The following is a 70,647-nucleotide window of genomic DNA, read 5'->3' on the forward strand; positions in this document are numbered from 1 at the left end:
TTTGGCAGGCAAAGGAAGGAGGAACAAAGGCGGGAGCTGAGGATGGACAGTTCCAGCTGGAAAAGAGGCACGTGCTGGTTACCAGGAAGGTGAGTAGCTGTTGGAACAGCTGAGCAAGGAACTGTTTGGTTTAAGAGCACTTATATTTAAAAGATTATGTTTTGTAAAAGCTTTTTCCTATTAGAGGTTGTAAATCCAACATGTGTGACTCAAAACTCGCTGGCACTCCCTGAGCTGTGGCCAGTGGCAGCAGGAGGAAGCACCAGTTATTCTACTGGTGGCAGCTCTGAGGACTAGTTCAGACATAAAAAACCACTTAAAAATCAAAAGCAAAATACATGCACTTGTTCAGGATTTGGACAATGCAAAAGGACTTTCAATTAATTGGAATTTTGCCTAGAGGAGAATGTGCTGTCGTGGCAGATAACACCTGCCAGAGGTTTCTGGTCCAGCTGGAGAGTGGCACTGAGGAGGGAGGGATTACCTGGAGGTTTGAGTCCTCAGTACCAGAGTGCCCAATTCCCAGTGACTTTCACACAATGCAATTAAATTACAAACACTAATCAGCTGCAGTCCTGCTTCCTGTGCCCTTCCCTTCATTGGAAAACTACAGGTGCACATCAGGCATCCTGCAGGGGAGTTGCACAGTGATTTGATGATGTGTTTGCACAGCAGGTAGGAAATTCAAAAGCTTTGTTGTGCTTTTATTTCCCAGAAATTCCCCAGCCTCCAGCCGAGAAGGAATTATTTGCAGCTCCCCAGGCCTTCAAAGAGGTGAAGCAGGAACAGAGTGGAAGAACAGAACTCGTGTCCCTGAACCCCTGAAGCAGCAAGTTGGAAAAGGCCACTGGTGTAACTGGGCACAAGAGCCACCCACGGGTGAGTGACACTGCACACAGTGCGGGTAGGGACAGAAACCCCTGGTCAGAGCAAGGACATTTTAAAGAATAAAAAAAAAATTAAAATTGAAAGCACCCGAGGTAGTTCTAAAGTGGTTCCATTTTTGCACCTGCCAGGGATGTGCTGGGATGTTGCAGGTGAGTGGAACCAGGGCCAGCTGGTGATGCAGGGCTGGTGCTGGGGCCTGACAAAGCCCAGGTGCCCCCTGAGCCCAGCCCTGCCCTGCCCAGGGCTCCCTGCAGCAGCCTGGGCACCTCTGCTCTGCAGTGCAGTGTTTTAGGGAAGATTATTAACATTTCTACTAATCCCAAGCCACTAGGCCTTCCCTGCAGAGCTCAGCTCAGGCAGCAGAGGTTTCACAGCTCATCAGCCCCCCGGGCCCAGCTCTAAACTAAAACTAAACTAAAAATGCAGCAGGACAGAGTTTAACAATCAAAAAAACCTTTCACAGCTGCAGAGGCAAAAATGACATTAAAGCACCAAACCCGCCGTGCCTGGAAAGGCTCTTCCTTCCAGTGAAAGGCTGGAGCTGCTGAATTTCAGACACACAGAGACTTCCTGAAATGAATTGGAGATGACACCCAACAGCCAAGGCAGCCACTGCTAATTATTTAATTAAATCATGTACTGAAATCTGCATTGAGACAACTGCAGAATCTGCCTCCACTGTAAACACTTCAGCACTGATAAAACCCAGGAAAGCAGGAATTACAAAAGGCACCTTCTCCAAAACTTGAATGAACCACCACAACAGAAGACATAAATGTATCTATACATATATTTATATTTATATCACAGCCTGGTTTGGGCTGGAAGGGACCTCAGAGATCATCTCATTCTATGAACACTTCCAAGTCCTCAAGGTCCAGTGACTGTGCAGACCTTTTGCAATCAACTCCTGTGGATCCCTGCAACATGAATGGATCTCAGACAAGCACATTTCATTTGAAGGTACCTTTATGGGGTGCATAGATACAGAGGGAGGCACAAAATGTCATTGTTGCCCTCAGAAAAACTCGTATCAAGTAAACAAACTGCTGGAAGGGTGGCATGGAGTGAAATTACAATACTGCTGCAAGCAGGGCCAAAAAATCCCAGTGAATGTCCTGCATTCATGTTATTTGTGGCAACTTTAACAACAAACCCATCTTGGGGAGAGCTCAGCCTGGGCAAGAACCTCACAACCCGAAGAGCAGAAGTACCAAGCCTTTATTACAAGATCCGTGATTCCAGGGCAGAGCTGTGTCCAGCGGTGCCAGTCCCACCCAACTGGGGGTGGGGCAGTGCTGCTGCTGGATTTCCCCATTCCCAGGACACCACCAGCCTTTGTTCCAGCCTCTGGATTCCCCTGAACTGCTGCTACCATTGTGCTGCCAGCACTGCGTGGGCCAAACCAAGGAACTGCCTCTTGGAAAAGCCAAACACGGCAAGGGAAGGGGGAAAAAAATTAAAAAAAGAATAAATCACACACTGGACACAGTTATCACTATGAGAAGTCAAATGAGTTGCTTTACATCCACATTGCAAACAATTTCACAAGCTGGGAAATGAGTTTGTTGAGTCTCCTCTTCCGCTGGGGGTGGAGGGTGTTGGTTTGCTGGGTCCTGGCATGGCCACACTGAATCCACGTTATCTGTTGTTGTTGGGGTTTTGAACAAAATTGATGGAGTAGGAGCCAGTTGAGGAATCCTGTTTGACCTGGAAGTTCTCTGTTGACAGGCCAAAGGGGCGCAGAACCAAATTGCCCAGATCCTTCAGTTTGTCTGCAAAGACATCCCAAAAGAACATGGTGAGAGCTGAGCAGAAGGAAAACTGCCATGGAATTACAGCCAGCCACACAGCCCAGCCCTGCTGATTTATCCATCACAGGTAAATCCTGGGGAAATCTCTGCATTTGGTTAATATTTAGGCTCTTAGCAGGAATTAAAAATCATTGTTAAATATCCACAGGGTATGAGAGTTAATAAAGTCCTGTCAGTATGTGGATCACATGTGATTTCTGACTCTGGAGAATGCACCTTGCTACAGCTGTAAGAGGGGAAGGACAACAAAAGGACATCCTTTAAAAAAATCCTATCTAGGAATTACAGAATGGATAAACTGAAACAGGAAGCAGAGGTAACAACTTCACTGCTGGCTGAATACAACCCCCTGGCATGACAACACAAAGGAAGAAGATGGTCAGTTTTCCAAGAAAAACATTCTTTTCCTCCTGGTTTCAGTGCAGAATTGTAGATTTCCCAAAGAAATAGCAGAAGTTTGGACAAGTTGAAGCTCCCCAGCACAGTATGGATTTGGGGCTTTATGATAATTCCACCAGCACATCCCAGATCACCTTCCTGCTCTCTCCCTCCCCAGCCAGGCTCTGGGGCAGCCACACTGAATTAATTGTTAATGAGGCAGAAGAAAGCCTTGGCTTTTCCGGGCACTCCAGCCCAGAGCTGCTGCTGCTGTCCTGGCACACACAGAGCCAGCATTGTAGGGAAGCTCTGTCTCCTCCTCCCCCAGCTCCTTTCAACCCTAAATTAAGGGCTGTAGTGAACTCCAACCCCCTCCCAAAGAAAAGCTCCCTCAGAGCCTGTGCTGGGAGGAAGGAAAAGGCACCACGTGGAGCTGGGACTCAGCTGCAGAGGCTGCCCAGCCTCCAACACTCCCTGTCCCCAAGCAGGGTCACCGTCTCCTCCCTCTGCCCTTATTCTCACACATTTCGCTCTTTTTCTTTCAAACACACCCTGTTTATTTTCCACCTGCAACTCCAGCACAGTCAGGTTCTTCACCAAAGCAAATATTCAGGGGTTAACAAGAAAACAGAACTGTAAAAATCAATTTAGGGCTCAGAAGTCTGTGATTCATTACTCACCTAAACTGCAATTTAACACCCTATTGAAAGAGGCAGATGCAGGAAAAGATTACTCACAATTTACATTAAGATGTAACAGCCAAAATTAATTGCTATTCAGTCTTTCTGGCAATAATTCTGGCTTAGCTGCTGGTGTTAATGTAGGGTTTGGAAGTTGAAAAGCTCCATCTTGCTTGTGTAAAGAATTCTTTTGGTGAAAAGACATTTCCTGATGAGGTCTCCTCTCTGTGTGACTTGTTATATTACCAACATTTTTAAGCAATTAAAAGAGCAAGGGCAAATCTTTCTCCCTTCCCTAAATGGTAAATGAGGGGTGAACTGGAACTGTAATTTGGCTCTGGTTTAACTATTTAAACTCACCTTGTGCAGGGTTGGGGTTTAGCAGCTCAGCTGCAAACACAACATAGCTGTCAATACAAAAAACCAAACCAACCAAATCCCATAATTCTTTAGGCACAAAGCCTAATAAATATCCTTGCTGATCTCAGGTAGCTGGAAAAATCTCTTTTTGGCAGGAAGGCCCAAGTGAGATGCTCTGGCCCCCAAACTGCTAAAACCATTCCAAAGCTCCCCTCTCCTCACACCCTCTCCCCAAAGGAGTGGTCCCAGATATCACAATAATTATAAAAGTCTCTAAACAAGACTGGAAATCGTTGGCTTTAAGGAGAGAAATATAAAAGCCCCCCAGAAAATGGTCATTGTTCACATCCTCAGTCCCTGAGGCAGAGGATGCTCATGGAAGCACAGAGGGAAAGAACCACTTGGATTTCAAAGCTCCTTCCCAAGGCTGCTTCAAGTCCAGCTCTCTTTGATGTGAATTCAGGGGTCACTTCATCCTGAACAGACATCATTGGCAGCTGAGCTGATGGAAAACATGGAATAACTGAAATACAAATGTCAGCCTTGGAAAAGGGAGATCCTTGAGGGGACACAGCACGAGTGGGCTTGGCTTGGCCACAAAGCAGGGTTTTTCTGGTGACATCAACCTCAGCAGTCACATGGGCCAGCACTTGCACACAAGGAAAATCCAGCCAGGAATGTGTGCTCTGGGATATTTACACACAAGCACTGCACAAAGGGTTCAGCTTCTGACAGAAACGAGCTGCAGCCCTGGGAAACAGGAAGCACACTTGGGAAGGAGGAGGATGCACTCCATTTATCTGGGTTTGTTTGTGCACAGCTCCAGTGTTGTGACAGTGGGAGATGGTTGGGCAACCCAGGGCTTGTTTGAGTTGAAAGAATAAAAGCTCAGCAAAATCAGGACAGGCCAATTCACTGACTGAGGATCAGTTCAATATCCAAAGGAGCCAAAGCACAAACTGGGACATTGTTCCTAATTTCAGTTTAGTGTCAGTGCTCCTGGAGCAGGCCCGGCCTGGAACTCTCAGGATGCCTCTCATTTGCTGTCCTGGAACCCAAAAGTCTGGAATACAACCCAGGCACCTGAGCTGCCCTGTGGGAAGGCAGGAATGTCCCCCTGGCACTGTCCAGGCCCAGTCAGAGCAGCTCCTGGTGCTATGCCATGAGCCAGGTCCATCCTGGCAGTGGGAAATGCCATCAGAAAGGGTGGAAAAGTGGGAACAGCTTCAAACAAATTCACTGCACAATGAAACAATCCAAAGGAATCTCATAACCACCACATTCCATTGAGTTTCTCGTCTCCCACTCCTTCCAGAACTCCCACCTAAATCCCCTCCAGGGCTTTCCCCTGACCTCAGCCAGAGCTGCAGCAGTTTGCAAACCTTGGGAAGCGCTTCCTTCCTCCCTGGGCAGCTCCATGGCATCACCACTGCTTCCCTTAACAGCAACACACAGGGCATCTGGGACACTTAGGAGAAGGAGCTGCCCACATTCCTGACTTCATTTCAAGAGAGTGTTTTATAGAAACCCCTCAGTTTGTGTGACACCAGAGAGCTCAGGCAGTGCTGAGCTCAACCCCCCCTGCCCTACTGCCACCATGTCATTGTCATTTAAGCACAGCTGTGACCATCCTGTCACACATGGGGCTGGGGATGAACACAGGTTCTGTGCTGTCCTACCCTGCTCTCAGTCTGGCTCTCCAGCTGTTTTGAACTCCTTGTGTGACATCACTGAGAAGGGACTTCTTTCTCCAGAATCCCAACAGAAACAGTCTGAACTGGTTCCCAAAAGCCCAGTTCAGTTCTGAAATCCCAACTGGCACTTTTAAGGTATTAACACTGTTAAAAGAAGATCCCATCTAGTCTGACATCCAGGAAAAAGCCAGCAGAGCAGAACTAGGGTTGGATTTACTGTTCCAGCCAAATCCCTTGTGATTAGTGAGGCCCTTTAGAGTTCAGCAAAGATCAGGAATTATTTTCATATTACTTTGTGCTGAAACCCATCCCATGTCCTACCGATGGGCCTGATCCTTCTGGAGATTTTCTGCATTTGTCATTTATTTATAGCCCTATCACCCTTAACCTGCTTTATTTAGGGTTTGTTCTCAGCACAATGGGGGAAGCAGACTCTGATCCTGTAAAGCTCTGCAAAGCCTCACTGACACTCTGCTAGGTCAGAGCAGAACAAAGCCAGAGCAAATCAGAGGCGGCAGAGCAGGAAAAGACATTACGGAAAAATATCAGCATAAGCTGAAACAGTCTCTTCTTCCCAAATATATCAAGAATCAGTGTGAAAGACAGGCTGAGTTTGTTTATCCTGATTTTTTGCAGAACAGGCAAACACTGCCTTCCCCTTCCCACCAAACACTGCCTTAGGAAACGTAATTCCACTCCTGGTGCTAACCCTGGGGAGGTCCAATTCAGCCTCCAACCAAACAGCAATGAAATGCTGAATAAATCAAGGCAAACATGAACACCTGGAGGTCTCTGGGCTGGAAGTGCTACAGAAATAATCACATTTATTTCTTTAGCCCCCAGATCAAACATCCCCAGTTATTCCAGCTGGGGGAGTTCCTTCAGGTACAGGTTTAGAGAAAGCCCTGGTTTATCCCTTTCATGAGAATGTTTGCTTTGAGGGTTTATTTGCAGGGAGAAAGGGCTGAGCAGTTGGCCTGGGTCAAAACATTTTCCCCAGCTCTTGCATATATCAATATGAAATTGTTTCAGAAGGTTTTAAGTTTTCTTTCTTTAAATAGAACTAATGGCCTTTCCTACATGGAAGAATTCCTTGTCTCCAATTTACTGTAGGTGAAACCAAGCAATTGAGAAATCAGGAGTTTTGTTTAACACTGAACAAATATTTCCTTTCAAATTTACCCCCATTAAATTTTATACAAGAGATTCTACTCAGGCATTTTTTTCTAGCAGATTATGAAGATTTTTATGGAAGTACATGCTACTCACCCAACATTTCTTTCTTTAATTTTTCATTCCTCTCCTCAATTTGCTGTGGTAATCTCTGTGGAGAGAGAGAAAAACTGGAATCAGAGCCCTGTTTCAATAATAGTCCCATTTTGGACATCAGCAGTGACAGAGACACAAATCCTGATGTGCAGTCCCTACTTCAGACTCTGAACACTGCTAATCCAGAGACTCAGCATTTCCCACTCCAGGAATGTCTTTATGGACACCTATTTTTATCTGGTGTCTGTGATACTTATCCCAAAGTACAGCTTCTTCTGGGAAATCACTTTATCTGCCCTAAAATACCTCAAAACCTGTGTGGAAGCTGAAATTCTCCCCACAGTTACACACCTGTGAAAAACCAAACCTAAGCATTGCTTCCATATAATGAAACTTTCTGGGAAAGCAGCAACAGGGATGATTTGACCACAAACCATGATAATTCCAAACTGTTTAGTCTGGCATTGAAAAAGTCAAAAATAATGGAGGATTGAAATCAGAACCTCAGCTCTGCACTCCTGAAATACAAACAGTGCTCAAATGTTGGAGCAGGTACCAAATCAGGAATCAAAGAATGTTGTGCATTTCATATTTTAATCTGTCATTTAACAGGGTCATGACATTCCCTAGAGCAGTGTGAGATCATTCCTGTGGGCAGGGAGGAGGAAGATCTGCTCGAACTGTGAATGAAGCCAATTTGCAGATTTTCTTGAGGCATCATTTTCACTGCCAGTGAGGAGGAAAAGATTCTGTGATATTCCTGCAAAGCAGAGACACTTTTACCTTAAAACAGAGCAAAGCTTCTCAGCCTCCTCCAGGTTAGAGATGTAACCAGGTATGGGGAGTCAACAGCTGAAACCTGGGAGTTTGTATTATGAAATTTAGAGATTTATGATGAATATTTGAAAAGTGTAAAATTATAGCTGTCAGGATTTCCTGAACAGGTTTTCAAGAAGGGAGTTTTAAGCTTCAGTCTCAATAGTTTGCTTCTCCCCTCAAATCTGACAAGGACCAGCTCAAGGCAGAACAGACCAAATCCCAGTGCAGGGTACACTGAGGGCATTTTGTCCAAAGGGTTCTGCAGCCAAGGGCTCTGCCTGGCCAAGGGAGGTCAGGCAACAGGAACCCCAAGCTCTGCACTGCCCAGGCACAGGAATCAGGAATAAACACTGAGCTGTGAGCTGAAGGATGGCCAGAGGAGCAGCAGCACTGCTGGAGATTCCCTTCTGGGGCTGGGCAAGGGCTCTGCTCTGGGACCATCGGGGGCACAGTCCCTGAGAGAAAAGCATGGCTTTGCAGAGGTACAAGGACAGTGTTTGTACTTCCAGGGGTTCCAAACAGCCTGGACAGAACCAGCCAACTCTGAGGGTCTGACTCAGAGTCCTGGATTATCCTGAGTGAGAAGAGACCACCAGGATCACCCAGTGCAGCTCCTGGCCCTGCCCAGACACCCCAACAACCCCACCCTGGGCATCCCTGGGAGTGGTGTCCAAACCCTCCTGGAGCTCTGGCAGCCTCGGGGCCGTGCCCATTCCCTGGGGAGCTGTTCCTGGCCCAGGGGAAGCCCCAGCCCAGCTCCAGAGGCTGCAGGTCCTTTCTGGGAGCTCAGCTGTTTAATGGGGTCACCCCTCACCACCAACAGCAATCACACAGTTAAGCAGAATATTTTCTGCCATCAGTGCAACTGATCCAGTCCCCCAGGAAATCATTCCAGGCAAGGTTTCTTGCCTAATATGCCATAAAAGCTGTTCCTAATCTGTCACTTAACACCACAGTGTGGGGAAAAGGGGGGCAGAATCACCACTAATGATTTATTTTCCCAAATGGAGACTTAAAACAATTAAGCCTTTCAAAAAGATTTTTGTAACAATGCATTCAGAGTGGTCTTAGAGACAAATTTGCAGGTGATGCAAATGATTTTTTTTTGTCCTTCAGAGGCAGAATTCATTGCAGGTTCACTGATGTGAAGCTGAACTAAAACAATGATAAATAAGTTAGGTCAAAGTTCACTGAAAGGCTTAAGCTTACCATGCAAGCTTCTCTGGCTTGATGAACTGATTGGTCTCTTTCTAGGACTGCCTTATAATCTTCCAGAGCTTCATCTAATTTTTCTGTTTTTTCATAGAGTTCTGCTCTCCTCAGCAAAGCTCTGACATAGTGAGGGTCTAATTCCACAGCTGGAAAACAAAACCAAAGCCCAGGGTTGTACTTGAAACATTTCTCCACCCCTCAAATGAATTCTGAAGTGTGTATTACATTTATAAGTTGTCCTTAGAATGTAACTCAGGATCAAGCAGAGGCACAGCTTAAAGCTAAGTCAGAACTCAGAAACAGCTGCCTGGGACAGTCTCAGGATCATGTTTCGTTTAATGTCCACTATCTATCACAGATGGAAGTGATTTATGGTCACAAAGCTTTAAATGTGCAATCCTATCCATGCAGGGACCCTAAGTGATGCTACAGAAACTTTAAGGATCTGCAAGATATTTCAGTTTTTGTGTATTTAGAAAGTGGCTATTATTAGATGGCAGCTAAAGTTAAATATCCCTCCAGACACACACAGCAGGGAAAAATCAGTCTTGCCATGCTTATCTCAGTTCAAGTGGAGACAAACTCCAGGAGAATTTCTGGAGCTCTTCTGAATTTAATATCAAACAGTCCAGATTGGGTTGGGAATGCACAAACAGTGATTTCAGCTCTCTGAGCTGGCAGAGGGGCATCCTGACTGAATCTCAGCTTTTCCCCTCCTCATTCCCTTGGCAGCCAGGGCTGTTTGCAGTAGCAGTTCAGACTGAATGCTAAACTCAGCAGTAACCTCCACATGGTAATTCCTCAAGAATTCCTTCATCCATTTTTCACCACAGAAATAGGGAATGTGAAAGATTTCACCTCAGAAAGAGGGACTATGAAGGATTTTTCACCACAGGAAGAGGTCTGTCCACTTTATACTTCCTAGCCCATTAAAATGGTTCTGGGGACAATTAAATCTCGGATTATCCAGGTAAATATTCCAGTTTATCTTCTGGGAAGGACAAAGGCAATGCCACAGTCAGCAAGCTGCAGGTGACTGAATTGTTCTGCTGTGCTCCAGTCCCTGGGGAGTGTCAGGCCCTGGCAGCTGAAGTCTCCCTGCTCAAAGCACATTGATTCCCTCTGAGCCACTGCAAAACCCAAGGTGTTTTTCAGAAAGCAGCAGCACCAAAGCCAGGCAGAGCCCCAGTGAGAGAGGCCAGGGAGGATTTGGTACCTCCAGGAGCCCTTTCAGCACACACAGCCTCCCATTTCTGTGCAGGCAGTGCTGGCACACAGCCACTGGATTAGTTCTCTGATTGGTAATTTGGGTTTTTTTCCCCAGCTGTCACAGGGAGTTTAACAAACACTCGAGGGTGGGTGAGTGGGCGGAAGCAATAAAGCAAAGCACAGCTGAACTGATTCCACCAGAAGGTGCAGAGAGAGAACTGCAGGGCAGGAACAGGGGAACATAAGCCCTGGTGACAAAGCAAAAGCTGTGCAGGAAAGGGACTTGATAATGCTTTTAACTCTATACAGCCTCACAGTTCTTTGGAATCTGGGATTAAACCAGGATTTGGGGCGAATGGCAGGTGGAAGTGGGTTTGAAATCACAGGTGTGGGAAACAGTTTCCATAGAAAAGACTTTCCTATTAAAAACAAGCACGAACTGCAGCCTTATGGCATGGGAGAATAGAAAGTAAATTACTGCAGACAGGAAAGGTTTGACAGACATTTTACAAAATAAGTAATACAAATCAGGTGTTTTCTGTTCAATTCTTTAAAGACCCTTATGCCTAAAATTATAGCTCTGCAGCAAAGGCACTAAAGGACACAATTTCTGTATAAAAATCTGGCACGAGGGCAGCACAGAGAGAAAAAAGTACCTTTGGTGCAGTCAGTCAGGGCAGCCTCTGTCTTGTCCTAGAACACAGAATAGTTTTGTTAGACTGAAGTCATATTTCTTCATGTCCTCATCCCTGGAGGTGCCCAAGGAAGGCCTGGACGTGGCACTCAGTGCTCTGGGCTGGGGACAAGGTGGGGATGGGGCACAGCTCGGACTCCTTGGTCTGGGAGGGCTCTGATCACTTGCTAATTGCATTTGTCCCAGCCTTAATCCAGTGTGACACAGAATAAAACCAACACTCACCTGTTTCATTTTTGCAGCAGCTCTGTTTGAGAACAGAACAGCCCTGTCCTTCTGGAAGCAGGCTGGGCATATCTGCAGAGCCTTGGTGTAAGAGTCTTCTGCCTCTCCATAGTCTGCAGAGCAACAGGAAAAACCCAAACCAAACCATTTGTTTCAAATCACTGAACCCATGGCTGAAGTTCCTTTGGAAACATTTCTCAAGATCTGGTGATATTACACCAGAATCAGTAGCTGCTCTCAAAGAACATTACTAAGTACATAAATACAATTGATTATTTTAAAGTTGACTTAATTCTGCCTGTAAAAGCAGAAATATACTCCTGAGCTGAATGCAACTAGTGCAGCAGGATGTGGATGTAATTCTCATCCCTGAAATTGTTTCCTTCCATTTGAGCAGAGGTGGAATCCCTTTGGATGAAGTGTGTCCCTGACCTGTCACTGCCCCGTACCTGCTCAGAGCAGCTGCAGGGAGGTTTTATGGCCACATCATCCTCAGTGGCTGACTTAAATGTCAGAGGCTTGTCAAGGAGAGGCCAGGGATGAGACTCCAGCAGGTGCCTCAGCCAACGCTCCAGGCCTGTGCCTCTCCTGGGCTGAGCAGTTCCCTCCTGCCCTCTCTGATGCCTTCCAGAGCTGGAGAACATTCCCAGGATTGTGTTCCCTTAGGACACAAGGCACCTCCAGCCTCTGCCTGGTCTGCAGGGCACACAGGTTCCTTGGCTGTGTCCTGCTGACTGAAGGAAGCAAGAACCTGCATTTCCTGCTTTCTCTGGGGATCCTCCACCCACCAGCAGATTAAATCAAAGGTAGGTGTCAAAACCACTTCCCCCCTTCTGTTTGCTCATTAAAATCCATGTACAAAGGTACAAGGCAGCTACAGAGCCCCAGGTCCTCCATCAATTCTAAGCACAACCATCAGCCCAACTCAGAGCCTGGGGGAAGCCTTTTTTGATCGGTAAACGAAGCCCTGACACTTGGAAGGCAGTCCAAAATCCATGGTTTTGTATGTAAGCACTCAGCTTTCATGGGAATCCCGCTTTAGTATCCAAATCTTTGGGATTTAAACAGCTCTAAAGGAGGCCTGGTATCTCTGTCTCTTCTCTAGAGCTGGAAGAAAAATGAAAGGGGTGATAAAATTCAACAAGGATGGTGTGAGATCTTCCTCAGGGTTTTCTGCAGCACCACCATGATGGCTCAGTACTATTCTGAGATTCTCTAGCATCCACACGGTGTTCAAAGATGATCAACCCACCTCCTTTCTTGAAGTGCTCATTTCCTTTCTCCTTCAGCCCTTTGCTCTCCTTCCTTCTTTTCTACAAAAGAAACGACAATGTCTCAGAGTATTTCACTGAAGTGAACAACTAGGTCAGCTGCAGTTCCAAATAAAGTATGGAAGGGAAGCAGAAAAAACCATAACCTGAACAGTTTTAACTCTACCAAGATCTGCTTGTAGACCCTGTGACACGAAATCCTTTCTATATGCATGAAACACTGGAGTGTAACAGCACAGCAATTAAAAAGCTCCACTTCACAGACACCAGGATGCAGGGAGAGCATCCATGGAGAATTCCATGCTTTAAACCAGTACATCACCTTTTAGCTGGCTGTTTGCTTCTCCTTTCCAACTCCATTTAATTCACTCACTGCAGGTCAACTAAGCAGAATATATTTGAAATGTAAAGTCTCAAAAGTTTTGCTTGAAATAATTCCTCCTCAGCGATTCCAGTTACATTCAGAGATGCACAAGGAAAAGGTCCAGGGTGAGAAAGATCTCTGCCCTGCAAGATTTCTCAGGCAGAGTGAGTGAACCCCCAAACCAGGTTCTTTGTCCAGTGAGAAATGCACATGTGAGCAGAGCTGTGTTTTCAACCATGAACATCTTGGCACAAGGGGAGGCCACGCTCAGGCTCTCAGCCCGTGACACAGAAAACTCAGGATGTCACCGAGCCATCCCTTCAACCTCCTGACAGTGCAGCCATTCCTGAAACAAAGCAGGGAAAGGCAGGAACATCCCAGAGCTCAGGAGTCGTTCTGTTATACAAAAACCGTCGCTGGACCACTGGTTTTTCTCCCAGCACACAAAGGACTTCAATGGAGGTGTCTGTAAATGACAGATCACTGAGCAATTAAAAAGCCAACAGTAGGAAAAGGAGCAGTTTCCTTTCCTGCAGATTGTGTGAATCAAGGATTAATGCAATTATCAATATCACACAGAACATCTCCTTGGAAACAGCTAAATATAGTACAGTGTGTGGAGCACTGCAGCAGCTCCCAGCTATGCCAAGGAGCTGACAAACACTTCAAAATCACAGGTTCTTCCTCCTGCTTTTATTGGCTTTGCAAATTGATTCACCTGACCATCGGCACCACCTTGAGAACAGATCAGGTTCAATGGAAGGACACTGAGCCATGACACAAAATTCCACAGCAAAATCTCATCTGACCCCTTTGATACATGCCCAGACCATCAAATTTGTTCCCATTGCCTATTAAATAGCTTTTCTAATACCCATTACTCCTCAAATGTTAAGGAAACCCCACAAAACACAGGGCAGACAAACCATATCCAATTATTCAGGAAGTGCTCAGGAAGGCCTGACAAACACCCCCAAGTCCTTCCACAACACCCCAAGGGACTCAGTTGGTGCTTTCTAAACATGAACATACAAATTCCACACTGCACAAAAATCCCAAATTCCCTGTGTAATGCAGGACTCTGCTGTTCAGCACAGGGAATGTGGAACTGCTACATCTCAATTTTTGAGGGATCAGACAGAAATTCCTGCCTGGACCCCACAAAAAGGCATTTTAAAATCATCTGCAGTGCACAGAGAGTGAAAATGATCCCAACATTTTGTGGCACTGAACAAAGCAGCCCCATCTCAGCACAGAGCAGGCCTGAGACGAAGATCCTGCTGGAAAGATCTCCACAGACAGCCCTCAGTGAGGGAAGGGCTGCCTGAAACACAAACCCCACTGACTTCATTGCTCATGACCTATTTAGAAGTGGCCTTTCAGTGCCACGAGCTGATTCTCTGCTGCACAGGGTTCAGTTACAGCTCCACAAGAATGAAAGGATTTTTATTATGACCACAACTCCAGCATGCTCACACCAGTCCTCAGGCAGAAACCCTGAAATCAAGGGATGCTGGATGAAAAGTTTGACCTGCATGATCAACATTTTGTTTCATTTTATCTGAATTATTAAAAAATATTACATGTTTACCCTAATGATGCATTAAATGCTAATATAAAAAGTGATCTGCAGCAAGAAAGCTTCAGAAGAAAAAGCTTTATATAAAAAAAAGGAGTAAAAGGAAAAACAACAAAGCAGCACTTTTAAGAGCTCTGTGTATGATTTTGTAATTTATTCAGCTCCCTGCAAAGCAGCAATGGTTCAAAACCTGCATTTCCAACATATCCCTGGTTTATGGGTTTAACTTCTAAACTGAGTGTCCAAAGTGTTTTTAAAAAGCTGAAGTCTGTAGGGTACCTCCTGCACATCGATGGATTTGCATTTCAGGTATGACTGATCAAGAAGCAACACATAAAAGCCAATTCCTCTGGCTTTTCCACAAAATGTAACTGCATGAAAAATGGATGAGCCCCTCACATGCTGAAGACGCTGCCCTGCAAAGCCGGCTGTGTGTGAAACAAATACATTATTTATTCCTCCATCCAGACACTCCTTTAACAGAAATTCCTAACACAGAACAGGGGAAAGGCAACTCTTAGGGCTGAATTTCCATTTAAGCTGCACTGCTCCAGGGGAGGCTGGGAGAACCTGCTCAAACCCAGGGAAAAACCCCAAAGCCCTCCAGCACTGAGAAGAGCCAGCTCTGCCCTGAGGATGGGGAACTCCAGCTCCATGGGCGCCCTGGGGTGAGTGGGCAGCAGCTCCCCAGGACTGATCAGCCCAGAGGGAAAAATCCCAAGTGACTCGTGAAGGGATTGGCAGATGCCCCTCCATGTCCCAGCAGGCTGCTCCAGGACATGGGTTCAGTGGCTGCAGGGCAGCTGCCCTTCCTTCCCTCCCAGGGAATTGGGTCAGCCTGAACCCTGGAATGCTGTGCCCAGGAAAAGCCATCCTGGCCTGCTCCGTGCCCTGGGGCAGCTCACACACAGCACTGGTGGCAGCCACAGCTCCCCAGTTTAGGGTTTTCTGCTCTTCAATGGCAGCAAAATCTGAAGGTTTGGGGTTTTTTTGCAAATTTTAGTCATGCAAAGATGGCAAATTCCATGGCAGGCACTGATCTTTGATGTGGTTTAAATATTTTTTGAAGTTCTGAAGAAATAACTGCATGTAACTGGTGATGATTCTTATAGGATCTGATTAGAAATGTTTAGATTTGGATACTGAATTCCAATCCCAGACTCAGAAAAAATCAGTATTTAACCCAAACCTGCCTGGCAAAGCCAGGGGTGCTGGAGATTATCTCAAATCATGACAAGGGACAGCTTGGTCTGTGACAATAAAGTACAAACCTAAATCACACACAGCCCGTGCCCTCAGCTGCTCTGCCAAAACACTCAGGGTTAACAGAAAAGCATGATACAAAATAGAATAAAAGATATAAATTCTGTTTATATATTAAATATAATTTTATAGTAATAAAAGCATTATTCTGCTATTAGAGGAGACAGCAACCTACACATTCCCACTGTTTCCTCGGGAAGTGAGCAACACAATAAAGCGCTGGAAGTGATATCCTTGAGCAGCCAGTGGGAGCTGAAGGAACAACACCCTCAGTTTGTGACACTTCCCACAACATTTCCTCTGGCTGTTCCTGTGCTTGGATTGATCCCTTGATTTCCCTTTGCTGGGAACTGCTCCTGGCTCCAGCTCTGGAGAAATTCTATTTACACTGAACCTGCCACTCACAGCCCCTTGGGAAGGTCACCACAACCAGGGAATTCAAAATTCCTGGAGTTCAGAGGCTGCACAGAAACAGGAATTCAAACAGATCAGGGATACATTTTTCAGCTTCCAATCCCACTTCTCAGTCGTTTGTTGGCAGTTGTCTGCTACCCCCTGCAGTTTTGGGAAGCTACTGCTCTATCCTGCATCCAAGGATGTGCATTTCCGTTTAAGGTTGGAGTCACCCCAAAACCCCTTTTTTCAATCTTGAGAAGTGCCAAAGCTGCACTTGGGAGGTTCCAGGGCAATGGCAGGGATAGACCTGGCCTGTCCCTGCTCCCTGGGATTCCATGGAAAAGAACTTTACTCTTTCTACTGCCAAATCACCAAATTCCATGAAATTGGAAGCAGCACTTGCAGACACAGGGAAGGAGGTCACAGCCCTCCCTGACAGCTCCAGTTAAGCCCAGCCTAAGTGTGCCTCTCCCTGAGTGACAACAGTGCCATTCATCCTTCCTGCTCCAGAGGCAACAGCCTCGGGCAGGGAAAGTGGAGCTGACCCTAAATCCATCAGCACAAGTGGGAAAGGCCTCGATCTGACAGGAGCAGCCTCTGCCACAACTGAACACAAGACTCAAATCAGACAGCACCACTCAAAGGGACATGAAGGGAGACTTTTCCCCTCTTCCTATTCAGTTGCCATCCAGCAAAAGACTTTTGTTTGTTTACAACGCAAAGAATTATAAATCACACAGGGAAATTATAATTTCAGCTTTTATTCAAGTTCTTCTCACCAGCTCTTGCAATGAATGACTGCAGCAGATACAGATCTACTGCTCAAATGTTCCAAGCTTTAACTCTGAAAATGTAACAGGATGTTTTATTCTATACAGAAACTTCCCTTTATGGAAAACAATGGGATCACCCCAAAGGCACAGGGAGGAAAGGAAGGGTGAGGAGGGGGCAGCTTAAAGGAAATGTCTTCACTAAGCCAGTGTTCTCTAATGTATCCTAGAGCCTGCAAAAAACAGGGGCGTTAAAAAAAGGGAAACTTTACTGTTTAGCCCAGAAGGAATCTCAGGTATCACTCAAAATCCTATTTCTCAAAATCAGTTCCACCTCATTCCTATGGAGTTGCTCACAAGACACTCCTCAAGAATCTCCTCTTGCTTGTCTTGCTTGACACATTTCCTGCTGTCAGAACAGGAACTGTGATTCCAGCCAGCTGGAGGTCCAGGGCACATGGAAAGCCCAGAGAAGGAACTGCTCAGGAGGAATATTGGATATTTATCCCGGTGTCTTACAGAACACGGGGTTCCACAGCCAAAATTAGAGCACCCCAGGCCAGGTGCTGAAGTCCTTGCCACAGAACAGGGCAGCATCTGCCACGATGGAGGAGCTGAGGGACTGTGAGTCCTGCACTGGATAAACCCCTCATTAAAGGGTGTCCCCCAGAGGAGGGCTGGGGCAGGCTGAACAATGACCCTGGAACAGCTGCTGGGTGTCCTCGGATTAATTCTGCAGAGCAGCCCCACGTCAAAGCCATCACTGTCACTGACAACCAGCCAGAAAAATCTGCTTGGAATGCATCAAAAGCAATTTGCTGCTCAGTGCCTCTGCTGAGGCAGCAGCAGAAGCCTTGTGAAACAACAACCAAACCCTGGAAAAGTGAATTTCAGTTCTTAAAAGGCTCAGAGCTGCAAGCCCAGGCAAGGAAGCAGGCTCTGTTTTTAAGAGCTCTTCTTACAGGTTTGTGTCTCAATATCCCTTCAGGTTCTTATTTTGCTTCTCTGTGTAGAGAAGATTTCTTAGGGTATCCCTGCTGTGTCCCTGGAAGGAATTCCTGCTGCTTAACATTAGAAATCTCACTGTATGGGGCTCTTGAAATGTAATTAGAGAAAATACACAACCACTCACTGGCTCCTTCCCTCTGAGCTCTGCAGCAGCCTCTGCACAGGTGAGTGTTTCTACTCTGAGCTGCTGGAATCTGCCCAGAAATACCCAGAGCCAGGACCAGAATCTGCCTTTGCATCTCCAGAATAAATGAGAGGCTTTTCCTACAGCCCATTGTTGGAGAGCATCACTGCACAGAGCCCATTTATTACAGCAGCTGAACACAACAATGGGCTCTGGTTACAAAAACCCCAAACTGTGAAGGTGTAGCTCCACAAATCCGACTGGAGCAGGGCTCACATCCAGCTCTCCTCGTGCCCTGAGCCCACAGTTTATGGTTGGTGCTGCAGCACCAGTGCCTGGGGAGTTTTTGTGATTTAGACAAGCAGCCAAATCAAATCCACCTCCCCAGGTGCCAGCACCAGGCTGCTGTTTGATGTCTGCTTCTACTGCCCTGGATCTAAAAATACAGCTTGATTTCGCTGAGAATCACTGCCCTCAGTGCTCCACTCACACTGAGGTGTGCCAGCACAGGGCACAAGGGGCTGCTGAGAGGCTGCTCCCCACCTCAGCAGCCACAAAGCACTTCTGAGAATTTCTGTCTCATTTGCTGCAGCTGCAATAAAAAAATAAATAAAAACCCATGTTGCCCTTCTCAAAAACACTCCTTTTGAGTCATTGGGAGGAGGCTTAGAGCGTTTGCAAAGCTCTGAGTAAATGAATGTGCAGCACTGTTTTCAGACTGGGACTGCAGGACTTTTTCTTAAAAGCCGCAGCATTTAACAGAATCTTCTATCATCAGAATATCCAGAATGTTTCACTTTAAAAAATAAATTCGTGGCCATTGATAGCAAGTACAAGGAGGAGAGTTGGAGCAGCAATTGAGGAATGACCTGTCCAGGGTGAGCTCATGGAATGGGCCACTCCAGTGGCTCTAACACCTGAGCATTCAGAGCTCTGCAGCTCTGCTTGTATGAGATACCAGCAATATTTTGCTAGAGAAAAAACTACATTTGAAAGCCTGCAATATTTAGAAATCTCTCCATGGAATATAAACAAAGAACTGCTGATCCAATACTTGTGGCGCTGGTGAGAGACAGAATTGCTCAGTTTGGGTAGATGAAATCACAAACCGCTCCGAAGGGCAGAATTGCTCAACACCACTGGAAATAAACCTGCAGCAAGACGAGAGCTGCAGCTGCCTCCAGCCTTTCTCTAAGGAAACCTTCCCAGTTTGAAGCAGTTGTTGTTTTGCACTCCCATAGCCCCTTCCAGTGGAGTTCCACAAAGCTGAGTGCCAAGATTCAGCATTCCCAATTATTTTGGTCATTTGACAGCAGGCAAAGATCCATGTGCAAAATGAGATGATTATCTAAAAATACACCCAAACCAAGAACAGCACGAAAATTAACACAGTCAATTGCCAGGCTTGCTGCTCTTTTTAGAGTTTAGCTCTGGAACAATTTCCCCCCAGTTTTTAGCAGTTTTTCTCGGAAGCTCTCAAGTCCCAGGCTGGTGCAGCAGCCCCAATGTGACTCACGATGACAGTGCTCCTTATTGTACAGGAATAAACACAAGGAGAAAAAAGGGACTGTTCACTCCAACTGGAAAAAACCCAAGGGCAATGACATGGATTTTGTGTGTGAGGAGGTCAAGGAAGGTGATTTTTGCTCTCTGCTCAGCACCTGAGAGATGCATTTGGAGAACGCTCTGTTTTGGTGTGTCCCCTACTGCAAAAAAACCCAAACCAAACAAGCTCCCTCCTACAACAACAACAAGATATTGACTTCCCAGAGGGAGTCATGGGGAGGCCTAAAAGGATGCACCAGAAAGGCCTCTGACATTCCCACCCCCCTAGTTTTCATTATTAAATTACAAATGGCAGCATCATTCTGCTTATTTGGAGTCAAACCTGAGACACAGAGATCCAAAGGGATTCCCACCAGGTCCAGCAGAGACCAGAATTACTTTCAGTCTCATTCCTGCTTCAAGGAGATTGTATCCCATGTTGTCCTTCCCCAGTACTGCTTTCCCACCTCAAGGAACTTCCAAATTAACACAAGGATGTGTTCTATAGATGAAAAACTGCATTTTTCTCCTCCCTGCTGCAGGATGAGTTTGTCCAATGTGACAGCGCTGAAAGCAAACAATCCCACACATTTAATGTGTTTCATTTCATGAAAGCCCAAATAATCCATAGGGATCCATCCAAATTGAATCCCAACTGGCTGGATTCCCTAAACCAACCTTTCAGGAAAACTATCCTGGAATCTGCTGAACTTTGGAAAAGCACCTTGCAGGCACTCAGGGAAAAACAATGGATGCACAGACAGTAACAGGGAACAGGGAGAGTTCTGTTCCCTGTAGTCTCTGAGTCACAGCCACCTCACTCACTGCTCAAGGCACACAAAATCTGCAATGGAATGTGAGGATTAAGAGCAGCAAGGAAAGCCACAAACGTTTGTTACCTAAAAGAGGGAATTTAGAACAGTAAAAGCAGACACAGAGAGCTTTAAAGGTCCCTTTCCATGTCAGCCCCAGACCATTCCATACAGATCATTTCATACCCAGCACCGGTGCTTTGCATTACCTGCTTCTCCTCCTCTGGCATATCTTTCTCTAGTTCTAGCAAGTATTCTTCATCTAGTTCTGTCTGCTTCCTCGAGCTGCTCCCTTCATCCTGAACATTCCCTTCGTCATCCAGCACAGGTCCTTTGGCCTCAAAGGAGTCCTGACAGTCATGGAAACTCTCCTCTGTGGGATCCTGGCCTGGGGATGAGGCACAGCCACTTCCAAAGCTCTGGGGGTGCTGGGCATCGCTGGGGCCAGTCTCTGGACACTTCTGATCTGACAGCTTCATGTGATTCAGTAACTCATCAGGCAGGCTTGCATCTTTAAATTCTTCCATGCTCGGCTCCTGGGAGAGGGTTGCAGAAATGAGAAAGGAGTGACACTCAATAATCATCATTTTAAAGACCTGTCAGCAAACAAATCCCAGAATCCCAGAGTGGGTGAGGCTGGAAGGGACCACAGTGGGCCACTGGTCCCACCTCCTGCCTTCCCAAACAGAGGGCACAGGATTGTGTCCAGACAGCTCTGGAATATCCCCAGGGAGGAGACCCCACAGCCTCTCTGGGCTCTGCTCAGGGCCGGGCCCTGCCCAGGGCAGCAGTTCTGCCTCCTGTGCGGGGGAATTGCCGGGCTCAGGCCCTGCCCGTGGCTCTGGGGCCGCTGCCGGGCCCCGGAGCAGAGCCCGGGCCCTGCCCTGAGCCCTCCCTGTCGGGGTCTCCTCCCCCGCCGTGCAGCCCTGGGAGAGGGGCCCTGAGGGACAGACACGGTGTTTCCCTGCCCCTGGGCAGCCTCGTTCCCCATTGTTGGTTTGTGTTTCCCTGCCCGGGCAGGGACCCTCAGCCCAGACTGTGAGGGTTCCTCGGCAGAGCCCCGGCCATGGGCTGGGGAAATAAACATCTCTGAAACATCTACCAACAATCCGTCCATATATATTTCTTTTCCACGGGCCTCCTGGTTTGATATAGGCGTGTTACAGTAATCCCCACTGTAACACCTCCCCTTTCATATTTATACACCTCCAAATATACTTAATTATATAATTTATTCTATCCACCTTTACAAATCTTTAAAGTGCTTCAAAGTGCTCTTGACATCTCTAAAGGGAAACTCGGATCTCTCGAGGGGGGCGGCAACTTCCCCCCGATTCCATACCCCGTGCAGGGACACGGGGCCGGGACACTGCTTCCGTGAGTAAGGGAACTGCGGAGCTCAGAGCGCCGGGACCAGCCCGGCACAGCCCCGCGGGACCGACCCCAGCACGGCCCCCGCCTGCCCTGCGGCCCCTCCAGCCCCACCACGACCCCCAGGGCGCCGTGCCCGGCTCGCAGGGCTCGCCCCGCGCTGTCCGGGCGCTGAGGGGATGGTCCAGACCGGGGCCATCGCCCGCCGGCCCCGCTGGATCCCCCCGAGGCCTCCCCGGCCCCCGCGCCCCCGGCCCCGCACTCACTGCGCCAGCCGCGCTTCCGCCTCCCGGCTTCCGCCGCGTCCCCGAGGCGCACGAGAGAGCAGCTTCCGGTCGCGACAGCCAATGAGGGAGGGGTGCGCGCGGGGCATGCTGGGGACTGTAGTTCCTTGAGAGAGCGCAGGTGAGAACAGGTGAGGGCAGGTGAGGGGGGCAGTGGAAGGCAGGTGAGAGCAGAAGAAGACAGCTGAGAGCAGCGGAAGGCAGCTGGGAACAGGTGAGACCAGGTGAGGGCCAGTGAGAATAGGTGAGGGCAGGTGGCCTCTTTCTCCCCAGGGCCGCACTAGTGTAAATCGTCTCTCTCCATGTTCCTTGTTGGCTCCTTCAGGCCCTGCAAAGCCACAGTGAGGTCACCCCAAAGCTTCTCCTCTCCAGGCTGAACAATCCCAGCTCTCGCAGCCTTTCCTCCCAGCAGAGCTGCTCCATCCCTCGGATCATCCTGGAGCCTCCTCTGGCCTGGCTGCAGCAGCTCCAGGCCCTTCCTGTGCTGGGCCCAGGGCTGGGGCAGCTCTGCAGCTGGGCTCTCACCTGAGGGGGCACAGGGGCAGAATCCCCCCTCCCCTGCTGCCCACGTGGAGGGATCAGCCCAGGGCACAGGGGTCATTTTTTCCTGTCCAGCTCTCACCTATCATCCCACTCTCCATCTGTGCATCCCCAGCCTGCATCAGTCCCAGGGGTTGCCCTGATCCAGGTGCAGCACCAGCTCTTGGCTGTGCCAAACCCCACGAGACTCCCGGGACCCGCTTCTCCCCGATGAACATCTCATGTTTATACACCTGCATACTTTGTAACTTTGAGATGATGCTCCTCTTGTTTAGTCTCACAGCCCCTTCTGCTTTCATACAACATTAAAGGTGTTAAGGCATTTCAAATCTGAGCCCAAAAGGAGGCTTGAATTGTGCCAGGGGATGGAACAACACCCTTGGATTCCAACAGCCAGAGACTTGGGAGGTTTTGCACTTCAGTTGTTCTTCAGATATTCCTAAATACTACTGTTTACAGCAGAAGATTCAGCCTGATGCCGATGGATGGAGCCAGGTGACCATTCGAGTTGATAAAACTCAGCAATCTGGAAACATCTTCTCATTATTTATCATCACAACTGAAAGCGGGATATTCAAGTCCTCCCGCTGCCCTGAGGGAAAGTCTTACTGCTTAAAAGGTTGGATTGGTGTCGTGCAAAGCCCAAGGACTCCGGTGGGCCGGAGGGTTTGTGACTCTCCCTCGCCACTGCAATCCAATAGATGGCGATGTTGGATTTCCCAAGCCGGGTCCCCGGCCCTTTCCTTGTGACTCTGGGCCAGTTTGGTGAAAGCAGGGCTGGAGCTCCCCCGTGCTCCAGCAGGGCGGGGTTGGACTCTCAGCCACCCAGGAGAGGGATAAATGTTGCACAACTACCTCAGGCTCCAGGCCATATGTTAAATTTACTTCTCGGGACAACTTTTTAGATCTTCACAGTGAAGAAACCAAAGCTCAACAAATCAAGCAAAGGAGAAATAATTACCGTTTTCTGGAGGTCACAGGAAGTTCAGGTTCTTCACCAGAATTCAACGTTTGCACACAAGGCTCAGTGGAATCAAATTATTGTGCTTCCCAAAGAACATTTTGAAAGGAAATTGTGAAATAGGCAATTAAAGGCTTTTTAATCACAGCCATAAATTAAAGTTTTACTACATCTGCTTTTTAGGCTAACTTATTAGAGAAATGGTGGGGGATTCTTATTAATTTTGAACATCCATTCTCCTTTTCTCCATGTCTTGGCTGCAGTACTATGAAGATTATGGGAATTGCTAGACAGGGAGCATGTTTTTCACAGCTCAAGCTAATGTATTTTGTCATTAAAAATTTCCAGTAACAGCCCCAGATTTCCTTTCCCTGTCTCCTTCCACTTCTGTGGAAGTGGAATTTTGGCTATTTCAGGGAAAAGCCAAGCCACAGATGACAACAGAGTAAAAATGTAATGTAGTTTTCTGCTTTAACCCAGGCAGGAGAGCAGAGGGGTGCAGGGGGATCTGTCCCTGTCCCGGTGACATAAATCGACATCACAGCCTTGCTTTTCTCCACAGGGACACTTGGTTTATCTCCTCAGTTTAGTTCCAGCCCAATCAGACAAACAGGTGGCCTCGGGATCATTAAATCTGATGATGGAATGGCAACCTTTCCGTCTCCAAGAAATCACAGTTGGTGGGAACGCTTCTGGGTTCCACTGAACATAAACCCAGTGTGATAAATGTGTGTGTCCATATCCTGCAGTGCTTCTTTCTGACCTCTCCAGGCGCAGGTGGTGTTTGTGCGAAGCACCGTCCCCATGCTCTGTGTCCTGCCCTCTGGAATGTGGGAGCCAGAGACTGCCAGAGGCTGGGAAGAAGGTGAGCAAATCTCCTGTGGAGTGTATCAAACCAGAATCCAGTGTATCCCCGTGGGGATGAGCTGGTTAGTGTGCGAAATAAACAACACTGGGTGTTAGCACATCGATAATTCCATCCCATAACTGCTGTGATTATCTCCTGTGCCGGGCAATTTTCTGCTCATTTGTCTGAGGTGGAAGTCAAGCACAGAAGCTGAGAGCACAGAGCTCTTCTGCTGAATAGAAAGTTGCTGCTTTGACATTTTCCAGACTGGAACTGTACTTTACAATACCAACGTCCTCTCCTCTCCCCGTCACATTTGTGAAGATAATGGGAAGCTGCATTTCCAAAGAGCAAAGGATGCAGGATGCTCTCCAGCTCCAGCCTCGTTCAGCTGGATTGATTTTACCATAACTCTTCTGACAGATAAGCAGCACTTTTGTCATAGCTGAGTGCACTGAAGCCTAATGGGTTTAATTTCTGTACAGCTGGGCTGTGACAAAGCTCCCTGAGCCATTCCAGCTGTGCCTCTCCACTGATGGCTCTGGACAAACCCCTCCTCAGGGATTAAGCTCCACACAGCAGCTTAACCTGGGGAAATTCCCTGTTTTATGTGCTGAATTTCCCTGTTTTTGGTGCTAAATGGCAGCAACTCCTCTTTAGAGGCAAATCTAATGCCCGCAAAGTGGGTGCATCAGAAAGTCTGTTAATGAGCATAACAAAGGCACCACCGTGTGCCACTGCCACTGCATGTTCTGCTTGGCAAATTCATTCTGGCTGTACTAAAAAATGGGCTTGTCCCACAAGGCCTTATGATCGTGCCCTGGCCCAAATAGTTTTTCCTTTAAAGGAAAACAGTGCATCAAATGAAGGACTAACAAAGGGAAGAGGGTGATTTGTGCAGCTGCCTTTGGGCTGGCTTTGCCTGGTGGAGGTTGTAAAAGACTCCAGCAGGAAAAATGAAGATATTTAGAATAGATGTCATCTGGAGAAGTCAGGTGGCTTTGCACAAGTTTCATATTTTTAAGGTGGCACATCAGACTCTGTAATTTTTGTAGTCCCTCCTTCAGATCCATGTGGAGTTTTTTCCCATCTTATAGAATCTTTATTGCCTGTACCTGTGTTGAAGCTGTGACTGAAGCTGGTGTTGTTTGACTCTTCTCATCTGAGAGGCAAAGGAAAAGACTCTAAACAGGCAGAGCTGTTTCCAAAGTGTGCTCAAGGAACCAGGGGCTGGGGTTTGGGTCTCCAGTGCTCACTGCTCTTTTGGGAGCTATTTGGAGTGATTTAGGAGTGTTGTTTTTAGAAATCAGATCCTCTGGAAGCCTGGATGTCTGCAGGACACTCACTGGTATGCTGAAATGGAGATTCTGAGCTCTCACCACTGCTGGAATTTTCAAACTTTCAAAGAGATCCTGGTGAACGAACTCCTCAAACTAATTCCTGATGGAAGAGTTACGTGTGTTGGTGATGAGGGAAGCAACTGCATCGCAGGAGCCACAAAGGCAAATTTAGTGGCCAAGAGTGTTTTATTTTAAAGTGGAAATCCTGATGAGGGACCTTGGCTGAATTCCGGCCCTGCAGTAACAGGGGCAAGCGTTTCAATTGTTGAGAAATTACTTTAATCATTGTTTTCCATCCCTAAAGTGCGAGTGTACAGTGACGTACGGAACAATTGGGAATTGTGGGCAAAGCCAGGGGCAACCTGGAGAGGAATGACCTCACTGCATTCTTCACTGCCCCCCTCAGCCATCCATCCATCCCTCCATCCATCCATCCATCCATCCATCCATCCATCCCTCCATCCATCCATCCTCCATCCATCCTCCATCCATCCATCCATCCATCCATCCATCCATCCATCCATCCCTCCGTCCATCCATCCATCCCTCCATCCACCCCTCCATCCATCCACCCATCCATCCATCCATCCCTCCATCCATCCATCCATCCATCCATCCCTCCATCCATCCATCCATCCATCCATCCATCCATCCATCCATCCATCCATCCCTCCATCCATCCATCCATCCATCCATCCATCCATCCATCCCTCCCCACCCTGGCACAGCTGGGCACCCCCCACCCCATTTACCCCCTCTCTCCATACAGGTGTCTGGCTGTCCCACAGCTCTCCCACACAGCTGAGCCATCCCTTGTGCCCTTCCCTGGGCGCGTGCAGTTCCTTCCCTGCCCTCTGCTCACGCTTCAGTAGTTTCTCTGGGAATTAACTGGGAATACGGGCAGTCCCTGCTCCTGGGCACTGCTGTGCCATGAAGCTGCCTGTTCCTCCCTGCTCCCTTCCCGAGCTCTCCCGAGAACCGTGCACGGGTCCATCGCTTCCCCCGGGCCCGGTGTGAGGCAGGGCAGCGCGCAGAGGGCACGGGGCGGTGGGGGTCCGCTCGTTCCAGCGGGGAGTTCGCCCTCCAGGCAGCGCTGCCGTTCAGGGAGAGCCCCTGGGCGCATCCGCAGCGCCCCGGCCCGCGGCGGGGCCGTGCCCGTTGCGCTCGGGCGGCAGCTGGAAGGTGAAGAAGCGGCACTGCCGCTGCTCCTGCAGCGTGCACAGCTCCAGCTCCGGGTGGCTGATCCTGCTCACGTAGCCGGGGCTGGGGGATGCCGAGGATAAAGTCCTCTGGCTGCCGCTCAGGAAGCTCCCGCTGTCTTCCAGGGAATCTTTCCTGGCGTGTTCGAAGGAGCAGCGGTTCCAGTTTCTGTAGCTGTAGGGCCACCAGCCCAGCTGCTTGCGCCGGTGGCACTGGCATCTCAGGATCTGGATAAAAGCCCTCTTGAACTCTTTGCTGGAGCAGGGGTAGATGATGGGATTCAAGCAGCTGTTGAAGTAGCCAAGCCAAAAAATCACCTTGAAGATCGTTTCAGGGGGCTTCAGAGCTGAAAACAGGGATCCTGTCCAGGGGAAACAAGCAGAGAATATCTGAGATAAGGGGTTTGTCTGCCTTTAGGAAGGGAACACGTTCATTAGATCACTCTCAGAATCTGTGTTTTAAAACTCCTTTATGCATGTTGCTTTCAGTGTTGGTCTTTTGGTACTAAACTGTTATTTTTAAAGCTAAAAGAAGTGTTTCCCATCTGAAAGTTAAAGGAGCACATCATTGATGTAGGATGAAAAAATAAGAAGCATTTCTTGTGTTTATAGGTCCACACCTGGTGCAGGAACATCTCCTGATCCCAGGGACAGACAAACCTCCCTTGCCCAGGCTGTTGCATGAGGCACACAAGGAATAAGGCTGTGTCTTCTTCAAAGAGCTTTCAAAGGTCATTTTTGAAGAAAAATGTTCCCAGGCCCCTCAAAAAGAGCATTTCCAGATGCACCTTATAACTTCTAATGCATCCTCTGGCAGCTGCTGAACACCCCTCCATTTATCCAGATTATTGAGAGAGTACAAACCTCCCGAAACCTGAAGTGAATTGTGGAACTTCCCTTGTCTCAGGCATTCATAAAAATGGTGTAACCCAAACCAAGAGGTTATTTTGTGAGTACTTCCCCTTCCCTTCACAACCAAACAATTTCCCTGATGAGGCTGCCCAAACGAAAAGCTCACACTGGGGAATCCACTTCCTGTGCTTTTAGTGGTAATTGATCAGATAAATTTAGCAAATGAGGCTGGAGAAAAGAATGTATGGGATTTTAATGGCAAACAGGCATTGAGCTGGATCAGTTATCCATCTGGGAAAACACCTCTGTGTCTGGCTCAAGTAACCAAGGAGTGGGGATTCAGGAGAGAATTCCTCTGACAAGAACTGGAGTTAAATTTGGTGAGTTTTTCAAATGGAAGGCGACACTCCAGCCTGGCTTTTCCTCTGCAGTGGTTTTGGGTGTGCTGGGCTGTGAAAGCAGCTGAGTCAGTGGTGGCTGTCAGGACGCCGTGGAGGGGCGGGATGTGATTCTGGGCACCGTTCCCATCTCACAGCAACGCAGAGGTCGTGCCTGGGGCCTCAAAACTATGCAAGAGCACTTCCTCTGCTCCTGGGTGACAGCTCTGGGGTGCCAGCACATCGTGTGTGGGGCCAGCTCTGGGCTGCTGCTGCCTCCAGGAAGGGTCCTGTCACTCCACATCCCAGATTTTAACCTGTCAGGAGTGAACAAGTGTGGGCTGTTTTGATACCTCGATAAAATGCTAAAGCAAAGCCTCCTGGACACACTCTGAACACCAGACTGATATTTCCTGCTCTAATCTCCAATCACTTCCCCCACTGCAGCCTGATAAAGAGATTAAATGTTGCCCTGTGCTGATTTAAATTGCTCTTCAAAATGCCTGGAAAATTTGCATGTGGTTCTCTCCTCAGTGATTTATTCGTGGTGGGGTGGCCAGAGGGATTTCCCTACTCCAAGTGATTGCTCTCCTGGTGTTCCACGTTGAGCAGCCTTGCTCCAAGGGGATGTGTATTGTCTGCTCACTTTTATTTCTCAGCACTAACTCTGTGATTTATGAGTCACAGCACCACAATCCTCCCTCTCACTGCACCGCTGACACCAGTGAGATTCTCACACAGCACAAATGGAGAACAGGAAATAATTCAGAAAATCAACTTGATCAGTTTTCTCCCACAGTCCCCAGGCTTGATGGAGCTGTTGAGCTTAGAGATACACTGAGCAAGAGCAAATGTCATGGAAAGGAATTAAGAAGTATTTTATTTAGGAAGAACTAATTTCATTTAGGGTCTGACTGGTTCTTTATAACAAATGCTTCATCACAGAGAAAGTCAAGTCTCCTCAATGAAATTAGGGAACACTGTGGGAAACAATTTGCCACGTTAATTCTCCTCACATATTCTGCAAAATATGGAGGCAGAGCGCCACTGAGACATCAAAATTCAGAGTCCACTGGACTCAAGGAAGTCCTTGGAACCCTTTGTAAAGGCTCATAAGGACTTTAGTGGACCTGGGAAGAGTCCTTAAAATATCAAGGTGGGCAGCAGGAAAATCTGGAATGGTTTAATCATTGTACTCTTAATGAAGGAAAACTCTTCCCTGAAGGAGGTTTTAATTAAACATTCATTTTTAATGCATTGTGGGTTTGATATCAATTAAGCGTAATAAATTACTCATGGAATGATCAGTTCTGCTCAGAATTTGTTACTTAGATTAGATAATAACTGGGGAGGAGTACTGTGAATTCCCTGGATTTAAGGACAAAAAGTCGCTATGGATGAATTTGGGGCTGTCAGGTGCTGTTTTCTGTACCTTAGAAAGGAATTGCATTTCATAATCATCCAAATCCAGTTTTGCTTAGATGAAAACACACCTAGCAGGGAGTGTGGAGTTGTTTTCCAGTTTCCTGGAACAAATCCAACGTCTGGATTTATTGCAATACAAGGGTACAACAGAGTCACATAAGGGCTTTTCTGAGTGCCACTGGATATTCCGGATGGGAAACTGGAGATCCACTGCATGGCTTTGTCATTGTGTGAAGATTAAAGAGCCACAAAATGTAAACTCCTGCTCTCTATTGATGACAGGTTGAAAATGAAATGTTTCAAAACCTTCTTGTTTGCACACCATGAAATACAAATAGAGAATTGGTAATTAGTGATTGGAAGTTTAGAGTCAGGTAAAGGTACCCGTGGAAGGCAATCCAAGGGCCAGTCTTCATTTTGGGGCAGATTGGAGCCATCCTGACTGGAGTTAAATCTGAGCTTTTCAAGAGAAAATCCCAAGGTTTTAAAAATCACTCTGGTGAGGGAAAGTGTTACAAAACACCAAATGATAACAGCTGAGTTCTGAGACAGGGAAAGCTGGGAACTTCACCAGCATCAACCCCCAGCTCCATCTGTCTCCCAGGAGTCAGCCTGTGCAGAAATCACCGCTGCTGTGCAAGGAATCTGCTTTATGATGGAACTTTTCTTGGCCAAAGTGATTGATCAGATTTGTGCTGTGACCAGCACGAGACTTTCCAGGCTGGGAACCTCGGTGTTCCCGCTGTGATTCCTGCAGGAGCCACAACTCCTGGAAGCTGCTGCTGTTCCAGCTGAGTTACATCCACTGTGTGCACAGCCAGTAGAATCCTCCCTGCAGGAGCAATAATCTGCCCCTGAGAAGAGCTGTTGTGAGTTTAGAATGTGCTGAAAGGATGTGGCTGCCTTTTGTTTAAGCTTTCTGCAGCCCTTCTCACCACGGGCTCAGCCAAGCCAGCGTGCCAAGGTTTTAGAGCTAATTGGATTTCTAAAGCTCCTGATTTCTTCCCTTCCAGCATCCAGTGTTTGTTTACATTCCCCTGGACTTATTTAATGTAGGAAAAAACCTCCAAACAGTAGATGTTTACAACCAGTAGATGATGAAGTGCAGAGGGTGGTTATAAAACTAAGGCTTGGTCAAACTGGGAGGCACTGCAGGGCTGCTGGAGAAGAGGGTTAGGATAACAGGGGAAACAGCTGGAAAACAGTGAAAAAAGATCTTGAGAAATAGGGAGAGCATCCAAAATAAGCGGAATAAATTTCAATAAGGAAAATGAAAGGAAAAGTGGATAAATGATAAGTAACCAAGTAACATACAAATCTGGTGGGGTTGCAGTTGTCATTGTCCAGTGTAGTGACAGGTACATTATGAATATCATGGAATCATGGAATGCTTTGGTTTAAAGGAACCTTAAAGCTCATCCAGTGCCACCCTCTGCCATGGGCAGGGACACCTTCCACTATCCCAGGCTGCTCAGAGCTCCGAAGTGTCCTGGTTGTGAGGCATTTATGTCCCAGGCACGACAACCTACAGCAACTGCCTCATATTTCAGATGAACAAATCACTGCTATGAGAACAGCATGAACTTCATTCACAATGATTCAAATTTGAGAGCTTTTGAAAGGCTCCAAAAATAGAAACTTATCAGGAGTGGCCAAAATAAAACCAGGGCTTAAAGGAGGTACAGACAGGGATCAGATCTTTTCCTAAAGCCCAGAGCTGCTACACCTCCTTGCATTACAAGCAGTTGCAAGGCACAGCAGCTACATTTGATTTCTGAAGGGACAGTGCCTTGTATTTAATCACAGAATGACTGCCCTGGACACCACCTCCCAGCCCAGATCAGCTTTGTGACTTACACCACTGGGAGAGCTCATCTGTTTAAACTGTGCTGCCCACACAAATGTGATAAAACCAAGATCAGTTTTGGTCAGAATCTTGTTCAGTCTCTAAAGCTGACAGAGCATAGGGACAGAGACACAGCATTATTGTTGTTATTATTTAGTGCAAAAGAGTTACAGGCTCCAGCAGCTCCTGACTACACAGCCCACGAGCCAAGATTATCCTTGTTTTGCAAAGGATTAGCTGATTAAGGGGGTCTAGAAAAGCTAATCTGAGGCTGCTGACATTTCATTTATTGTACTTAGATATCTGCAATTACTGAACATGCTCTGGTGTTTTCTCTCCTCCTTGCTCCTGCCTGACAGCTGAGCCAACCTGTCTTGGCCATGGCTGGTAGCAAATAGCTCCAGCTACACCGTTACAGAGGTACTGGATGAATTTCCAGGGTAGGTTTTCTCTCTTGGCCCTCAGAGATGGGTGGTTTCTGCTTTCCAGTTTCTAGGGCTCACCTGGAAGCCCATCAGAACAGCTCTCAGCCTTGCCGTGGGTCATGCAGGAGTGTTTTAGTAAAGACAGGAAAAACCTCCCTGGCTCTTTGTTCCTGGCATTTCACCCAAAGCACCTGAGACCCTGAGCTCTGGCCTCGGTGCTTTAGGACCACCTGGATTGGTGTGACTTTACTCAGTGCTGTCCCCACAACACCAACCCGAGCAGCTTCTCAGGTGTTTGCAAACCCCTCTGGCACAAGGATCTCGTGTCCAAGTGCCCTGCTAAAATCAGCATTTCCTCTGAAATTCTCCCTTCCCTCCTGCCTTTGAGATTCCCTCTCACTGCCCAGTGGCTCAGTCCTGAATGTTTTTTCCTTGGATCTCTCTGGCCACCTGACACAGGAGCTGCTGCCATCCCTGGGGCTAAAGAGTCAACACTGCTTGATTTCTTTGTACATTTTTCTGCATTGCTTTGTGTATCTGGTTCTGTAACAGTGTCCCCTGTAGGATTTCCCTTTGTTCCTCTGACAAACAAACCCACAGCCTGCAGAGGAATTACCCAGGAATTTGTGCAGTTTTCCCTACTTTGATAACGTGTCTGTTCTAAACCCCAGAAGTCAGTGAGTGACTGGTAACTGATACCCTTTGCAAAGCAAAGGCTTAAACCAGGGCTTAAGGGATGCTGTTTCAGTAGGAAAATGAATCATCCCAAAATAATCTGGTGCTCCCCACGTGCCAAAACACTCTGTGCTGCTCAGTGAATGCCCTCAGGATGTTTAATTGTCCAGTTCCTGCTGTCTCCTGTCAGCTGAACTTTGCACAAGGATTGACCTGCTAGATTGCCACATCTCATTAATTTATCTGAATTCTTTACAATTATTAACTCGAGGTCATCAGTTCTAGAGAGCTGGACTGGCCGGGGAGGGGAAGAGGAGGCAGATGAGGTGAAGATAAGCCAGGCCTAAAGCCCTGCAGAGAGCAGAGCTCAGTGGCACTGCCAGCACCAGACCTAAAGCCTGGGAGTGTTTCCCATGGAAACCAAGGGGCCTAATTTGGTATTCTGAGGCTGGCCTGATGTAACATAAATCTACATTCTGTACTTAAATAACATTTTATTTTAAGAATGATTTTGTGCTGGCTGACCTACAGTGTGTAGAATTTGTTATGCTATTTTTTATTATTTTATAGAGAGGTTTCAGAAGCTTAATCCATAATGATAGTCTCACCAGGTCCATCTTCATCCTGGAGCTCTTGGGACCTGCTCCCACTGCCAGTCCAAGAGTTTTGTTTTTCTTCAGTGGACGGACTCCAGGATTTGTGGGAGCAGGGGAAATTAGGCTCCAAACTGAGCAGTGAATACTGCTCTGATCTCCACTGGAATTATGCAGCAGACTGGGGAAGTGCCCTGGTTAAGTGCCTGGCGAGTTTTCCCCCTGGGAATGTCTGGGAGAAGTCTGGGAAGGCTGCTCTGAAATCTCAGTTTACAGAAGTGACCCTAAACCTCTCCTTATACAATCCTTCATTTTGCATTCACTTTTTAAACAAAGGCATTGGCATAAAATTGGACCCAACATTGTTTGAAGGAGGGAGTTTTAATGAGTGTTACCTTAGTTCTGCAGGGCTCTGGCCTTTAAATAAAAAGAATCTCTTTTACTCATCATCTATCAGCAATGAATATTTAATGTAGTCCTGCTGCCTAAAGAAGAATTTGTATGAAAGGGATGAAAAGAAACATTTATTTTAAAAAACCAAGATATTTACTCCTCAAAGCTGAGTCACTGAATTTATGGCCCAAGAAGTTGTCTCAAAGACACGTATGTCTTTAGTTTATTTCTTATGTTGAATCACAAATAATTTTGAGTGGCAGGATGACTTTGCTCAGCCAGGGAGCTTTTATAAATGTGTGCAGCCAGGATGTTCTGTGGCTCCACTGCTGGCTGGAAAGAACATCCAATACCCCAATTTCTCACATGAGAAATTTCTCACTCCCAGTTCTGCATCCTCAGGTGCTGAAGACAGCACAGCTCAGTGCTCCAGGCCTGACTGGGGTAATTCCTGGTGCTGAGGATTTACTGCTGCTCAGTGCCTGTGGTGTCAGGGCTGGAATTCCAGTCTGCACTGGATACAGAGCTTGCCTCGGGATTTTTGCTCTGGAAACGTTGATATAACTTCTTTTCATTTTTCTAAGCAATCTGCCTGCTTTCAGCACCACAGCTGTTCCCAGGGCATAGCTGCCACCTGATGGAATAACCTTGTGCCTGGAATATCAAACGGGGAGCTGTGGAATAAATTGAAATGCCAGGCTGGAAGAAGAAGAATAATTTTGCCGGGGAAACTCATGGAATTGCTGAGAACACCAAGGAAACTCCGCTACATCTAAGGAGGTTTGTTCAGACCTGGGGCTGTGGTGCTGCAGAGATAACATTTACCAGCTTGGCAAATGGTTTGTGGCTGGATCCACAGAAATCCAGAGCTGCTCTGCCAACACCCTCCTGCAGAGTCATGGAATTACTGAGGGAAACAGGGAGCAGAGGAATAGAAATAGAAATAGAAATAGAAATAGAAATAGAAATAGAAATAGCAATGATGCAGATGTGAGGGTGTGATTTGGGTTACTGGGGCAAACAGAAGGTGTGAGGAGGAGAAGCTGAGGAAGAAGCCTGTCCTAGCAGGAATGGGAGGTGTCTCAGCTGGACAGCCCAGGAACCAATGGAGAGCTTGGAAAACATCAACACCTTTTGGATTCTACAGTTTGCCTATCCCAGAAATCGATTTCATACCACTGGATGCTCTTTAAAGGGCTTTTAATAGCATTTCACTGAATGTTATGTCTTCAAAACACAAAGGAAAAGATTCCTGGTATGAAGAGTGCAGTTCACAGCTCCTTAGGAATTCTTTCCCCACTGCTTTCCCCTCTGCTGCAGTTGAGAACAGCTGCACCGTGCACATCAGGAAAAGGACTTTTCCCACCTGTTCTCATGAGCAATGCTTGAGTCACGCCTGACATCTTTAATTGACTCTGCATTGCTACACAGAGATAAAAATCCAGGGAGCTGGACAGTGCTGGATCTTAAATTAAAAAAGAAAAAAATCAGGCACAAGGAATAAACCCAGCCTATTCCTAGTCAGCAAAACAAAGGCAAGATACCTACTGTGGAAACGCATTTGCATATTGTATGGGATGCTATGGATACCCTCTCTCCCCCTTTTTTAGCCAGAGGGTTTCTGACAGGAACAGGATTCCAGCTGTCCCAGGGCACTGCTGAGAGCTCATCCCTGCAGCAGTGCCAAGTGTCCCCACACCGGGGGGTGGCCTGGGGTCACAGCTCTGGGCTGGGGTGGGCTGGGGTCCCCAGCACTGGGTTTGGCCCCCAGCACTGGGTTTGGCCCCCAGCCCCTGTGCCAGCCCCTGTGCTGTGCTGGAGGCTCCAGCCTGTCCCCCTCTGCTGCCCCGGCACAATTTGTGCAGGAGAAAAAAATCATATCCTGGCAAGCAATAAATCCTCCCTCAGGTGGTTTAACGGCCACTCACTAAACCTCCCAGAGAGCCCAGGAGCTTTGAAATAACTTCTCAAAGGGAAGCTGACACTTCTCCAGGAAACTAGTTTGTGTCTCCCTTTGCTCCTGCCCTGTGCCCGTGTTTTTGCTGGGCTGCTCCACATCTGTGCTGGGTGAGGGTGTCAGTCCCTGGCTCCTGCCACCCACACACATGAGCTGCTGTGTTCACAGCTGCGTTTTCCCTTCAATAATTCAAAATCAAGGAGAGACTCTGCTTTTTCAGGGGATCACGGCCTACTGGCAACAAATCTAGTACTGCTCTGTATGGTGGAAATGTCTTGAGTCATAAAGGTTTTAAAATGCAATATAATAAGTTAGAGATGACAAAGTTGCCCTGCAGCAGCTGAAGCAGTAAAGATTCTCCTCTAAATGATATTACGCGGAAATTACAGTTTTATAACACTTCACCAGGACCAGGCTGCTGAACTCAGTTTAGTTTTCTTGAACAATTTCTAAAAATATTCGCTTACCACTCAATCAGAAATGTTTTGGTTGGGTAACTAAGTAAACAAAAACACAGAACATTAATAAAGGCTTTTTCTCCCTTTTCATTCTCCACCTCTTTCCATAATTAGGCTGCCAGATTGTCTCAGAGAAATGAATTTTGGACAGATATTTCTGAGAGCTCGGTAATTGAATATCTTGAGATACTCCCCTTCAGAGGTAGTGCTGATATTAAAAACAATCCAAGCACATTTCACACAGCTTTGGGGACACTGAGCAATGTGTTAAGGCTACATCAATGCTTCAGCAATATTTTGAAGTGGATGAAGTGGCTGCCAAAAGGTCCCATGGCAGTGTCCAAAATGCCTGAACCGAGACCTGACACCAACGAGCACCTTCCTGTGGGGATCTGTGGGATCTCCGTGTCTTTGCTTTTAGGATTTGTTCAGTAATGTCTGAACTCAAAACTAGAACTTACTCCGCCTCCCAAAGCTCAGGGGAGTTTTGTCCCTCACAATTAACTAAGTTCATTTCCAGTTAAGGCACCTAATAATGCCAAAATCCTACAGTGTTATATCCCAAACCTGGGGCGGTGAGCTGAACCCCCAACACTGCAGTGCTGCAGCTCTCTGGTCTTACCTAGGATTTGGGGTAAAGCATCCTATGGCAATGTTTCTAATTAAAAATCACCTAATTCAATTCAAATGAACATCATAAAGGGGGATTTAAGATATGAACCCTGGAGATATTGTCCCCTGGGGTGACACAGGCCCCGAGGACTCCGGGTGAGCAGCTTTGTGCAGCTGCACACTTCCCAAAGTTCCAGTGTGACTCTTTGCACATCAGGAGTTCCCTTCCTTTCACTCCCTTCCTTTCATCTGCTCACTGCAGCTCTCCCAACAGGATCTCCTTCTCATCCATCTGATCCCTTTCCATGAGATTCCTGTAGGATCCAACAAACCCACCCCGACCGCTGCCCTGGCAATCCCTGGTTCCCAACTCACCCAGTGGTAGCACAATGAAGAAGGGGAGCCAGCACAGGATAAACATGCCAACCACAATTCCCAACGTCTTGGCCGCCTTCTTTTCTCTGGAGAATTTTAAAAGTTTGAAAGCTAAGGAGTTCCTGGGATTGTGACCCTTGGATTTGGTGTTGTTTAGCGTGTCCTCGTGCTTGTAATGAATCCGTAAGGTCAGCTCCTTGGAGTTGGACATTTCTTTCATCACCCCAGCTTCCAGGTTCCTGGTAGTCCTTTTGGCCACGATGTAGACCCGGCAGTACATCACGAGGATGACGATTAGAGGGATGTAAAAGGAGCCCAGGGAGGAGAAGAGAGCATAGAAGGGCTCCTCGGTGATCCGGCACTCCCTGTCGTCCTGCGGGGCCGGCTCCTTCCAGCCCAGCAGAGGCCCGATGGAAATCACCATGGACAGGACCCAGACACCCAGGAGAGCCAAAATCGCCCTTCTCCTCGTGACCAGCGTGGGGTACTGCAGGGAGTAACGCACCCCGATGTACCTGTCTATGGAAATCGCACACAGACTCAAAATCGAGGCTGTGCAGCACAGCACATCCACTGCTGCCCAGATGTCACAGAATATCCTCCCCAAAGCCCAGTAGCCAAGCACCTCCAGCGTGGCAGAGAACGGCAGGACAGTGAAACTCAGCAGCAGGTCTGCTATGGCCAGGTTAATGATGAAATAGTTCGTAGGGATTCTTAAATGTCTGTTGCAAGCCACTGAGAGAATTACCAGGATATTTCCTATGATAGCGAAGAGAATAAAGGCACCGAGGATCAATCCCACAATGATCGCCCTGCTGGTGGCCAAGGCAGGTGAATCCAGGTTGCTTCCGGTCTCGTTGGAGTTGTTTGCAGAAAAATTGCCATAATTTAGTGCAGAGCCTTTGAAATATCCCGGTATTGATGTGTTGGATTTATCATCAAGGTGGGTATTCATCTTAAAAACCATCCTCCATAGCCAGCTGGCGTTGTGTCCCTCGCCGAGTCAGCTCAAAGTCATCTCTGGACCCGCGAAGTGGTTGCAGAGCCCCGGGCAGTGACAGGAGGAGAATTCATGTCCCCGGAGAGCCGCAGCCCCAGCTCGGGGAACCTGCCCGGCCCGGGGTCCCGGGCAACCCGGGGCAGCCGGAGTCACCAACACGCGGCTGCTCCAGGTCCCTTCATTTCCCATGCGGAGCCGCTGGAAGCAGCAGCAGCAGCAGCAGCAGCAGCAGGAATCCTGCCCGGAGCCGGGGGAGCTGCGCTGCTGCCGTGCCTGACACGCGGGGCGGGCTCAGCGCTGTGCCCGGAGCGGCCGCGCCGGAGGCGGAGGGACCGGGGGACAGAGGGACAGAGGGACAGGGGGACAGAGGGACAGAGGGATGGCCCCGGGTCCCTGCGCGGCCAGGGGAGGTGGGACAGTGCGGTGCGGGGACAGTGCGGTGACCCTGCGGTGGCGGTGCGGGGACAGTGCTGTGGCTGTCGGTGCTGTGGCTGTGCGGGGACAATGCGGTGGCTGTGCGGGGACAGTGCGGGGACTGTCGGTGCTGTGGCTGTGCGGGAACAGTGCGGGGATAGCGCGGGAACAGTGCGGGGACAGTGCGGGGACAGTGCGGGGACAGTGCGGTGGCTGTCTGGGACAGCGCCGTGGCGGTGCGGTGACCCTGCGGTGGCGGTGCAGGGGCAGCAGTGAGTGAGGGGACAGCAGTGAGTGAGGGACAGCAGTGAGTGAGGGGACAGCAGTGAGTGAGGGACAGCAGTGAGTGAGGGGACAGCAGTGAGTGAGGGGACAGCAGAGAGTGAGGGGACAGCAGTGAGTGAGGGACAGCAGTGAGTGAGGGACAGCAGTGAGTGAGGGACAGCAGTGAGTGAGGGGACAGCAGTGAGTGAGGGGACAGCAGTGAGTGAGGGACAGCAGAGAGTGAGGGGACAGCAGTGAGTGAGGGGACAGCAGTGAGTGAGGGGACAGCACTAGAGGGCAATGCCGGCCGGGCGACATCGGGGGAGCATCGCGGTCTTAACTCAGCGTTTGCCACAGGGAACCTGCAGTGCAAACCTGTAAAAAACCAGTTGCATCATCTGAGAAAAAATATCTTTGGTGGGACGTGGTGAGAAAAGCAATTTCGGGACAAAATGATCTGTTGCCCTTTTGCCCATTAAGGAAATATATTGGAGTTTATTTTGTGACTCACATATCATTTTAGAGAGCTAATCATCTCCTAAGGACAAGTAGCTTGGTTCCAAAAATCCCTGGTGTATTTGTACTATTCATTATTCAGTGTTACTATTCAATATTCAATGGTGGCATAAAGTTTGTTTCTAACTATAAAAATTCTGTTAATAGAATAAAACTGTAACAGATCAGCAAGATCTTGATGTTGTTCTGTACTCCTCTACCGGGCACATCTGTGGCTTCATTTCTTCTTTTCCACCTCTGTAACTTTTCCAAGCACAGTTTATTTTGCATCCCAGCCCTGAGCAGAGCTAAGCACCCCAGCCCACAGCCCAAGGGAAGGCAAAGAAAAGGATTTACTTTAGGAAATACTTTACCTTTAGTACTCTTGATGCTGAAAGATCTTCCTGAGTCTTTACTCAAGGCTCTGAGGTCATTGAGGCTGTTGTTAATTCATCATAGCTCAGGGAAAAGTCATCCTCTTACAGTAGCCTATAAAGCAAAATATAAGTAACAGCTGATTGTTTTTTAGATAATAGCCTTTAATGTTGAAAGCAGTGGTTTCTTGGTTTCTTCATCTTGTGAAGCTTTGGGGAGAAATCTCAGAACTTTAGAGCTCAGTGCCATGAAAAACAAAAAGTGAGAGATAGAGATTTGCTGAACATAAAACTGCCAAAATCCTGTTCCCAACTTTCTGTCGTCAGATTACGTCCCACAGCTGTTGTCTGCTGTACTCCGGGTTACTCTGTATTGATTTTCCTGTTACAAAATGTACTGTGTTTAAAATAAAAGCTTCATATTTAATAAGGCAGCTATGGCTGAGACTTGCAGCTGACTGCTGGTTTTGAGGACAAACCATGTAAACAAAAGTTGAATTTCACTCAGGGAGTGCAGGGCAGATGTTGGTGTGGCCCTTCCCAGCAGCAGGGCTGTGGCAAAGCTTTGTTGTTCAAAAACTTCCCTTTGAAACGTTCACAAGAATGACAAGATGATGTCATGGAGTCAGTGAAGGGGAGAGGAACAAACACTGGATTTATGAACTTCACCTCAGCTTTTCTCCCCCTGCCCTGGCCACAGCAGAGTTTTTGGTGGTGCTAAAGGCAGGCAGCAGCTGGGACTTGGGGCATTCATCCTTCACACTCACAGCTCCTGCTGGACTCCACTCTCAGTTCTGTTTGTGATTTCTGACTTTGTTTCTGTGTTTTAGCTGTGAATTCCTCAGGCTGGGGGCTCTGTCCTGGGGTCACAGCTCTGCCTGGCCAGGGAGTGACCTGGTGCCACCCTCAGTGCAGTCGTGGCACAGGGTCACTGCATCCTCCCTCTCACGGGGGTTGAGCTACACCGATTAAAAATAGTTTGATTGGAACATTAGGTCCAGACATAACCCTGCTACAGCCTTTGGCACGTAAGAAAATTTGATCACTGCAGAATGTGGAGAGGTTGGATAAGAAAAGCTCTGTGAGGGTGTGAACTGCTCCGCTCTGGTTTTCAGCTGGCATCGTGTGGGACATGCCCAGCCTGCCAAGGGTGACAGAGCGGCCTGAAACTGCTGCCTGGCTTTGGGCACACTCCAAGCAGACTCTGTAGTCCCAAGGAACCAGAACTTCCAACAGCTTTCCAGCAGCCACTGAAGGAGTCAGCTGGTTCCGGGACACGGTGCCCACGGCGGAGGAAAGGGCAGAGGGAAGGGAACGGATCCTGACTGGTCATGGCTGTACTAAAACATTTGCTCAGTACTGGGACCAGTCTGCTTCCCTTCCTGGTGCTGCTTTCTGTGCCCCTCTGGATGAAAGAGCAGACAGAAAAATCCCATTCCAGGGGTCAAAGGAACTCAAAGCTGTGGCTCATCTCCTGCAGCCCCTGGAGGAGTCTGCTGTGTTCTCACAGCCCTGTTTACCAGGCTGTGCAAAAACAAACTGCTTGAATAATCATGAGCCCGAGCTGATGAATGTTCACAAATTGCTCTGAGATCTTCAGCAGCAGGTGCTGTAAGAGAACCAAATGTATTGAAACTCAGACATGAGCATTAACTCTTCACCTGCCTCGGGATGAGGGATGGAATAGGGACTGTGAGAAATGGCGACTTTTTCTGCCAGGTTTAAGGTGCCACTTGGAGCCAGCCAAAGACACCTGCTCAGAGAAGTGCAGATAGGATTCATGGCAGAGTTATTTTCGTTCAGATGAATCTTAGTTTTCAATGAAAAAGCGAATTTAATAGCCTAAAGATTCTAGTCAATAATACTCCAATAATGCTCCCAGAGTCATTTTTCAATTACTCCTTCAAGAGGAGCCCTTTTGCATGGCTCAGCTTTGTAAGGAGCTGTGTTCCTTTTCCTCATTTGCAAAGGGATCTTAAAATACGTGCTGGCATTTGGATCTGATCTTGGGACCCAGCAGAGACACTCCCAGAGCACTTTTGCAACGCTGCTCCTAGTTGGGCATGGGGGGGTGAGCTGATCCAGGATTTAAATGAGAATATCTCCTTGCAGATTTATATAATCCCTCTTGAGTGTTTCCATCTCACTTCTCTGCTGTTTGCTCTGATATTAAAGCATTACCAAGAAGTGGAGTGAAGAGCTGGGCTTGGGGAAGGTTTTTTGTGTGATTGTGGGTGGGTGTTTAGATTCCTGTGATGAATAATTGTATCTGCAGCTCTGAGAACATGCGAGTGTTTGGCTCTAGGTTATGTTCAAAACAGAGATTCTCTGTAGAGAGGGTCCTTAAAAATGCACTGATAAAAAGATGAAATTTGTCTGCTTTTGATAGAAACTTCAGAGTTGTCTACAGAGCTGCACCTAATTGTTGCTTATTTTATTAATTACCGGGGATAATGTTGGTACTGTACCATTGCACAGTTGTACAAGGCTCCTTCCTGAAGTCTTTCTTCTGGAAATCACTAAAAATCATGGACAGTGTGATCCACAAAATGTACTTCCTTCATTTCCATTCCTGCTAATGGGCAGAACTTGGTCCTTCGTGGAAAACCTCTTTGGCTTAGCCAGAATTGTAAAATCTTCCCAAAGACATTGGAAATAGACTGGATTACGGTTCCCTTACATTTCGTGGCTAAGCAGCAACACATTTGCTTGGAACACACAAACCCTGAACCCCAGGAAAGGAAATTTCCATGATGAGAAGAGAAAAAATACATTTAAAATGCTAATTTGCAGTTGTCCAATGGTGATATTTAAAGCCTTGTGGGTTTATTTTCAGAGCAAGGGAAATATCTCCCAGGTTTGTATTAACAGCCAAGGTTATTAGCTGGAATTTGCCAAAACAGGATTGCACACACTTGCAATTTGGAATAATCTTTTTTTCTGTAGTTACTCAGTGCTTGTCATTTTTATGTCAATAGGATTTAAAGAGAATTTTCTGGTAAAATTAACTAAAATACAATTATTTTTATGCTGTCACTGGCTCTTAAATCCTCTCCCTTAGGTTTTGCAGGCCCATTGCCCACACTAGACCGTGTTTTTTCTCACTGTGCATTTCTGTCAGAGCGAGCTGTGCTGGAAACTCCTACAATTTATCAGTAATTAAGCAGTTACTGATAGAGGCCTTATCTCAGAGGCTTTGTGAGGATGATGCCAGCAATGGACTGTGTGTTCAGGTGGGGTAGGAAAATCAGTATTTGGTGAAAGCGTGTCCCTGCCTTAAGGAGAGGGGGCAGCTCCTGCCTGTCCTTTTGCTGCTTGCCCTGGCTGTCCCAAACGCCACAGCCTGGCCAGGAGCTGGCCAAAGGAAGTGCAAATCCCTCCTAAAGCTCTGCCTAACTGCCCTGAGGAAAGAGCATTTCTGCCTGATCCCACGTGGGGATGATCCAAACCCAGGGAACTCTTTGTGCAATCTTTCAGAATTTCAATCCAAACTTAAGGGAAGTTAAGGGAACCAGGAGAGGTAAAACAACTGAATTGTGGTGGAAAGGCAGGAGGGGACACCAGGCTCTCCTGGAAGGATCCTTTCCTTTGCTCCACATTTCAGCCATTTCAGAACTTGCCTCTTTTGGGATAGAATTACAATGGAATAAACTTGAGGTTTTAATCTCTCTGTTCTAGACCCTAGAAATTCAAATTAATACAGATTGTCCAGTCTTTTTTAAAAAGGCACATGGCTGGGTATATTTATTTATATTAAATAAGTTAAACTTCATGGAAAATATTTAACCTGAGATGAAAAGGGCAGGAATGAAATGCTGAAAAAAGAAAACCATTTTAAACACAGCACCAAGCTCTTGGTACTCACTCTTGGAAACCAACATTGTGCCAAGGGCCGAGCAAGATTAGGAGCAGATCAGAGGTTTTTGTGGCTGATGACACGAGCCCTGACAAGCTGCCTGAGGTGACCACAGTGTTATAAATCTCCACACCTCAGGAAATAAACTTGGAGGTAAATTCAGGCTGGATAAAGCTCCTCATGCTGTCACAAGTAATTAATCTCATTTCTGTGCCTCCTTCTCAGTCATTTCTTCACTCTGAGGTACCCAGCCCAGAGTAATATTTGTAACACAACAGAAATGTGGCTGGGAAAGGGATTTTTCAGAGCTGTCTGGGCTGAGTGGGAATTCTGCTGTCCTGAGAGTTTTCACCTTCATCTTTAAGCGCCACAATACCTTAGAAACTTCTGGAAAGTCCCCCCTGATCTGTGCACTAGGATTATTTCTGTACCAATGACAGCTTTCTCTTTAATTATCCAAATGGTTTATTCTGTCTCTAACAGATCAGAGCAATTTGGGTCCCAAAGTCCTGGGACATTTAAATTTCAGCTTTCATTTTCCAGGTTGGACATTTGTGAGAAAGACCAATATTTCCTTAAAAAAAAAAAAAAAAAAAAACAACATAAACTTATTTTCCACCTCTCTCCACGTCACCAAGCTCTGCTCAGGGTGTGCACAGTACTTAATTTCAGGTTTATGACATTTAGAACTTGCAATTGCAGCATAAATATCTTATTGCCAGTGAGTGGCTGGGGCCTCAGTGCTGATGAACATGGAATTCATCTTGCAGGGGTGATGTACGAACCCGTGCTGATGTTTTGCCTTGATGAAAATGCCTGGGAGAGGCAGGGACTGACTTTTATATTTGCAATAACACAGGCCTTAAAATATGGGCCAAGATCTTCATTCAGTGAGACTGATGTCCATCTATCATCTAATTTATCTGTTCCTTTCAATAAATCTGTATTTAGATGTACTTCAGGGTATCTTTATTGGAATTAAGCAGTTTTTCTACCCTTGAAGTAATTTTGACACCTAGTTTTGTTAAAATATGGGTATCTCTGAGGAGAAGAAAGTCTAAACTCTCTGTCTCGCTGCTTCCCTGCTCCCAGAGAAGTTGGAAATTTGTATTCCTCCTTCCTAGCTCAATAATTACCCAGTCATTCCTTTGCTGAACTCCTTGCAGTAAAAATAATAATGCTAAAGGGCAGAATTCCTTGGAGAAGGATTGCAAATGGACAGAAAGCTGCTTTTGGTGCAGGGTTGAAAACATCAGGATAATAAGGAAGCAAAGGACAAAGAGGAGCTCTTTGCTGTGCAGGAAGGGAACGAAAGAAAGAACTTTTGGGAAAATAAAGCAAAAAAGAACCAGGACAGTGACTTCTGTCAGATCTTCCAATGTGCCAGTCCTTAAAGCTGTAAATCCAAGTGCGAGAGGGAATTTTGCACGATCCCAAAGTCCGGAACTTCGGGAGAGAAAATGCCCCTTTTGTGTCTTTTCTTCCAAGGGAATCTGGACCCTCCTGTTGAGGAGTGAACCAAAATATTCCCTTTTCTCGTTACTAACACTCAGCTTGTGATCCAGGGGTTGAAGTGTTGCTGCTGCTCCTCCTTCACAGCAGAGTTTGAATGCACAAACACCTCGTCACACTTTAAATTATGCATTAGTGGTTTCACACTCCTCAGAGCAAATTAAAGAAGCACATGCTACTCCATCTTTTAGAGATGAGTGTGAGAGAGAAACAAATTAATTTTTCCTTTTCAATTCAAAATTTAAATGAATTTTTTCAGTGCTACCCTCTGTTCATCAGTTGAACTCTCAGTAGCCAAAACGCAAACTACAGGTGGAACTGTGAGAACTTCAAAGAAAAGAATTAGTTTGCCTTGTATTTTCTGCTAAATGAACACTGAACTCTTCTTTGAATTAATGTTAAATATTCATGAATCTGTTATTTTCCCCATATTTTGTTCTTGTGAGAAGCCATAAAAATCTATAAGCAGCCTTTATTTCTCCAGAGAAAAATTAGGTGAGAGAAAACATCTGTTTCTCTCTTTCTCCTGTCAAGATCTGGAATAATTATATCAACTATTTAAGCAACTGGGAGAGACCTAATTCTATTTAATTCTAATTAAATGTGCATTAGGTATGAAAGCGAACTGCACTGTGCCATAGTGGAGAGCAGGGTAGGGGAACAATGGGAAGAGCTTTATTTGGTGGAACTAAATTGATCCCTGCTGCTTCCCATATTCCTGAGCTTTACCAGAGGGATGTGGGAGATGTGGCTGCTGCTTTTCCATGTGGGAGCACAGAGCCCGAGAGCGCAGCTGGGTCTGGAATCACAGCGGGGCTCACGCCAGGGAAATCTCCTGGTCCCGGGATATGGCAAAGGAGAGAAGGAAGAAAATGCAGAGCACCTTTGCAGGTCTCGCTGGGATGATTTGACTGCCCTGGCAGGTGCAGCCTGAGTGTTCGTTTTGGGTTCTGGGATTTAGGAGCTCCAGAGGGTGTGAGCAGCTCCTGGGATCTGGGCTGAGGTGGCCCCTGAGCTGCAGGGATTGTGTGGGTCGGGAGCAGCTCCGAGTGCTCCCAGGGCTGGATCCATCAAAGGCAGCCATGGATTTGTCATTTCCCACATAAACCACAGGGCTGGGATCCAGGCACCCCAGAGAAGGAAGGGCCTTTTCCTGGAAAGGTTTCCTGTAACCTCCCGAGTGTCCACTCTGGGAATCTTTGCCAAGAGCAAAGCCCAGCAGTGCTGCAGATGCTCCAGGCCTTTGTCTAACTGAGATAATGAGAATGTACATTTTTTACACGCTCGTACCAAGAGTTATTCTTGTCAGAAGTCACCATGAGTCAGAAATAAAGGTGAGCTAAAGGCGGCAGTTCTGACCCGTCAGGAATAGCTGCATTTCCAGAGAGTGTTTGCAGGATCATTCCAGGAGCTGCTCCCCACCAGCAGCGGGCAGTGCATGATCCGTGTCCAGCCAAAACCACCTGTCCTGGAGGAAACCCCATCATCTTCGTAATCTGGGGTGAAAAGAGCTAAATGCTGGAGTACTCTGAGTAGCTGTGTCCAGGGAAAGGGCAGAGAAACACCCGAGAGCTCCGTGAGTGTAGCTTGCACGGATCTGTCGGGAGTATTGAGGGACAATCCATGGGAGGCCTTTGGAAAAGCTGGATGCCCCAATGGCTGTGGTGCATTGCAGTTACAAAGAAGGATGAGACACTTAAGAGCACTCTCATGGTTTCAGATGTTGCCAATGATTTCTGGTCCCTGCGTTTTTTAATGATATAAAATACACGTTTCAAACAAACAGGAAATTGTCCTTTAGGAATCATCTGTGGCTGAGCTGAGATGTGAGGGGGTTGCTTGGATAATTTGTGTCCCCACCAAGCAGTGCTTGCGCACACTTTGTCCATTCCAAGCCCATTAGGTTGATATTTGTTGCAATTAAGAGTGACACTGGTGACTCCAGCACCACACATTTCCATCAGGAACAACAGCCCAGGAAGGCAATGACTGCTCCCAAGTCAGTGATGCCAGATGAAGTCATTGCACTTGTCCGTCACTCTGGCACCACTCTCCTGATTAGAAACTTGCCCTTTTTGGGTAGGAACCACCCAACAGCTCTGGGCCTTAAGGATGTTTGGTTGTAACCAGAAACTTCTCCAGTAGTTGGGTAAAAAAGACCTCACCTTAAAGGGCGTCTGAGGAAAGAGCTTCCTGACCTACATCTGCCAGGAATCCTGCCCCAGCTCCGTTCCTCCCGACCCTTTGGAACGAGCAGGAGCATTTGCCCGTGATGAAGATAATGGGAGAAAATGTGTATGAGAATGAGTCACTGAAATTTTTGTTCAGAGTGCAATATCCAGCATCCCCAGAGACCTTTATTTATAGCCTAAGCAAACTCAACAGAGTTGCAGGAGGACAAATGAAACTGTAGGAGAAGCTGAAGTAATGAGTAATGATAACTCCAACAGGCTCTTTCCATCACAAATTACGTGAGCACATCAGGGTAGTAAATCTGCAGAAGACCTCTGACAGTTTTATCTCTGTGGAGCCCTGAAAGACCTTCTGGAATACACGTTGGAGAAAAGGTTTCATTTCATGGTTGCCTTTAGTAGATGTCTAGAACAGAAACAACTGCAGATCTGGAGAGTGTTCAGAATAATTACCATGGTCTGCATCTCATCTTCGTGTCTGTCCTCAGTGCTGCCACCTCAGAACGTGGTATTGCCATAAATGAAATATATTCATGTATGAAATATATTCAGGGACACAAAGTGTTTCTCAACTGCAAGAATACGATCAGAGTTCGTGTAACAAGCCTGTCCCTCTCATCCTGACTGTGAGCACAAGTAACTGCAGTCGGAAAAGAGATCCAGGACTTCTCCAGAGCTGATGGAGGAGGGACAAGCTCCTGTCATGTGTGATATTTAATGTACCAAAAGGCTCCCAGGATGATGTGAGTGATTTGCCTGTGTCTGTATGCAGCAGGAAGGCACCATCGAGATAACAGCAGCACAGATGCATGGAGAATATCCCAAATGCCAGCACATTCCCCACCCCGGGGCTGGGATCTCCTCTGGCCAGACCCGTTCCCTGCTCCCCCAGCTCTGGGTGTGGTGTGGGACCCAGCGATGCTCCTGGGCATGGCATGGCCTGAGCAGATGGGAACTGCACCCCGAGCTCCTGGGATGGGCCACTGAGTGGATTTAGGCAAGCCATGTCCTCTCCCAGTGCCTGGCTTTCCCGAGGAAATGCTGCTGCCTGTCCTCTAAATAAAACACCTTCAGCCATTCAGCTGAAAAGCAAGAAATCCAATATATCCAAACCATATCAGTACAAGCTGTGAGGCAAATATAACACAGTGACAGCCAAGCCTTCCCCCTTCCCACATGCACACAGACATCGATTCCCAGCCGCTCCATACAGGGCATTTTCTCCTGGTCATACTCACAATCGGCATTCCTGTGCTCCTGCTGGAGGGAATTTTTCACAGAGCCCTCTGTGCACATGAACAGTGCCAGCTCTGCTCGGCTGAGGCTGCCACAGAGAGAGCCCAGCACTGCTCACACACAGATGAGCACCGGGAGCTCCAGGGATGTGCCCGGCTCCTGGTGTCCTTCGGCCTGGAAACACGGAGCAGCTGGAAGGGCAAGCTGGGAGCTGTGGGGCTGCTCCTGCCGGCTGTGCCAGCAGGATTTTTGGGGTGGATGGACGGGTGGGTGGATGGATGGAGGGGTGATTCTCCTGCCGTGCTCTGCACGTCACTGTGAGCTCAGTGCTGCCGAGGAGGGCTGGCTTGCAGGGGGAATGCAAAGTGCTCCTTCCAGGAATGAAGGGAACTTCCAAGGAGGCTCTAATTGAGATTTTTTTTGTCACTTTTCTTGCTGGATTGTACCATAAGAAAGTTCCAAATGCCTGAAATGTAAACTGTTCCTCAAGCAAATAATTTAGAGGTGGTGATGGGAATTTTTCAGCAGAACAGATTTCCATTGATTTCGTTGAAGTATTTCCAAATTCTTTAAAATTATTTGTAATCCACACTTTCCATTGGAACCTGGAAAATTTGCCAAACTTTCTCTTGCTGTTACATGGCAGGAAGGAAGTTGTGATTAGATTCAGGGAAGTAAAGGCCCACCAGAAACAGCTCCATGACACAGTCATTCCTTGGAATTCTGGGTCAGTGTTCGGATTCCTCCTCTCCCGTCTCAACACTCCTCTGCTCACCCATATGGCCCTCATATTTCACTCCTTTCCCATGGTTTTCAAGAGATTCATCCATCAGTTTTCTCCTTTCCCTGCCTGTTCCTGGCTCTGTTCTTTGCTTTCAGGCAGGTCCCCAGCTGTAGATGCACCTTCCAGCAGGAGGATGAGATAAATGCCAGAATGAGTGGATATGGGATAGTTCAATGTTTAGGGATGAAAAGTAGGGCCTTGTTTTCCTTTTAGACTGAAGAAATCATAGAAAATGTTTTATGGAGTTTAAACAATACCGTGGCCATGGCATTGACCTCACTTGGCTTGATAGAAACAGAAAATACGAACTGGACATCCCCAAAATGGTCCTTTTCCTTTGTGCCCCCCCAAAAGATACATCCCATGCTGCTCTGGGCTGGTTTGGTGGCTGAGCCATCCCTCATGCCAAGGGGACCGCAGCTGATTGACCCCTCGAACTGCGGGGAAAGGCCAGCCAAAACTGAGAAGAAATTTCACAGGTTTGACCAGTGCTGCTGGGAGAGGTGCCTGCAAAAAAGCTTTTGGATTTCTAGTTCACAGGGCTGTGAGAGGGAAATGTTCTGATACAGAGCACTGGGATGGAGAAGATTTTGGCATCTGCACGGATCAGGACGTGATCCTCTGGAAGTGTCACCTCTGAGCTGTGCCCATTCCCATCACCTGCCTCTGGATGTCCTGGCCAGACCATGGGGTGACTCCACAGCTCCCAAGGGAAAAATCCAAGCCCTGGGCCTCTCTGGGAGTCTGGAGCTCACTGGTGCTGTGGCAGCCAACAAAACCAGGTGCCCTTGGGCTGAAATCATCAGGGCCTCACCACGTCGCAGAGCAGGAGCGCTGGTGCTCGAGGGAGGAGCTGTGGGGCCAGGGGCAGTCGGCACAAACGGAGGCTATTGAAGGGCTGGTGCCAGAGCCCCCTGCCAGTGTCATTCCATGCCTCTGTCCTTGTCACTTCTCAACTGGCTCTTGCCTCCTTTCCTAAAGCTTCCAACTCTGCTTGATGGAATTAGTGCAGGTTTACGACGCCCCTGAGGCTGGAGTTCTCCAGACGTTGTTTCACTGTGGGTTTTACCCACTCTGTGCTCTGGTGACTCCTGGGTTCTTCCTATGACTTCAGTCAAGGCCTGGCTGCCTCCAGCTGCTTTAACCCAGCCATGATTTATGTTTGATGAGGAGATTGAGGCTGCAACTCTCAGCTTGAGCCCTGCTATTCCTGCAGATTTCTGCTTCTGATTCATCGCTCTCCTCACTTCTTATTCCAACATTTATGGATTGAGTAATGGGCACGATGGGTTTTTACTGAGATGAGCTCTCAGCAGACTTACAGCACAGATTTTGACGGGGGGGTGGATGTTCTGAGTTACATCTAATAGCAATTTAATGAATATTTTATTAAAATAAACTTAGTTAGTGTTTTGTGGCTGCCTGGAGCAGTAACTGCCTACAAATCTGTGGTCAGGAAAGCTTCAAGCTCATGGCAAATTTCCTGTTCCTAGAGCAGGATCTTCTTTCTCAGCACCATAAGGCCACAGGGACACATATGCTACTAAATGCTCGTGCTACAAGTGAGAATAGAGCGCACGACTGTGAGGAAAAGCATTTGGTTTCTACTGTTGATCAGTGAAAATTCAGCACGAAGAAACCCTGTACTGGTGCCAAGACAGCGTCTGAGAGAAGTGGAAAAGTTTCCAAGCTTTGAGACTTTCAGAAAATTCCACAAATAAAACCCCACATTCCACTTTATTGAGGATGCAGGACTGCAGTTTGGGCAGAGGGGTGTTTTTCTTCCTGATGTCTCCAGTCCTGATTAAAGAAGCTTTCTTGCAAATTGATGTATTTTTAAAAGGTTTTCTTGCATCTCCCTGGTTTGCACACAAGGTTTGACATTAACAGGATGAAAAGCCCTTGCACCTTTCCACCTCCCAGGCTGGTCTGGTCTGGCTGTGTTACTGACAGTAAAAAACTCCACAAATTCCCTTTGAGTGACACTTTAAATTACCAGGAGAATATTGGCAGGGTGATAACTACAGACAAAAGTAGGGGTTCCAAGGAAGAGCGAATTAAGGAGGGCGAGGTGGGATGAGTTTTCCCTTTGATGGATCTGTGTCTCATCTGCAGTTCCAGCAGTCACAGTGGGAGTTTTCACTCTCTCATAATTGTGTGGCAGCAATCACATTTTCTTTTAGCACAAACCTTCATCTCCTTCAATTTTTCAAGTTATCTATGTTAAACTGAGGAAAAACAGGCTACTAATTATCAGGAAGGACTTGGAGTCAGGTCTAGGATCAAACCTGCAGCCTTATAAAGCTGTTTGCAGCTGTGAGGGAAGTCCCACATTTCTCTGTGCTCCAGTTTAGTGGATGTGAGGATTGTCACAGTCACAGAACCCTGGCAAAGGCTGTGGAGAGAAGCTCTGGGGTGTGAGAACCTCCTCATGTTCTGTGCTTACTCCAGCTCAAACAGAGGGAAGGGTCAGGGGTGACAGAAGGGAATGGGATTCTCCTCTCCAGGGAACGAGAGCCGGAGGAGAGGGCTCAGAGCAGCCCCACACTGCTGTTCCCACCGCAGTTTCACATCTTCAGAACATGGGAGAGCAGCATGGAGGGGATTTTAGCCAATGTTTGCACATGGAGCACAATGAAAATAGGAAATGAGGAAGTGGTGGCAAACCCTGGAAGGGAAGAGGGGCGCTTTGGAAGGCTACAAACCCTCCTGGCTCACTCCACAGCCCAGCAGCTGGGGATTAGGAAAGGTTTGCCTCAAATTCACTCTACCTGGGGAGGCAGCTGAGAGTCTGGCACCTGAGGCTGTGGTCAGGCTGGATTTGGGGCAGGGTGGATGGGCTCCCTCATGGGGAAGCACAAGTGTTGATTCCTTTTTAATTTCAGCATACTGTGTGTATTCCAAGTATTTTCCATGTTCCTGCTGAATGTTTGGAAGGCTGATTTCACTTTCTGCAGGAGCTGTGTTCCTGGACTGGGATATCCCTGGCTGAGGGATGCTGGAGGGCCTGATCAGGGGCTGCTGTGATGCTTCCTGCAGGCACCAGACACTGAGGGGCTTTGGGGAGGACAAACTTGCTGTGGGAGATTGAAAATATTCCTTGATAGCTTGGAAAACCAGCGATGTTATCAAGGAACTCCTACTGGGTGAGGGCTTTTTGACTAACTTGTTGCTCCTCTGCCACAATCTCCAAGTTAGGAACTGCTGGAGAGAAGGACAGCCTTGTTTTTTTTGGGAGAGCAAGTAGCAGGAAAATCATCTTAGCAGAACTTCCCTGGGTAAAGAATTTTATTTGAGTATATTTATTAAAGAAACCCTACCATAAAAATTAGCTATAATTTTGTCTAACATAAAGAAAGAAATGCCACCAACATCCCCCTTTCTGGAGGAGCCATCCATTGTATTTAATGGCAGAGCAGTTTTACATTCCAGCACAGGAATTTAATTACTATTTCCTTTTCTAATTAATTTCAATACCTTTAATTATAATTTCCTGCAACGGTCAATGCTTTGGACACTTCATATAATTATAAGGGATTGCGATGTGATTTTGCATGAATGAATATTCACTGGTTACAAGAATCTCAATCTCTCTTATTATTAAAATGTTCCACAATCAAATTCAGTGACAGCCTAAAGCTGGGTTGCAGAGCCATCATTTTTCAGGTGACTGAAGAAAGGAGAAGTTTGGATTGTTCTGCAGCTCCACCTCTGTTGCAGCAGGAGATGGACAGCTCAGGAGTCTGTTTTGCTCAGTGAAATGGAAAACATGAGAACAGTAACCCAGAAATTAATTAGAAATGGGCTGAGACCTAAGAATGAGCCTTGAATTTTAAACATATTGGATTGGAGGGAACGAGTAGCTCCTACTCATCTTCTGCGTTCAGATAAAGAGGGGGAGGGAAAAGGGCAGGGAGGGGCTGGAGTCTGAGTGTGGAGCAGCACTTGGCAGGAGGAGCTTGGCTCAGCCCCCCGGTGTTTATTTGTGAATAGAAGCAATAATTGATGTTTCTCCAGTTGCACAACTGCTCTGCATCTCTGTGTTATAAATTCAGGGCAGCAGAGCAAAGCTTTTGGTACTTACAGGTACATAAATCCACTTAGGATAATTCTTGAGATATGTTTTGCTGCTCTGCCTCTTGGTTCTAAGAAGTGACCTAAAGATGTATTAACAGGGAGCCCTGAAATGGCAAAGTGAGGCTGTGGCAGCCTCTGGAAGTTGCTGGGGTTTGTTTTGGTGTGTGGGGGTTTCATTTGTTTGTTTTGTTTTCGGGGGATGATCCACTGGTTAGGTTTGTTTATCTCAGTCCCCAGGCTCAGCTCTGTCCCCTGGGTGTTGCACCGTGCGTGGGTGAGGTCTTAAAAGCCCGAAAGAAGGAAAAAGAGGCTAAATCTGTCAAAGTGCAAAAAGAAGAACAGCAACACAGGGGAGAGCAGTGAAAACGGAGGTTCTCAGAGATTCCTTCTTAGGATTTTATGTTGGGAATGGTGCAAAGGTTGCTCCTCATCCTGACCTCCAGAAGGAGGGCTGGATGAGCAGGGCTGCAGTTTTCCTTATGGGAATCACGATCCCCCTCTCCCAAAGCACTTTGGCTTTTAGTGGTGGTTCCATGAACAAAGAGCTGCTCTGATTGGTGCAAACTGCGCCTGCAAATAGACCTGGCCTAAGTTAGACCTGGTTTTGTAAAAACGGGAGGTCTGCTATGAGAAAATGTTGATAAATCTGAATTTATTTCCTTGTCTAACAGTGATGACTTTCTAACAGCAGTAAGTGTTTGCTGCGTGGCTCTGGAGAGTTTCCCCAGTGGTTGTTTTTCACTCGGGAGCTCAGCTGACTCTGTACCAGATCCCACAGAGAACTTGTTGGCATCTTGTGCTCGAGTTTATGGCTCCCTCATGTCAGTCAGTCTCCAGTTTTTCCAAGTTTTAGTGGAATACCAACAAAATATGTCTGAAACCAAGTTTGGCATATGCAGTGAAAGGGTGTGAGAACAAGGTTATGTTTTCATGAGAACAAGTGTTCTCCTATGAAATAAATAATGAGGACAAACATTGCATTAAAAAAAGAGAAAATTTATTGAGCTGGAATTGTGATCAGTCCCAGGAAAAGCTCTTTTTTTTTCCTCTGTTTTTTAAAAAAATATTTAATTAATTGCTGGTAAATGACTACTTGAAAGCAGTACCCAAATGTATATCTGATTTCTTGCATGCAAGTATTGATTCAACATTTGTTGAGTCACATTTTGCACTTTGCTCAAAATAGATTTCAGGTTTATGTGGAAATTTACAGCCAATTTCCAGCCAGAATGGTTGTTCTTTCTTATAAAACATGCTGATTACAATTACAGACATGTATTTATACAGCCATGATCCACATTCTTCCTGATGAGCAGGGAGGTGAACATTCCATTCATGGAAACTCAATTATTTCCCCATTCCATTCTCAAGTGCTGGGCCACAAGAGTTTTCAGGAAGGAGCTCCCCATTCCTGCTGGAGCCCAGTTTCTGGGACAGGGAATGCTGGACCTTCCCTCATCGTGGGATGGTTCTGGCCCAGGAGGATCTGCCCTTCAGGGGGAAGTGCTGGAGCTTGTTGCAGTTCCAATTTTATGAACAGCAAATGCTGTTCTTATGCTCTGGTTTAAAGCAAAAAGGGAGAAAATGAGAGCCCAGTTCTGGTATCTCTGAAATGGGAGGGAGATTTCCTTTGGAGAGGTCGGCTCTGGGTTGTGTCACCTCAGGAGGTGTTTGGGATGCAGCATCCAAGGTGTCCTGTTGTCCCCTCTCTTTGGTCCCTGCAGAGGGATCTGAGGAGAGCCCTCGACAACCACTCAAGCAGAGGCTGTTCCAGAGAAGGGACCCACAGGGATCATCCAGTCCCACTCCCGTCCCTGCCCAGACCCCCCAACAACCCCACCCTGGGCATCCCTGGCAGCGCTGTCCAAACGCTCCTGGAGCTCTGGCAGCCTCGGGGCCGTGCCCATTCCCTGGGGAGCCTGGGCAGTGCCCAGCACCCTCTGGGGGAAGAACCTTTCCTGATATCCGACCTAAACCTCCCTGACCCAGCTCCAGCTGCTCCCTGGGCGCTGTCCCTGTCCCAGAGAGCGGAGATCGGAGCTGCCCTCGGGAGATGCTGTTCCCTCTCTCTGTAAACATCTCGTGCTCAGAGATTTGTAGCTCCAATGGGCAGATGCACAACTGGATCCTGGAATGCAGCTCCAGCCCAGCACTGGCCAGAGAAACTCCTCCTGTTTCAGCTCATCCCCTGAGCAATAGAATCCTTGATTTACAGCTCTGAGGAGGAAACAGAGCACACTCTGGCTTGGTGGAAGCATCTGTGGGACTGGTTTAACGTGAGGAGGGTTTATGGAGCCTGTTCACGCTTCTGGCTCCTCCCAGCCACCCTCTGGCTCTTGGAGAGGCAGAAATTTGGCACGAACCCTCCTGATGCACTGCAAAACCACTCTGGGCAGGAAATTTCCTTCACCTCAGAGGGTGACAGGGGTTTTAGCGCCAGCTCTCCTTGTGGAAGGATATGAGCAGTTGTTTACAAGCTGGAGCATCAGAAAGCACCAGCACAAACCTGGAGATTTAACAGCAGAAGAGAAATTTGAAGCTGTTAAGGAAGAAAATCTGCTCTGGCCAAGCTGAAATCCTGTACTGAACTCGAGTTGGCTCCACACTGCAGCCCTGGCACGGGGAAGTGCTGTAATTGCACCCTGCAGTCAGTGAAAGGCCATCTCAGCACTGAAGCAAGCTGATCATTTGCTTTTGCAGAAAAATATAGATATTTTGGCCAAATTAAGATTTTTCTCATCATTCATGAATTTACAGTGTTTGAGCAAAGGGATGGAATGTCCTGCAATTCTGACAAGGATACAGTTTCATAAGTAACCCTCTTGATGTGGATGAAGTGAACATTTTTGGAGGTTTAGGCAGGGTTTGGGGTTTGGGGAATTTATTTGCTGGTTTTAAGGCAACCAGGTCTTTTATTTTCCCTCTTACCCATGGGTGGAATATTTCTGTTGGCTTCTCTGCTCTTTCCCCTTTCCACAATGAGGACCTTTGGCTGCAGGTGAGGACTTCTAAAAATGAGTAGGATTTAATTGCAGTAAGATAATGAATTGATAATGAAATGGGGAATATTCCATGAGCTGTAATTATGATTTATAATAACTCAGCATCTTTGTGCTGTCAATCTCTATCTCCAACACACACACAAATCTACCATGGATGAAGGAGACTGAGAGGGTTCTTTAGCACACAGACACTTTTTTCTGTTAAGGAATTGCCAATCTCAGAGGCACAGAGACAAACCAAAGATTTGCAGTGGAGGAGCTGCAGTGAACTGAAATGCCTCTGTTCTGTTCCTGTTGTTGTGCTCTTCTGCCTTCCCCATCCCTCCCAACTGTCTCCAGCTACACTTTTCAGTTCTTTTTTCCAGTCTTTGATTGGTTTTTTGGATTGTTTGAGGGGATTATTTGAATTTTCTTTTTGGCATGTGTTGCTTTTGCTTCTCAGTTAGGTTTATCTGACTGTTTTGGCTGGTAAGACACTGCTGTTTTCTCCCCAGATATTTTTACAGTGTCTGCCTCAAAAGAAATGCTCTGGGTCTCTGCATCAGGAGCTTTCTCAGATCCTTTTAGTGACAGAATTCTGCACATCAACAATTTTTGAATGGCCACGTGACCATCCCAGGAGAGCTAAACAGAACAAAATGTCTTAGTGAAAAGAATTTTTTGGAATTTAATCACCAGCTGCACACTGTAGATCAGTGAGGGGCATGTTCTTTTAAAGCATAAAACTTTAAAAGCCAAAGAGTGGCTCTGCTTCCAACTGCAGGAATCAGTCTGGAATTAGTGGACAGTGGCTGCCTGGTGTCCCACTAGTTTTTCCAGAGGGAATGTTCATCAAAAGGCAAAGCACAGTTCAGGGGCTGAGCACTAAACAACAAGAAACAGGAAATGAAATGATAAGTTTAAAAAACAAAACATCAAGATCAAAAGAATCAAAGAGCCCAAGCAATTTAGAAGAAGTGTCTGTGTGCAGATTGTCTGGGAGCAGCAGAGTTTCTAGAGGAGCACTTTACACTTACTGAACAATGCAAATGGAGAACAGAGAATATTGCAGCTCAGGGCCACAGGGAGCTGTTAAATATTGGCAGGTAAAGCCACCCAGTGGCTTCTGGCTGAGCAGAAAGCTTTTGGTGTAGGAGGTGTTTGGGATGGAGCTGCTGGCACAGGGACAGCAGGGATTCACTTCAGCCAGGGCTGGCGAGACAAGAAAACCTCCCCAGCTCGGTTCTGACCGAGCCAAGGGGGATCTGTCCCTGCTCCTCTCCCTGTGTGCCATCCCCATCATCCCTCCCAGCTGTCTCCAGTGACACTTTGCAGTCCTTTTTTCCAGTCTTTGGGGTTTTTTGATTGTTTGAGGGGATTATTTGAATTTTTTTTCGGATAGGTGTCATAGAAAGCTGCCCTCTCGCTCTTTGTTTCTGGTCCAGTTGTACTAAGAATTGGTGGAAATAAGGAACTGTGGAGCTGTGCAGGAGCTAAAGATGTGCTGATAGTGGTGCTGGGACTGGGAAGAGTCTTCCTCTGCCTGTCCTGCTCCTGATATTCCTTTTTCACGCATGTGCCACAGGCTGGTGCTGGGAGATGCTTTGATCTGGCTCATTATGGCCAGTCCCTCTGGAGAAGTCCCCTGTGTCCCTGTCATGGGTTTGTTTTGTGGCCCTGGACACATCCCAGGAGCAGGGTGAGTGCCAAGGCCAGGGGAGGGTAGAGGGAGAGGGTTGGGATCAGGAGCTGCAGGGGGAGAGGGAAAGGTTGGGATCAGGAGCTGCAGGGAGAGAGGGGAAAGGTTGGGATCAGGAGCTGCAGGGGGAGAGGGAAAGGTTGGGATCAGGAGCTGCAGGGGGAGAGGGAAAGGTTGGGATCAGGAGCTGCAGGGGGAGAGGGAAAGGTTGGGATCAGGAGCTGCAGGGGGAGAGGGAAAGGTTGGGATCAGGAGCTGCAGGGGGAGAGTGAAGGCCCTTGGCAGAGCTGCCCTGGGGCGGGGCTGGGGCAGAGCCCCACTATGGCCCTTGGCTGCTGCTTCCAGAGAAACAAATCCTAAAAAATAGGAACAAATTGAGCAATGTCCTCATGTCCCTCAAAATGAGGAGGATTAACCAAAAGTGTCTGAAATCTCACGATTTCTTCAGATAAATCCTAAGCTTTCGGAGCTTGTATTTAAAGTCATGAGGTCCCCACTTACACACAGTTCCAAGAACTCCTAACGCATTTTTCCAACCCAAATCCCTTTTTTGGCATTGCCCCTCTAATTCCTTGACAACAGGAATGACAACAGTGTCATTGGGAGTGAGTGACAGCGGGACACAGGGAAGAAGGGAGGAAATATTTTGGTGTCGCTGGCATGGAGCAGAGACAAGATGGGCTTTGAGTGAAGCAGCTTCAGAGGAGCTGCCTGAGCCCGTGAGTCCCAGCCACCTCCTGCAAGGCTCTGTTTACAGCATAAATTGGTTTTTTAAGTGATGCCAATTGCTTTGGAAGGGCTGCTACCTCACACTGTGCAAAAACCCCCACCAGCCCTCCCTGACAGCTTCTCCTCTTCCATCCCAAGCACACATCCTGCCCTGGAATTCCCTGGGCCTGGTGGATGCTGTTCTATCCCCAGGGTCACTGTGTGCTTTGGGGTCTGTCAGAGGCACAGAGTCCTTAAGGAAAGGATATTTCTGTACATTGAGAAGGGTGATGAACATTGGGCATTCCTGTTTAGCAGGGGGATTTATGTCCTGGCTGCTGTGTGGGAATTCTAGGGACCAATGAATTCATCCAGTGCCTCGTGGTGCCCTGGCTGTCACATCAGCTGCTTTTGTGGTAACTCAGCAGTGCTGAACCTCCTTGGTGCTCTCTGCTTGCAGAAATGTGGAATTCAAGCAGGTCAAAACGTGAATTTTTCATGTAGCTCAGCTGTTTTAGTGGGATCTCACTTGTGGTTAATGGTTCAGAGGTCCTGGAGAGACTCCCTGTCCTGCCAGGGCTCCAGGAGCTCCATCTCCAGCGCAGACACAAAGCTCCTGTCCAGGGATGGTGCCTACAGAGGAACTGATCTGATCCAGTGCAACAAAACTGAGCTGGATTTGGAAACTCCCCCTTTCCCAGTCAGTGCAGTGCCCCCCAGCTGGAAATTTCCAGACCCAAAGATGCACAGAGGGTTGATTTTTTTTGCTCAAATACACAGAATTATGTACCCAGTGCCAAAAGCCAGCCCGGAAATTGTGATTTATTATGTGTTTTCCAGGTTAAATCCAGAAAGGATAATGCTGGTTGATGTCAGATCATGCGGGGTGTAAACACAGAGATTTCTCTCTGAGGCTGCACTTGTTTGCTATCATTGAGCAGCAGTTTTCACCCTACCAAGCAGAGGAGATAAAGTAAAAAACCACCATTTCCAGCTTGCAAAAGCCCAGCCTATGTGGAATCAGCTCAATTATTTCAGCTCAGTCTGCAGGAAAAGCAGTTCCTATCTCAGAATTACAATGACACGGGAACGTGAACTGCAGTTTCTCTCCTTATTAATGCAATATAACAACAAAATACAACAACGACCATGCACCAGTTTCTAGGGCTATGAAATAACTCCTGGCATGATGGATCTTCAAACCTTATCTGGCTTTATTTCCTTATTTTAATACGGTGCCTTGAACTGGAAGTTTGTGAGATTGATCTTATTTGAGAGTGATAATACAGCAGATTGTCACAGGGGGAAATGCTTCTCATAACTTGTGACTAACTGGTTCCCAAAATCCAGGGACATTTTGTGCTAATTACTGAGTATTTACATCAACAATGCCAAACCCAGGCACTGAAAAATGAGTTCAGAACCCAGAAAATTCACAAAATGAACTCAAGCCACGAAATAAAAAAATCCCCAATGGAGGATCTTTTTTGCTTTGACTTTTTTGGAGCTTTGGGGTGAAAGGCTCCTCGTGTTTTCAAACCTTTCACCACAAATGTGACCTCGAAACTTTGCTTTCCACTGCTGCTGGGTTTCTGGTGAGATCACCCAGGGGGGGCCTCAGGAGCCGTGGAATTTGTGAGGAATGACTGGATTGGGCTCCCCAGCAAAGGAATGTCCCCCAATAATCCCAATTCTGTGATCCCCCATTAATCCCAGGACCAGCTGTGTCAGTAACACCCAGAGCCCAGTTCTGGGGTTTTTTGTTGCCTTTTAAACATTTTGGGGCCAGAGTAAAAAGGAGGTGGGATGGGGGGTGTCCAGGCAGGAATATGGATGTAAAGATAATGGAAAATCATCCTGGAGTACCTGGCCAGGTCTGGGAATGTCAGTTGGGCTGGAGATGTCGTGAGCAATCATGGTGTGCCCTCAATCCCCACATCCCCCTGATCCTGAGGGATCCAGATCCATTAAACCCGCTCTGAAATTCCATTTGCATCCCTCAAACTTATATGTGACAGCACAGACACGTTAATTATTGATAAATTCATTGTTTGGAAAACGTGGATTTATTTCTTCCATTCCCTTCCTGCCTCCTCCTGTCTGTGCTTTGGAGGTCCTGGCTTTTCTCAGGATATGAAGTAAATTAGGGAAAAATATTCTTGTAGTCCTGGGAGTCTGCCTGGAAGCAGGGATAGAAACCTCCCAAAATGTTCTGACTGATCCAGGACCTGAACTACAAAGGGCTCAAGGAAAACCTGGCAAACATCAAGTTTAATAATCCAGGAATTGAGGCTGCACACAGATATAAAAATGGAGAAGATTTTCTGGGGTTTATTTCACTTTTCAGCAGATAACAAATACTCCCAAAATTTGAGAAAATGCCCACTTTCCATCAGATTATAAGTATGGGAACAGATATATCATTCATATTTCATATTAAACAGTGTTAGATATAAAGTTATTATCAATTAAATTGTTCTTATCTTATTTTCCTGGTTGAGAAATAACTGCTGTGAGTGACGTAGCTGACCAGAAAATGCAAGCTTTTTAAAATGCACAGTGCTCTAAAAGATTTAAAAAATCAATTTTTGGTGGAAAATTTGCAGGTGGGGAAACAAAAAAAAATCAGTCCAAATGTAATGACTCCATCAAGGTAAACACCCCCAGGTGCCAAATGAGCCTGAGCTGCAGCTCCTGGTGCTCGGAAGAAAAATTATTGCAGATCAAAATATTGCTGCAACCTCTTAACATTTCCATAAAGCCACAGCTTAATTTACCAACAGCTTCAGCGTCACAATCTCATTTTCCAAAGTGAAGCTGCGTTGTGTAGGGCTGGGGTTTGGTTTCTCTCCTCACTCAAATCAGTGTCACCGAGAATCTCCGCTAAATCTGGAAATTTGAGAGGCCTTTTTCTAAGAGGTATTTAAAAAGTTGAGCTGCAAAAGGTTTGGAGCCTCAACCCTGAGCACAGATAAAGGGTATTTTTAAAATATGCAAAGGATAAATTATAAAAATGAAGTAACACCACTGCTAAAAATTGCATTTCTTGATAAATAATATCTCTTTTAATCCCTTTTTTCTCCTGTTGATGAGTGATTTTTCCACTCCAATTCCAGCGTGTTGGGTATTTAATTTTACAGCATTATTAATGAGTTTTTAAATAGTTGTTCCTTTGCTTGATTTTCCTCCTCCCCTGCTCCCTTCCCAGGACATTTCTGGTGCTGAAACACTCAGGAGTTCTTTGCTTGTGCAGCAAGGTCAATTAGCAATTAAATACTGAGGCAAAGAGGGGGAAATATTTGTAGATCCTGGGGTTTTTCCACTATTTCCAGACAAATTTGTGCTGGATCAGTCCGAGCTGGGATTTGGGAGCCCTTCCCATGATCCCTATGGCAGCTCATGGAAAACTTGGGAACACACGGGACCAAACACGACTTTTTGCTGCTTAATCAACATCTTTCAATACCTCCTCAGTCAGTTTTGTATCTCCAGAGGACAAAAATCCTGGAAAAATCGAGTTGTCCCATGCTTTGCCAACACAAATCAATGATTTATGGAGCAGCCCTTTATTCAAAGGCAAGGCAGCGACCAGAATGTACAGCCACCATTATTTGCCAGCAAATCTTTCCAAAATCACAAATATTTATTGTGGGCAGCAGAGGTTTGAGTGCAGCACTTGAGAAAACATCTGGAATTTTCCTTTCCTGTGGAGTGGGTTCTGAGTATTCCGAGCTGCGGACCGGGAAGGACTTTGTGCCCCTTAAAATCAACTTGGTCTTTATGAAGATGCTTTGCTGGGTTCATCTCCTGCCATGGCCACAGGAGCACAGAAGAAAACTGCAATTTGCAGCCTCCTTTGTTTTCCGTGCAGAATTGGAAGTTCCAGGTTTTGAGGCACTCGTGGCAAGCTGAGCCATTTCTGGGGGGCCTTCAAAGCGAACAGCAGCAGAAGAAAACAAGTTGGGAGAACTCAGGCTGTACCCACACAGCAGATTTTAGTGTGGATCTGAATGTCAGGGGGAGTTGGAAACACGGCCCAAAAAGTGCTCATTTGGGGTAGAGCTAAAGGGCCTCTGGGCAGGAGAGGTTTTGTTACTTGGGGCTGTTCCCCGGGGCTGAGCAGTTCAGTTCTCCCAGCTCTGGGCTCCGAGCACCTCGTGAGCTCCCCCCATCCTGAAGTGGTGACCCCCAGCACACATTTTTACCTATTTTTACCTCCTTTCTAAGCCATTTCAGAAGGTTTTGTAAGGTCAGCTGCAGCCTGGAAGATCCCTGGTGGAGCTGCCCCTCCTGTTCCCGGCACTGGGAAGGGCAGGAGGAGGATTCTTGTCCCTGTTCCCAAAGCTGTCTCCTTCCATCCATCCTGCAGCCACCAAACTGCTCCTGTCAGGCCCCATTTGGACACCAGAGAAGAGTAAATTTGTCTTGTGAAACCCCAACCTCACCTGGCTCAGGTGTTTGATCCTAGAAAATCCTGTGTTTAAATGTGGGATGTTGCACTAATTAATTCTGGTCTAATTCTTCCCGTTTCCTTTTCTTTCCCAACCACCCCTGTGGTCCATTAGGGACCAGAACCCCTTTAAATATCCAGATTTACTCAGTGGGAAGAGTTTGAACTGTCCTGGGGTCACTGTCCCCCTTTGCCCAGGTCCAAACCAGGAATTTTCCTATCAGGAGCACAGAACAAACCCAGAACAATGATCTGGAGAAGTGGATCAAAGGTGGAGGAATAAATCAACTCTAGGTGTGTTTATTGGCAAAGCAGGATGGAGAATATTCCAGATTTTCCAGATTGCTGCCCCAAAACAATCAATGAGAGGGAAAGAACACTCATTTTGAAGGCAAAAAAAGCTGCTGTGTGAGCACAAAGTGAGCTGCAGGAATTCTATTGATTGATCTGATCGTACCTTGGACTGTTTGCAGGGGAGGAATCTCAAATAGGAGCACCTTCCATGGAAATGCCTGTGCAAAGCCAGCATTTTGAAATATGTATTGTGGTTTGTAGTGATTTTAACGATGCTAAGTGGTGCCAGAAGGTGGCATGGAAGGCTCTGCCACCTCACTATGGCTGTTTTTAATAAAAAAAAATGCCAAGAGAAGCTCTACCTCTTTTACCCTGCCTCCCTCAGGCCTGAGGAGCTTTTTGGGGACCCTGGGCTGGGATTTTGGGTGCTGCTGAGGAGGAATGGACATGTCTTTGCTGAAGGTCCAGACCCCAAACACTTCTCTGACACATCCAAAGCTGCAGCTCCCTCAAAAACTTCCGGGTTAAATCTAAACCCCAGGAACTGCCAACACTTCTTAATTCCAGCTGAACCTCAATGACTCTCATTTAGGGCAGCCTGGGGGAGGCCCTGCTGCTTTTCCAAGCCACTAAAAGCAGGAGAAGCTGCTCTCCAGCAAAAATCTGCCTCCTGGGAATGTCAGGATGGCTGAGGGTGTCTGTGCCTTTGTTACCCCTGGGATGGCACCGCTCAGTTGGACACAGAGCTGAGCTCCTGAAAGGGAGCACAAAGAGTTTCCCTTTACTGTGTGCTCACATCTGGCTCAGAGTTAAACCCAGCATTAAAAACAAGCTCCTGGTGTTGCTGTTTTTGATAAAGGAAGAGGATTTGGCACATTTTATTCTGGTTATCTCATGCAAAAGGGTTGGATGCAATGGGTTGTTTTATTCCCCACTGCCCCCACAGCTGCCTCCCAAGTTTAGCACGATCAGCTGCAACATCCAAGGATTTGATTTATATTAACACCTTTGATATTAAGAATTATATCATCAGATAAAAAAAAAGGATACAAGTTTGAGAAAGCAGCTGACCCTTGTGCTTTATGGTATAAATTACCTTGGGAAGAAGAAAAGTGCTCCTATTAAGATTCCTTGCACCTTTCTCTGTTGCAGCAGGGGAGTTTTATCAGCTCCCAGCTCATTAAAAACCTATTTTTAGAACAAAGTGTTTTCCCTCCCCACCCCTTGGGCTGCTCTGTCAGACAGAAAGTGTTCTCTGGGAAGCAAACCCAACTGGAGCTGATTCACTCTGCACAAGGGTGGCAGAAATCTGAGCTCGGGCTTTGCCTGTGAGCCCAGAACTCGTGTCACCTTTGGCTCAGATAGAATGTTGTTTTTCCCCTCCTCAGTTGTGTAATAAATAAAGGATCAAGGAGTGAAGAAACGCAAATAATGTTATCAGGGAGAGCTAGCGGATCCTGAAACAGCTTCTGAGGGATCCGGTGTTTTCTCCTTCCTCAAAGGCTGTTAATTAGGAGCTGGTGTTTGTCTGTAGCCTTGAATTCCCTCCCAGTCTGGGGAGTTCTGCTCAGGATAACATCCAAGCAACTGCACTGGGCTGGAATATGAATGTCTGATCCAAATAATATTCCCTATTTCCAACATTTCAGAGGGAATTTGTACCCAAAGGAGTTTATATATTAACAGAATCCCCTCTGGAGCTGTTTCACAACCGAGAGCTAAAGGGTGGGATAAAGGCAATCTGGCCCTGGAACAAGGAGTCACCAAAGATTGTGCTTCACTCTGGAGCAGAAAAAAACCTCCCTTTCCTCCATCCTCTCACCATTTGTCTCCAGTATTTTCTGTTGACTTCAGGCACAAACAGAAATGTCAGGGCTTTATCATTTTATCAGTTGAGCTTTTTCTTTATTTTACAGTAAGTGTTGGGATGTAAAGTCACCAGAAAACTTGACTTTGAAATGTTCAGTCACCAGAAGAGAGGCACAAATGTGGCCTTCGAGAAAAGCCCCCAAGAAAATTCCCAGACAAAAGCCAAAATCTCTCCATTCTTCCTGACATATTTCTTCACAGTCTTAATTCAATTAAATCTACGGGGATTCATTAATGATTCCAGTGCTATGGTCTCCTCTGTCTCCATCAGATAATCCTCCACCTACCTCCAGTCCCATTTGAAAGCAATTTTTGTAATTAATTTTCTAAAAGAAATGTATTTAATTTACACACCATTTACTCTGCTTCCCTATTGTCTAACAAAGTAAAGAAAATAACTGGGGTTGAAATGAGCTTGCCAGACATTGGAACTGTTTCCTGACCTGCTCTTCTGATAAGAGTTTGTTACTTGGTTTGTCTCCATGAATCTCTGTTCTTTGGGTTAACCTGGTGGTTTTCAGCACAGGGGGAGCCTAAGATAACAGTGGGTCTGTTCCAGCTGGGGCTGGAACCCCCTCGGTTTGGGAACACAGAGCTCTCCCCTTTTCTAATCTCACCCTTCAAGGACTGCATAGACTGTAAAATACGACATTAAAATGACATTATTTATATGCACAAGCCCATTGGGCTTCATTTGGATTTCCTTCTGCTAAGCAGGTTGCTGTTTTCCCTATTAATATTACGTTAATTAAAGACTAGTAAGAGAATTAATATTACATTTATTAAGAGGTGCTGCTTGCCCATTAATTGCTGAGGCTGCCCAGCTGACAGATGTCTGTTTTTCCAGGTCTCCTGACATGGATAAATCTGGATCACCCAAGGAATGGATAAAGCAGAGCCTTCTGTTCCAGGTAAGCCACAATTCCAGCTCCTGAGCTCTTCCTGTCCATGGCTACAGCCGTGGGGCTGTTCTGCTCTTCCAGGATTGTATTTTCCCTTTTCCTGGGATGTGCAGATGGAAAAACTTCACAAACCTGACCTGTAAATCAGAACTGTTTGTCCAGAGAGGAAGGAGAATCCCCCTGGAACAGGCAGAGCCCTGGGAGTTGTTCTGACCATGAATCCAAGGCTGGTCCTGCTCTGAGGGATGGGCTGGGTCAGGGACATCCCGAGCTTCTTCCCAACCCCAAATGGGCCGGATTCTCCAGGAGAGGCACCTCCACATGTGTCTGGGCACAGGGATGGCACTGGTATGACTTCAATTGTTGCTTTAAACAATGTGATTCCTCCTGGCCTCCAGTCCTCCAGTCTCATCTCTCTGAAATATCTGGTTTGTGGTTGATAGAAAGGCCTTGTACCAAAAAGGTTTTGATAAACCTTAAGCTTTTGAGGGTCCTGGATTCACTGCCAGCAGTGCCGCATTTTAGGAAAACATCCCTGGCACCAAATTCCCGCTTGGTTGTGTTTGCAGAATCTCAGCTGAGCTCTGTGTGTGAACCCCCAGGGTTTTCCTGCTCTCCCAACTCCGTGTGGTGCCTTTGGACTCAGGTTGTTCCTGGACACTTCCCTAGGAAATGCTCAGCCCCAAAGCCCTCTGCCCTCCCTTCATTTGGGAATGATTTCCTTTGCCCTGGAGCAGGAACATTTTTCACCCTCGGTTACAGCAGGGAAAGAATTCCCCCCTCCCACTCTGAGTGGCTTTGAGTGTTTGCACCGACGGCTCTAAAAGGTTTGGGATAAAGGCAAAATATGTCCTGCTAATCTTCACCTGCTTCAAATATTTCTGGGAAAATTCAGTATTACTCTGGATACTGGGAAAGGCTGGAAATAACTTTTATGTTGGAATTTTGTGCATGATGGGCATTTAACTTAAAATAACCCCAGGGACAGAGCCACCCCCTGCTTTCATTGGAGGAAGGCAATCTGTGCTAATTAATTAATTGTTGTCAAAATTATTTTTAGAACTGCTTCTTAGAAATACTGCATTTTTTCTTAATTGATGGTGTCAAAACAGATACTCAACAATAATTTAGTTCCTTCATTTGACCTAATAGTTAATCAATTAGGAGCATTATTAATGACATCTTTTAAATAGAAACAAATTGTGTTGTCGAAGTATGCAAACATATTTCCCAGCTGTTTTCAGAGACATTTCAGGGTAAAGTAATTCAAGGTTGTTTTAAATGATGAAGAAATAAAATAATTCCGTGCGTATTACAGGGATTTAACTTCACTTTTCTGATGTTTCTGTCTCTGGGGCAACAGGAAAATGCTTTGGTCACAGTCCCATCCAATGGCATGAGTGTTATAAATATCAGCAATGTTTCAGAAAGTAAAACTTTTTTTCCATTCTGCTTTTGCTGTTCAAATCTGTCTAAAATCCTGAACTGAATTTTACACCTCAGAACTTCGATATTCTCTCATTTCATTTTGGTGCTGCTGCTCCAGACCTGATCAGGTAACAAATGTCACCACTCCAAGATTCCCTTCCAGAAAACTTCCTTTCCTCTTCCCAGCAGTGAGAGGAAATACAAAGTGACCAGAGCATGTCCTTGGCTGCAGGACAATGTGGAATGTGCAGCTTCTTGGTCACAGTCACAGAATCCTTTAGGCTGGAAAAGAAATCCAAGAGCACCAAGCCCAACCACACTGAGCAGGTGTAAAATGACCTTTCTGGGAGAGACAGCCTGAGAAAAGGCTCCTTTTCCATCCAGGTGGTTTCAAAATCCATGATTTTAGTATTTCCTGTGCCTCCTTTATTACTTTTTTCCAAGAGAGTGTTGCAAACACAAAGGCTGTGACAGAGGGTCTTGTGCCACACTCAGCCCTGGGACTGCAGCTGAGCTTTCCCAGGTCTCCTCAGGGAAATCCAATACTTCATGAGCACTTTGTGGAGCAGTTCAAGCTCTCTCCTCAGTGCAGGGAAGTGGCCACGTGTCTGCAGGGACACTTTCCACTGTATTTGTGCTCCCTGCATCCCAAATTTACACGCAGGAACAGCTGGCTCATTCCAGAACTATGTGAGGCAAAGTTGAGGACGAGACGTGGAACCTCCCTCTCCTCCAGCCTGGTCTGTCACCCTTGTTCTAAATTTAAATCTGTGTTTACAGGAGGCAAAAGGGAAGAGGCAGCAGTTAAATTAAGCAGCAAAACATCTCGTGTTTGTTTTGAGGTCAGAAAAGTGGATTTTCTTTTCCATATGGTGAATTGTGCAGGCAGAGCCTGGTGGGTGATGTGCATGTTTGTGAAAGCTTTGTGAACAAGGAAATGTCAGCCATGCTCAGAGGGGCCCTGGCTTGGCTTCCGACCCTTTTATGGCTATTTTTAGCAACAAAATTCCATGGAATAATGAGCAGTGGGGCTGGAGCAGGGAAGAGCCAGGCTCGGGGTTGGTGGAGCTTTCTCAGGAGGCTTTTCCAAGGGAGAGTTTGCTCTTCTCAGGCTGCACTTCCCTGCCTGTCTCCTCCTCCGAGCCGAGCCCAGGAGGCTGAACCTGGGGAGCTCTGGCAAAGCCGGCAGGGTCTGGGCATTCCTTCGTTTCCTTCCTGACTCCTGCAGATTCCAAAGGCAGGGATGAGCTGCTGCTCAGCACCCCAGGGCTCTGATGCCTCCCAGCCAAAGCCTGGATCTGCTCAGATCACAGATTCTGCTCCCTGGACTGAACTATTTCAGCCCCAAATGAGGACTGTGGTGCCAGGCCTTGGAGGAAATTCTGTGGAATGTTAGATGGGAACAGCCCAGGGAAGTGTGGAATGCACTGCGCTGAGCTCTGCTCTCTTCTCCCTGTGGAGCAGTGTCTGCACATCTCTCCTGAGCAGGAGCTGAATTTGTGAGCTGAACTCTCCCCTTGAAGGGAATTCAGCAGCTCCTGATTACAAAAAACCCGATGGACAACTTTAGGTCAGCGCTGCTTTAGGATGGGAAGCTGCCCATGTCCACCCTTTCAGTACAATAGACATTTATAAACTGATTATCAGAGCCTCCCGACCATAGAGAAACCCAACTGGAGTTGCTGGGTATGTGATTAAAGGAAATTAATTCTGGATGAAATGCAGGTGGAAGTTCTGAGACCTTTAGTTCTTATCTGGCCCAGCATTGTGCACACAACAGTCCCTGTCTCCTTCGTTTCTTATCTTGGGACTTCATCTCATTTATGTTGTAATTTTGTTAGAAAAGGCTGATGTCCAGGTCTTGATAAAAGAATGAAGGGGATAAATATTCATCCTGTTTATTGCATCTCCTTCTGAGGCTTTTGTAGCAGAGGTGACACGTAAGGAGAAGAAAGCCACCCAGATAAAATTTTAATAATAATTTTATGATTCTGCAACGCCAACTCTATTGTGAAATAGTCTCTGTTGTGCTCCTAGCCTGCAGCTCCCCAGTGCTGCAGGTTTGTCCCCATTTTTACTACTTTGAAAGTTATTTATTGTCAGGTCCTGCAACTGCTTAAGCAGGATCCAAAGGCAGGGACAGTTCTGTGGATTCCAGCAGAGCTACCTCTGTTGTGGGTGGCTGAGATGATTGAGGGAGGTCTTGTGCAGCCAATTGCTCCCAGTAATTTCGTTAGAAAAGAAAAAGGCAACATGGACTTTGTGCAATTTCCACTCTAATACTGTGATCCATAATTTCCATTAATAGCAACTTACAGATTTTGAAGTTCAAATGTTCAGTCTGAACTCCAGTCCCTTCCAAAAGGAATCCCAGCCCCGGTGCAGGGTTTGTGCCCTCCCTGTGTGCAGGGTGGATGTTGTGGAGCAGTGGAGCACCTGGGACAGGGCACATTTCCATGGAAAACCTTTGTTTTGTCCTTCCCAGACCACCTCTCCTGTGCCTGTGGCCAGCAGCACCTCACCCCCAGCACTTGTTTAATTCAATTCCTGCTTTTCAGGCACTGCTCTCCATCCAAATAATTCACTAAATTAATCAGCAATGCCCCCTCAGCTCCCGTGAGCCCCGCTGGGAAAACCTCCCTGCCTGTGACAGGACTTCGAGAAGGTCTCATTAGTCAGCATCTCTCATTAGTCAGCATCTCTCCATTTTCCCACTGTTTGGTTCACAGATCCTTTTCCCTTGTTTCTCTTAAACCCAGATGTCCCTTGAAATTAGAACAACCAAGAGCAGGGCAGGAGAATTCCCATATTAGAAACGTAAACAAAGGGGCATTGTTTTATCTTTAGAGCTCTTTGCTTCTCCCCTCCTTCCTCTTTCCTGAACTCAAAATACCCAGCTATAATTAAATATCCTCTTCTTCAGGGAGGGAACTGCACTCACAGGACTGGAGAGGCCAAGAGGCAGAGCCAGGGTGGGAGTGCAGAGCTTTGCCCCAGCCCCGTGGTGGGAACCTCAGCACTGCCTTTGCTCCAGTCTCTCCAGCCAGATTCCCAGCAGGATCCCAAGCTCTTTGTGCACACCCCGAGGCCCAGCTAAAATCCTGATGCTAAATTAATTTAAATGTTTTCTAAAAACTTAATTTAAAAGCACATTTATGTAATTAAGAGCTCTTCCCCACCTTGGACCTTCCTTCATGATCCATATCCG

The 70,647-nt window shown here is 47.0% G+C and overlaps 2 protein-coding genes across 3 annotated transcripts; both read right to left on the reverse strand.

The window, feature by feature from the left end:
* Positions 1–1,498: 1,498 nt before the first annotated feature.
* TTC1 (tetratricopeptide repeat domain 1) lies at positions 1,499–22,117 on the reverse strand. Of its 2 annotated transcripts, none has more exons than XM_039559407.1 (8): positions 22,012–22,117; positions 20,584–20,910; positions 12,495–12,555; positions 11,243–11,355; positions 10,980–11,016; positions 9,112–9,260; positions 7,084–7,138; positions 1,499–2,663 (listed from the first exon to the last, which is right to left on the reverse strand). In XM_039559407.1, exons 2-8 carry the CDS (start codon positions 20,899–20,901, stop codon positions 2,530–2,532), a joined length of 867 nt encoding a protein of 288 aa, XP_039415341.1. In that variant the 5' UTR covers positions 20,902–20,910; positions 22,012–22,117; the 3' UTR covers positions 1,499–2,529. The 2 variants fall into 2 exon arrangements, with proteins under 2 accessions (XP_039415341.1, XP_039415342.1); XM_039559408.1 differs by lacking the exon at positions 22,012–22,117 and adding an exon at positions 21,619–21,807.
* Positions 22,118–26,442: 4,325 nt separating this feature from the next.
* Positions 26,443–38,662, reverse strand: ADRA1B (adrenoceptor alpha 1B). Its single transcript, XM_019286008.2, has 2 exons — positions 36,905–38,662; positions 26,443–27,278 (listed from the first exon to the last, which is right to left on the reverse strand). Exons 1-2 carry the CDS (start codon positions 37,869–37,871, stop codon positions 26,818–26,820), a joined length of 1,428 nt encoding a protein of 475 aa, XP_019141553.2. The 5' UTR covers positions 37,872–38,662; the 3' UTR covers positions 26,443–26,817.
* Positions 38,663–70,647: the final 31,985 nt, after the last annotated feature.

Source organism: Corvus cornix, chromosome 13 (assembly GCF_000738735.6).
Source record: "Corvus cornix cornix isolate S_Up_H32 chromosome 13, ASM73873v5, whole genome shotgun sequence".
Taxonomy (NCBI): domain Eukaryota; kingdom Metazoa; phylum Chordata; class Aves; order Passeriformes; family Corvidae; genus Corvus; species Corvus cornix.

Bases quoted from the DNA above. Each gene is read 5' to 3' on its own strand.
- ADRA1B (XM_019286008.2), bottom strand. From the start codon at position 37,871: ATGGTTTTTAAGATGAATACCCACCTTGATGATAAATCCAACACATCA. The intron at 27,279-36,904 runs GTGAGTTGGGAA...TCCCCTGGACAG, and splicing joins CTTCATTGTGCTACCACTGG to GATCCCTGTTTTCAGCTCTG.
- TTC1 (XM_039559407.1), bottom strand. From the start codon at position 20,901: ATGGAAGAATTTAAAGATGCAAGCCTGCCTGATGAGTTACTGAATCAC. The intron at 7,139-9,111 runs GTAAGCTTAAGC...CTCTCTCCACAG, and splicing joins AAGCCAGAGAAGCTTGCATG to AGATTACCACAGCAAATTGA. The intron at 2,664-7,083 runs GTGAGTAGCATG...ATGTCTTTGCAG, and splicing joins ATTAAAGAAAGAAATGTTGG to ACAAACTGAAGGATCTGGGC.